Source organism: Phyllostomus discolor, chromosome 1 (genome assembly GCF_004126475.2).
Source record: "Phyllostomus discolor isolate MPI-MPIP mPhyDis1 chromosome 1, mPhyDis1.pri.v3, whole genome shotgun sequence".
NCBI lineage: Eukaryota > Metazoa > Chordata > Mammalia > Chiroptera > Phyllostomidae > Phyllostomus > Phyllostomus discolor.
This window is the reverse complement of record NC_040903.2, coordinates 109,594,611-109,666,699: the sequence shown is the minus strand read 5'-3', so window position 1 is coordinate 109,666,699 and position 72,089 is coordinate 109,594,611. Positions and strand designations below refer to the sequence as shown.

The following is a 72,089-nucleotide window of genomic DNA, read 5'->3' as shown; positions in this document are numbered from 1 at the left end:
GCTCACCTCAAATGGTTACCATTTCACTTCCCAGTCAGGGCACATGCCTGGGTTGCGGGCCAGGTCTCCAGTTGAGGGCTCATAAGAGGCAACCACACATTGATGTTTCTATCCATCTCTTTCTCCCTCCCTTCCACTCTAAAAATAAATAAATAAAATATATTTTTAAAAAGTTTATCATACTGGACAAAACAAAAACAAAACTTAGAAATGTACTGCCCTAAATATAAACATACAGAAAAGTTTAAAGTAAAAGAGTGGAAAAGATATACCATGTATCATTAACAAAAGAAAGCTGTTGAAGGAACAAGTTAGACTTTAAGGCAAAAGAGCATAATAAGACATAAAGAGGGACATTTCATGTTGATAAAAGGGCCAGGCACAAAAATTCTAAATTGTATGCACTTTTTCCACATAGCCTCAAAATATGAAGAGCTAAAATTGAGATCTGAAAGAAGAAATAGACACATCCACAATCATGGTTGGAAATTTCAACACATCTCTTGATAATTTGTTGAATATTTTCACAAAATATTGGCAAGGAGATAAAAATTTAAACACTGTACCCAATTTAATATTTAAATCAATATTAAAATGCATATTAATTTAAAGTTCATATGAAACATTTATCAAAGTTGACCATAGGTTGGGCAATAAAATTTCAACAATTTTCAGTGGATTCAAATGATGAAGAATAGTGGAGCAAAGCAAGAAATCAGTATTAAAAAAATACATAACTATAAAAGTCATATATGCTCAGAAATTAAGCAACCACACTTTTAAATAATGTATAGTGTAACTGGGTTGGGGTTCTTGGGTCCTGAAAGATAGAAATTGAGAGGAAACCCCAGAGAAATTTCTGGACAAATTGTATTTAACTTATGCTTGAGCACAAGGGAGGCAGCGCAGAGGAAAGGAAGACCCTCTGACTTGGCTTGGGTCTGGCTCTGTTTGGTTGTTTTTATAAGCTGGGGACAAAGCAGGCTTGTGCAAAATGGCAAACTTACAAAATGTTTTATTTCAGGGCCGTGTGACTTACTTTTCCACTTTGTCACTATGTTTGACCCTGTGCTATGAGGGCAACATGGCAGACTGTTTATTAATGCCACCCTAGGAAGGTCAGATAGTGTCAGACCTTGATCAGCCATGCACAAGCAGTCAGTAGTTTAAGGAGGTAGTTAAAAGGAAGAGAAAATCAGCTATCTCTGCATTTTTAAGTAGAGAGTGGAAGAATGGTGACATTCTTTGCCTGAGTTCCTCCTGACCCCCTGGTCTTAACTTAGTTTCCTGGCCATCTGTATTTTCTATTCTTGGGTCCAAATCCCTATACTGCCTCAATAGGTCCAAGAAGAATTCAAACAGAAGTTTTAAAAAATCTTAATTAGGGCCAACAGTATCCCAGCACATTTGAAGTTTGGAGGCTAAAATTGTAGAGGACATTGAAAAATCAGACAGTAAGGAGATTGCCTTGGGACCAGCGTGGGACCAAGGTGGCTGCAGCCCCAGGCCTGGCCCCTGCTGGGCCTGCCTAGGATTCTTGGAAGAGAGCCAGATCAACAGCTCCCTCCCCTGACAAACAGGGAGGTTTGAACAGCACCAGGATGGACCTGAATGCTTCTGGGGGGAATAAAGACGAAGTGGCACATGCACAGGGTCATTGTGTACCCCGCTGAGACTGTGGATGCTGGCTGGGTCATTATCAGAGAAATCGGGGAGCTGGATGATGACTGGAGAGGGATAAGAGTTGGGCCTTGGGACCCCAACCCAGATAGTCTCTGGTCTGGTTGAAAAGTTGGGCTGTGTGAGAGGCTGGGTGCTTGTTTGGAGTGACTGGGTTGAAAAGGAGGAATTTGTTTTTTTTTAAAGGCTTTTGGTGGCTGTTTAGAGAATTCTCCCACAGTGCCCCTCCCTGCCCTGCTTCCCCTGGTGGCACCCCTACAGCCTCCACAGCCTCAGACACTGGCCTGCCCCTGCCGCCAAGACCATAGTTGCACCCTCCCCTCCATACAGCCGCAGCAGCTGTGGCCATGCACCCAAGTCCACAGCCCGGGATGGGGTGCCTAACACCCTAAGCTAAAAATGAAGCTCAATCACCAACTTACACCATACACAAAAATAAATTCAAGGTGGACAAAAGACTTATAAGTGCGACACCATAAAAGTCCTAGAGGAAAACATTGGCAGGAAAATCTCAGACATTCCATGCAGTAATATTTTCACCAATATGTCCCCTAGAGCAAGGGACATAAAGGAAAGAAAAAACAAATGGAATCTTGTCAAATTAAAAAGCTACTGCATGGCTAAAGAAAACAGCATTAAAATGAAGAGAGAACCAACTATATGGGAAAACATATTTGACAATGATACCTCGGACAAGGGTTTGATCTCCAAAATATATAAAGAACTCACACGACTCCACTCCAGGAAGAAAAACAACCCAATCAAAGAATGGACAGACAGTGAACGGACTTGAACAGACACTTCTACAAGGAGGACATACAAAGGGCACTAAGACATATGAAAAGACACTCAGCATCACTAGCCATCAGAGAGATGCAAATTAACATCACAGTGAGATACTTCATGACAGTCAGAATGGCCATCATAAACAAATCAACAAACAACAAGTGTTGGAGAGGATGTGGAGAAAAGGGAACCCTAGTGCACTGTTGGTGGGAATGCAGACTGGTGCAACCACTGTGGAAAACAGTATGGAACTTCCTCAGAAAACTAAAAATGGAGCTGCCTTTTGACCCGGCAATTCCACTGCTGGGATTATATCCTAAGAACCCTGAAACATCCATCCAAAGGAACCTATGTACCCCAATGTTCATGGCAGCACAATTTACAATAGCCACGTGTTGGAAGTAACCTAAGTGCCCATCAGTAAATGAATGGATCAAAAAACTATGTTACATTTACACAATAGAATACTATGCAGGAGAAAGAAAGAAGGAGCTCCTACTCTTTGCAACAGCATGGATGGAACTGGAGAGCATTATGCTAAGTGAAATGAGCCAGGCAGTGAGGGACAAATACCATATAATCTCACCTTTAAGTGGAACCTAATCAACAAAACAAACAAGGAAGCAAGATATAACCAGAGACATTGAAATCAAGAACAATCTGATGGTAATCAGAGGGGAGGGGGGAGGGGATAATGTGGAGGAGGGGGGAAGAGTTTTCAGGAACTACGATAAAGGGCACATGGACAAAACTAAGGGTGGGTGGAAACAAGGGAGGGAGGTGGGGGTGGCTGGGGTGGGAGTGAATGGTGGAGGGTAAATGCAGACAACTGTGATGGAACAATAAGATAATTATAAATAAATAAATAGATAGATAGATAGATAGATAAATAAATAAATCCCCCAAGTATTCAATGACTTGGCATTTTGTCAGAAGAAAGGGACAAAATAGGAATGAGAAATCTCCATTTTATCAATGATATTTACTTAATTTCACTTCCAAATTATTTTTATTTTTAAAATTTATCTGACTGTAAAGCTTAATTTTTTAAGCTGTAAACATTTAACAGTTGGCTATCTTTTAACATATTTTGGACATATTAAATATTTGATACATTAAAATGCAAAAGAAATTGAAAATTCCACCCTATTCTACTCTCATCTTTGTAAGTAACCAGTGTTAAGAATTTGAGTATCTCCAGAATTTTTTATATACTTACACATGTATACAGATGATTTCATTATTTTTTGTTTTGTTTTATAAAAATAACACATTAGAGATATTGTGCAATTTGCTTTTTTTGCTCAAATATATTCCTTGGAGTTCACTCTATATTAGTGCATGAAGAACTACCTTGTTCATTCTAACCAAGGCATAGAATTATATACTATGGCTAGACCATACATTTAACCAGTCCCCTACTGATGGCTTTAAGGTTATTGTTGTTGTTGTTCTTACTATTACAAAGTGCTCTAATTTAAAAAAGGATTTCTTTATCCTAAATAATTCCACTCAGGTGTATAGAAAATTCCATGTTTTTTAAAGAGATTTTATTTTATTTATTTTTAGAGGGTAAGGGAAGGAGAAAGAAGAGAGAAACATCAGTGTGTGGTTGCCTCTCGAGCGCCCGTCACTGGGACCTGGTCCGAAACCCAGGCATGTCCCCTAGACTGGGAATCGAACCAGCGCCTTTTTGGTACACAGGCTGGCACTCAATCCACTGAGCCATGCCAGCCAGGGCAAAAATCCCATGTTTTAACATATATTATATTTGGTTGAGTTTTTTCCTTTTTCCTTCCTTAGATAACTTTCTGCTACTGTAGAAAAGTATACACTTCCAATATTTTTTGTTGTTGTTCAGTCCCCTGAAGCTTTTTGAGGAAGATTGTATAAATATATACGTTCATGCAAGTACACCTCCTTACTGCCAACAGTGCTAGGTAGAAGCCAAAGTAATTGACCCCAAGGAACTGAAATAGTATTTGTGATGGATGGATGCTTTGCAGAGAGCATTTTGCCAGCCTGCAAGACCTGGATAAGTAGAATTGATGCTCCCATTTTCTCTCCCAGAACCCAGAACTTCGATGCCCTGGGCCCTGAGTGATTGAGATTACCCTGGTGCAGTTGCAAATCTTATCTGGAGCCTTTGTGTGTATATGGAATGATTATAGGCACCACCATCTTTATTTTACATTGGAAAGTCAAGGTTTTTATTTGAAGTCCATGTAATTCCACAGAGAAAGGTTATAATGTATGATGATTTTCTATTTAAAGTAGAAAAGACTTCTATATATAATACTAAGAAAAAAAACTATAAAAGGAAGACTAATAGATTTTGCTACATAAAAGGGTAAATATTTGCAAGTTAGAAAATACCACAAATAAAAATAAAAGTCAAATGAAAATAATGGAAGATATTTGTAAAATATATAAGGAAGAATTAGAGCTAATATTTTAAAGAGTTCCTTCATTTTTGAAATTATATTTTATTGATTATGCTATTACAGTTGTCCCAAGTTTTCCCCCTTTGCTCCCCCTCCATCCAGCATTCCCCACTCTCTTAGACAATCCCCACACCATTTTTCATGTCCATGGGTCATACATGTGAGTTCTTTGGCTGCTCCATTTCCTAATTGTACTTTACATACCCAAGGCTACTCTGTAACTACCTATTTGTACTGCTTAATCCCTTCATCTCTTTACCCATTCTCCCACAAGCCCCTCCCATCTGGCAACCATCAGAATGCCAGGTGAGGCTGACAAGATTAGAAGGAAATGTTAAATACCTGACTGTGGCCATAGGATGTCAAACATCTGGTTGGAAACTGAAAAATTGTATTAAGTAATTTAGATGTTTCCAAATATCTAGATGTTTGAATCATATGACAGCTGGTGATTGTTATTCACTGATCTTTGTGGTTTGAATTGATTTAGAATTTAGAAAACTATGAAGAAAATACTAAACTAAAGTGAACAGAGACCTTAAGCATGGTGTTCATTAAATCCAAATATTAGTAGGTATGGAAGCTACCACTATATTATTGCATTATGAGACTACAGATCTTTAGGTAAGGTATTTTAAAAACCTGACCCCAGGAGAATGATACAAATTATAGATTTGTTGTTAGGCTTCAATAGTAGCAAACACCTGCAATACCCACCTACACTTAATTTTGGTAGCATGACACCATTTGTTGTCAATTTTTTCTTTACGCTACCTGCAATTAAAATGATTACTGCTCTTGATACAAGTAAGGTTACTAGCTATTAGTTACACATCTTCAGTCTTCATCTTTACAACATTTCAGCAGTGTGAGCTTCTAAAATCTCATGGCTTAGGACTTGCACTCAAGATAGCAGCCTAAGTAAATGCAGTACTCACCTCCTCCCACAACCATATCAAAAATGATAAATAAACTACAGAAAAACCATCATTTAGAATAACCTGGAATCTAGCTGAGCAGAAGTCCTACAACTAGGGAATTAAAGAAGTGACATTGAGATTGGTAGGAGGGGCAGAGACACAAAACAGGATGGTCTCACACCCATTTGTGGCAGATGAAAATCAGGAGGGATATGGCAGCTGCGGAGGCCCCCCTCCCTGAAGAGTGAGGGGCCCCAGTTCCACACCAGGCACCCCAGCCCATGTTTCTAGTGCCTGGAAGAGAAGTCCCCATAACTTTAGGCTGCAAAAGCCAGCGGGGATTGTGGCTGAGGGAGATGGAGAACTTCTGGAGTCACAGGCAATTTCTGTTTAAGGGCCACGCAAACTTACTCAGACTCACTTGCTCTGAGCTCCAGTGCTGGGGCAGCAGTTTGAAAGGCACCAGAGTCATATGGGGAGAAGCTGAATTGTTGGCATCAAGGCAAGAGCTGTGGGGCAACTTTATACTAGACAGAAATGCTGGAGGAGGCCATTGTTTCTTTTCTGACACAGCACTGGCAGGCAGGAACCATATATGACTCTGGCTCAGGCTGTTTGCCCTGCCCTGGTCAGTTCCTAAGGCCCTGCCCATCCTACTTAGAGGCCACCCCAATTTTTTCCAGGAGCCTTACCATATAATTGACCCGTCTTGGCTCATGCTTCAAATTTTCCTAAAATCTCTCAGACAAGCAGTATCTGCCCTCAGCATGCACTGTACATCTTGCTAAGTTGCCGCAGGCTTAGCCCCAGTAGCAACTGACCTTGGTTAGTAGTTTAGCCTCACTGGAGCATCTCCAAGCTCAGCACAAATAACAACCATCTGCAGATTGCTTTGTAGCTCATGCTAGGTGGCTTCAAGCAGAACAAAGGTGGTGATAGACCTTGGCCTGTACCTCCTGGGTGGCCCTAGAGCTAGTGGACCCAGTGGATAGCTTCAGGCCACATTGAAGTACCACTGAACAAACTCCACAAGTGACACACTCAAAGGGCAAACTCAGTGGACAACAGAACTCTGCTAAAGCAAGTCCTTCTCTCTGGTGTAGACCCCTGCTAGCTGGTTTTCCATGGTGTTTGAAGGTTGGTGGTCACAGCTAGTCTTTACAGATGATTGGCCTGGTGGATAAATCCCTTCCATTGACATGTCAATAGCAATCAAGGCTCAACTACAAGAGAAGGGTGTACACAGCCCACATGGGTAGCGCATGTGGAGTGTCCAACTTGGGTGATTGCAGAGGCTGTGTCCCTGGACCCTACAGAACACCTACTACATTAGGCCACTTTACCAAGCCTGGGAGACACAGCAGCTCTATCTAATGCATAGAAACAAACACAAGGACGCAGCCAAAATAAGAAGACAAAGAAACATGACCCAAATAAAAGAACAGAACAAAACTCCAGGAAAAGGACTAAACAAAAGGGAGACATGCAATCTACTAGATGCAGAGTTCGAAATTCTGGTTATAAGGATACTCAGTGAACTAGTGAGAATTTCAACAGCATAAAAAAAGGCCAATTAGAAATGAAGGATACACTAACTGAAATGAAGAATAATTTACAGGTAATCAACAATAGACTAGATAAAGCTGAGAATTAAATCAGCAATTTGGAACATAAGGAAGCAAAAAACCATGCAATCAGAAAAAGAAGAAAAAAAGAATTTTTAAAAATGAGGATAGTGTAACGATCCTCTGGTACAACTTTAAGCATACCAACATTTGCACCATGGGGGTGCCAGAAGGAGAAGAGAGAACAAGAAATTGAAAACCTATTTGAAAAAATAATGACATAAAACTTCTCTAACTTGGTGAAGGAAATAGACATACAAGTCCAGGAAGTGCACAGAATTTCAAACAAGATGAACCCAAAGAGGCCCACATGAAGACACAGCAGAACTGAAATGCAAAAGTTTAAAGACAAAGTGGGAATCTTAAAAGCAGCAAGAGAAAGCAGTTACTTACAAGGAAACTTCCATAAGACTGTCAGCTAATTTCTCCACAGAAACTTTGCAGACCAGAAGGGATTGGCAAGAAATATTCAAAGTAATGAAAATCAAAGACCAACAACCAAGATTATTTTACTCAGCAAAGATATAATTTAAAATCCAAGGACAGATAAAGAGCTTCCCAGACAAGGAGTTCATCACCACCAAACTAATATTATATGTAATGGTAAAAGATCTTCTCTAAAAAGTAGAAAAAAGATAAAAATATGAACAATAAAATGCAATAAATACATATTAACAACTGAATCTAAAATAAAAACAAAATAAAACAAGCAGAACAGAAACAAACTCATAGATACAGAGAACATTTTGATGGTTGCCATATGGAAGGGTAATTGGGAAGATGAGTGAAAAATGTGAAGAGATTAAGTACAAATTGGTTGTTACAGAGTAGTCATGGGGATGTAAATTAAATTTAACATGAAATATAGTCAATACTATTCTAATAACTATGTATAATATCAGATGGGCATGAGTTCTATCAGGATGAGCACTCAGTAAGTTACGTAATGGCTAATCACTACAGTATACACCTGAAACTAATATAAAAATGTATGTCAACTCTAAAAATAAAAATGATTTAAAATGGAAAAATAAATGAATTAAATAAAATGGAATAAATAAATAAAATTTCATGGCTTGCCTCAATTATTTTTCCAATTTTCTCTCTCCCTCATGAAGAAGATACCACCAACTGTGAGTCTGATCCATACAAAACAATTATCCAGCTTTCTGGGAACAATTGCTCTAAATATGATTTTCAGTCATTTATGCAGTTTTTCATAATTTGCAATTAGCGTTGTTAAGGGCAGTGGGAAAATAAAATATTAACACAATTTTACTTTAAATCAATACTTCTCATACTTTCATGCTCGTATGGAGCACTGAGGGATCTTGTTACAATGCAGATACCAATTCAGTGGGTGTTCTGGTTATCTGTTGCCTCACAGCAAACCATCCCAAACTAAGTGGCCTAAGACAACAATTAAATGATTAATCATCTAATTTTGCTCACAAACCTGCAGTTTTGGCAGGGCGTGGTGGGATGCTTAGGTGAGAAACTTGGATACAGTGGGTGACTTAATGGCTGGGAGCAGAAGTCATCTAAAGGCTCAATCACAGTCTGGTGTTGATGCTGTGGACTGAAACCCCAGGTGGGACTCTTGACCACAACCCCACATGTATGTCTTCCTTGGGGATGTTTGGCTTCCTTATATTATGGCATCAAGGTTTTACCAGGTGTCCCAAAAAAGCAAGCTGGAAGCTCATAGCATTTCTATGACCTAGGTTCTGAGGTTACATAGCATCACCCTGCCATACTCTATCAGTCAAGACAGTCATAAAGAACTTCCTAGGATCACAGGGAAGAGACATGGCTCCCATCCCTTCACGGGAGGAGGCTACTTCATAGTATGTGAGATGGAACATATTGTAGTGGCTGTATTTGGAAAATATCACCTGCACAGTAGGGCTGAGTCTCTCTTTATTTGTAATTTCCAGGTGATACCCAAGCTGCTGATGCTGAGGTCTACACCACTTAATTAATCCAAATTTCATTATATAGTTACTTTAGATTGCTTGGAAGCAGACAGAAAATGCATACATGTGCACATGAATATTATGGATATTCTTGAAAGATGTCATGTATTTTTTCCTTATTTTGGCAATTTTATCTTTTTTTTTCTTACAACATCTCTTTAGCCTAGGTTCATTTATTCTTCTTTCTCCATAGTAACCCAAAGAAAGAAGACTTACTTCATAAAGCTTTAGTTAGATAGATCTGTTCCTCACATATTGAATTTTATACCACATATCTCATAAGGAGTACTTGAATTTTATTATAGTATATTTTATTCAGTATTTAGCAAAATATATTTATCATTGAAAGTCACAATCTGTGAAATACACCAAGACACATCATAGTTAAGTTACCCATGACTAAAGATAAGGAGAATCTTAAAAGCAGCCAGAGGAAAGGAGACAGTTACCTACAAAGGAGTTCCCATAAGACTATCAGCTGATTTTGTCAAAAGAAACCTTGCAGGCACAAGAAGGGGCTGGAAAGAAGTATTTGAGGTCATGAAAGGCAAGGGCCTACATCCAAGATTACTCTATCCAGCAAAGCTTTCATTTACAATGGAAGGACAGATAAATGCTTCCCAGACAAACTAAAGTTAGAGTTCATTATCACCAAGCCCTTATATATGAAACATTAAAGGGACTTATCTAAGGAAGATCAGAAACTATAAATAGTAAAATGACAGCAAAAAACTATCAACAACTGAAGCAAAAACAAAAACAAAAACCAAAAACCAAAACCAAGCAAATAGGACAGGAACAGAATCACAGAAATGGAGATCACATGGAGGGTTATCAGTAGGGAAGGGAAGAAGGAAGGAAGAAGGTACAGGGAATAAGAAGTGTAATTGGTAGGCACAAAATAGGAGGAGATTATAGTAAAGGAAATGGATAAGTCAAAGAATTTATATGTACAGCCTGTGGACATGAACTAAGGGGATGTGAAATGCTGGAGGGGCAGAGGGGTGTAGAGTAGGGGGGAATAAAGGGGAGAAACAATGGGACAACTGTAATAATCAAGCATAATCAATAAAATATACTTTGAAAAACCGAGGATATTAATAGTTCTTGAAGATGTTTTTTACCTCCTTCATGGTCCCCCTTTCTTCCAGTTTTTTTCCCTTTGTTTTGATCCTTTCACCTTGAAGCCTTTCTCTAATGCCTGTTTGTACATATGGGGACACAAAGAGGCTGACTGGTAGCATATGGTTCCTGTGAGGAGGATTTGTTGATGGTGGCATTTCTGAAGCTGTACTGCCTCCTTGGGGAATCCCCAGTGTCGCTAGTATAGTCTTCACAGAAGAATCTTATAACCTCCTGGCTGGACACCATATGCCAGGCTGCCACCACTCAGGTAGGCAAGTGAGGGGACAGGGCAGATTCTGATTATAAACTTTCATGTTACCCTCTGTATCAGTCAAGTTTCAGGGAGTAATCATAATGGATAAGAGATCTTTAAAAATACTCTAGGGCTAAGGGAGAGTACCAAAGGGAGGCACAAATTCTAAGAGGATCTCCTAGCCCATGTCTGGGACTCAGATCTTGTCAACAAAGGGATGGCTGCAGCTGTTGCATAAATTTGCTAAATTTCCTGAATTACAGCTGAGCCAGTCCCCAGGCAAGCAGGAGGTGTCTCTGAGGTGACTTCAGTCTGAGCCTGGCCACAGAAAACCATGACTGGGACTGGGAAGACACCACACTGAGATACAGGTGGGCCAAGGCTGGCAAACCCCTCCAGAAGACATGGGCAGGAAACACCTCTCCAAAGGCTAAAGAGCAGGCACACCCAGGGAATCAGGACTTTGGGAGCCTACCTGCCAGCCAGGAAGATAGTCACATGGCCAGGGCTGTGAGCTCACTATGGGATTATGTACATTGGGGTTGTGTGTCACCAGATGTCCCCTGAGCCAGCCACACACCATTGATAACTGGATGGTAATATCAAGAAGCAAAATGAAGCATACCAGAGGTAAGAAAGGAGAAAAGAAATGCTTAAAATCTGGATCATTATAATAGTGTAGAAGAAATTTTACTAGTTCGCTAGGGCTGCCATAATGAAGTACTACAGCCTGAATGACATAACAAATTTATGGGCTCACAGTTCTGGAGGCTAGAAGTCCAAAATCAGGGTGTTGTCAGAGTTGGTTCCTTTTGAGGGCTGTGAGGATTGGGCCTCTTTATGGCTTGTAGATGACCTTCTCCCTCTGCCTCTTCACATCCTTCCTGTGTCTCTGTGCTCAGATCTTTTTTATGAGTATCAGTTACATTGGCTTAGGCCCACCCTGATGACCTTCAACTTGATTATCTCCGAACGACCCTATCTCCATGTAAGGTCCATAGGGATAGGACTTTAACATATGAAGTTTGGAGGCACACAACTCAATCTATTACAGCAATGAAAGGTGGATTTGGAGTGAGGCAATGAACTGGTAACTGGCAGACTCATGGTTTTCAATATTGTCCAACCCTCACTGTTCTGGTGTTTCCCAGCCTATGGACCCTCTATCTTACCTGTTCTAGGGAAAAGACTCACAGGTTTATGCTGAGATGTTTGAGAAGCAACTACTGGGCTGTACAGTCTTAAAGAGGTTATCTGGGGTTTAAACTGAGCATCCTAAGTAGACTGTCAAGTAATCCTCTTTTCAGCCCTTCACTCCAACTTTGAGAGGTATCTGATGTCACATTCATGGATATTAGGGGATTCTATGGAGGCATTTTGGGTTGCTTCTTGGCACTCCCTGCTGCTGACTTAGGAATCAGACTTCTGGGGTCTGCTAAGTTTTGCTTATTTTTCCAAGATGTTATTATTGACTTTTATGCTTTATAAATTATTAAGTAAACCCTTTATTAAATTGTAAAGGTAATTCAGAGAATACCCTTTAATGCTTTTTATCCAGTTTCTCCTAAGGTTAACATCTTATACCACCACTGACCCTTTGTCAAAACTAAGAAATTCACTGGTGTATTACTATTTAACAGACTTTACTCCTTTCCCACTGATGTCTTAGTGTTGCAGGATTCCACATTGCGTTTGTTTTATCTCCTCTGGTTTGTGACTGTATTTGCTTGTTTTTCACAACCTGACACTTTGGGAGAGTACTGGTCAGGCACTTGTACAATATCCCTCTATTTGGTTTGCCTGTGTTCCTCATGGTTAGTCTAGGATTATGGGTTTTGGGGAATACAGGGATGCAATGTCTTCTTCACATATTTGAGGAACAAGATATCCATATGTTATCACTGGTGATGTTAACCTTGATCACTTGGTTAGGTACAAAGTTCAGTGCTGGCTCTCTTCTGTAAGGCAAGGCTGACAATTGGTAAGGCTGTTTATAGATTTGCTGATGGCAATGCAGGTAAAATTCTACCCCCTCACTATTATCATAATGGCTAACAGAACAGTGTTTCAGGGAAACATAGGCGGCCAACAATGGTATTATTGAGCATTTATCACGTCAATGATGGAAGACAAAGATCATCAGTTGCCCTAATTTTTAAAAAAGTGTTTATTTTTAGAGAGGGGAAGGAAGAAACAGCAATGTGAGAAACATTGATGAGTTGCCTATTTATGCACCCTACAACCCAGGCATGTACCCTTACCATGAACTGGCCACCTCTCGCTTTGCAGGACTATGCCCAACTGAGCTACACTGGTCAGGGCCAGCTACCCTAATTTAAAGTCATGACTCCTTGCCCACTAAGCCAAACCAGTTTTCTGGCCCAGAACAGTGAAGAGGCTGGATGCCCAGGAGGAAGTTCTTTGTAACACAGAAAGTTCAGACTATAATACCCCCCCCCGCCCACCACTTCTGCCCCCAAAGTAATCAGGGCCTTTTACTGAGGTAACCATACATTTAAGGGGAATACCCAGATACTTGAGGGCCATTGGATAGGGGGTCTAAGTCGACATTGATACCCAGAGATCTGAAGCATCATCACAGTGTCAGGATGTGGGGGCAGGGTATAGTAATAAACTGAGTGCTGACCAAGTTATACATGTATATACTCACATGGGAAATGTATACTCTGTGGACTCACCTGGCGGTCATTTGTCTCCTTATGTATAACTAGACTGACATACTTAGTAATTGCCATGACTTCTCACATGCATCTTTAGCCTGTGGGACACAGGCTGTCAAGAGGCCATGGAGAAGCCTCTGCAGCTGCTGTGTGGCCCCCTTCTCACTCTGCCAGCTAAGAGTAAATGTGCTTATCAAGCACACTTACCACAAGAGGGCCAAATGCAGGTCAAAGTCACAGACAGCAGTCAGCACATATGTACAGTAGTGCAAACATCTAGTCATCCCACAGAACGTCACACTGACACCATTTAATGTACAGCTGGATGGGCCGCAAGTGGATGGTACACCAGAGGCTCTGGTAATGTAGTGTCAGGTATAAACCTAGAGACTCTAGTTAAACTCCAGAAAAGAAAAAAAATTACTTGGGGAATCATAGAGCACACCTAAAACCAAATTAACAAAAACCAAACACACAAGGGACAAAACGCACAGCTAACTGGTCATCATTGGAAGATAGTGAAGCCACTCATTTTGAAACTCACAAATGGAAAAAATCAAGCATTTCTTATTTTTCACCTATAAGCTATACTACTAAGTAGCCAAATAGTGGATGAGAACAAGTTTCTCTACTGCAGCTAACAATGAAAGAATGATACAAGCTGGAATACTGCCATTCTTTAACTTTTAATAAACTGATGAATTAGGCTTTCTAGAACAATGGTGGCTAAATCCAATGAGACAACTAGACATTATATGCCACCCACTGGAAGAACACCACCACCTGTAAGGTACCACCCTCCAATGAAATCAAACAAAAATATGAATCTGATTAAATCTGTGAATCCAGAAAACAAAAAGTCACTGGAAACACTGTAAGGGCAAAGTATGTTGAATGATATCAAAGGAATGCAATCAGGAAAATCTGGGAAACTGTAGGACAACTAACCTTATTCTCTCTCTTCATAGATTAATTGCAGGGAAAAAAGTGAAAAATAGACACAGGGAACTCTATTGTAATATACAGATTTTAATTGGATCATGATTCAAACAAACTGTTTACAAAAATTGAAATTTTGTTTAGGAAATTATGAATAAAAGCAGATGGTATCTGAAATCGCTTCGAAATAATATGGAGGCGTGTGCACAAGAATGGGTTATATGGGAACAAGATTAGTCATGACCTGATAATTGTTGAAATTGAGTGACACATACTTGAAATTGTTGCATAATTGTTGAAATCGAGCAGACAAGTACATTATTTATTGTCTGCATTCATGTCTGAATAAAAATTTCCATAATTTTAAAAGATAAAAAACAAGAAAAAACCCCAATCATCACTAGATTTAGAAAGTTATTCTTTAAGCTTTCTCCAGCTAGACCTGAATGACCATTGAGAAAGTACTGAAAAACAAACTTCAACACTTATGTTAATATATCAGGCTTAGATAAAAAAAGAACAGGTAAATTACACTAAAGTGAAATAATGTAGTTAGACCGATAATTCATTTCTAGCTCTCAATCCTTCAGCCTACATATTTCATACCAAATGTCCAAAGAATATGCAATACTTTAGGAAACAAAATATACATGAATATGACCTATTAGTCACTATTTGGTCAAAACAAAAGGCCACTGAATATAAAAATCAACCCAATACTTTATCAAGTAAGTTTGTTAAAAGTCATTACATTTCAAAAAAAATTTGCCTCTTTATTTTAACATAAAACACATTTACAGCATGCAGGTTAAAGTAAAAATTAAAATTACACGTTGTCTTCCCAAACCAACGATCTCTGAATGTATGTCCAAGCACTGAAAATAAATCAACATATTCCACAGGTAGACTCATATTCTACTATCACCTCATGTCAAACTGAGTTATGCACACTAGTTTTCTTAAGTTAGGCAAATAACTTAATTAATCACCATGAATAAATACTACTTTTATTTTACTGAGTTTATCTTCTGAACTGTTTATCAATACCATTCAGAGAAACATTAATATATTCAGTCAAAAAAAAAGGATACTGCAAATTGAAATGTGTCAATGTTCTAGATGATCAGAAATTTTCATTTGTAAGAGTTAATGCTATGTTTAATAACCAAGCAAAAGAGCAGTTCACTGAAAACAAATTTATGAAATTCTCTGTACATTTTATGAAAGTATGAAATTATAAACAAAAAAATTGAGATATTTTTAAAAACCTAACATTGTGTACACCCCGAACCACATGTTAGTTACAATTCATTGTTACACAGCACCAATACCCATGATACATCTAACAAGAAACTACCATATTGAGACATGAAGGAAAAAAAAATTCTGCTTCATTTATGGGTATTGCCAAAGAAGCAAATTTTCATTTGAAAACAAAATATAAATGTCTGTATGAATACAGCCAAACATTTCTCATTTTAGAAAAGTACCATCATAAATAATAAGCTGTAGTACTTTTTTTTAAAATTTGATTTAACTTCATTACTTCAATCTTGCTGTACCAAGGTTTCATCTAAATTTTTGGAGTATTTATTTTGATCAATCCTAAAGGCAACACAATCATTTTAAAGGTTGTAGTCTACAACAGCAAAGATTTCTGACTGTTAAAAAAATAAGTAAGTTTATCTTTTAAATCAAAAATTATATAAAAGTGGAAATTACAATAGTTAAGGAAATAGAAAAATAAGCCAATGATAATCTGTGTCTTCTGATGATGGCTCCAAATTTATTACAAATATCTGTGTATAAAACTTCTTCAAAAAGCTAATTCTGCCAGTCAGATCCTAACACAGAACTTTTGAAGTTTTTCTACTAACTGAATACCCTTATATCTCCATTCTTTGCAAACTTCTGACATGGTTGCAATCACCACCACATTGATGAAGCATATGGAAATCACTTCCCCTATTATTTTTATAGCTTTGTAAAACAAACTGTTGACTTAGTTTAATCACCTAAAGAAAAAAGAGGCAAAAACAGGTACACTTAGTACTAACTATAAAATTAAAGGTTATAACCAACAAAATAATTTATTTAAGGATTATTAGTAACTTCCAAACAATTAACTATTTCTAGGCAAAACAATAAATTATAGTGTACGACTTAGTGTAGCAGGTTAAAAATGCCTGAAGGATTTTATATCAAATTTTACCTACATATATATAATAAATTCACCATATATTTGTCCAGTTCTTCCACTTTTTTGTTTCCATAGGCTATAAATTTAGATCAACCAATATAGTACTAATATAAAATTATGTTTAATCCTGTATTTTAATTCATTTAACTATATTAAATAGACAAGTTAATATTGTGTTCAATTCTTATAATAATTAGCAGGCTCACCAGAATGAAGCAGGGTATTTTCATTCCACCAAGCTATGTTGATTATAGAAGCGAGAAAAAGGGAAGTCCAATTCCTTTCCAACTCTTAATCTGAGATTTGTTTTTGATACTGTAAAATACATCTATTCAAGAAAATTGAGCAATAGGCATTTCATAAGATAACAATTAAGTAGCTGTGCTCAATCTTAAGTGCCTACTTAAGCAGTTTTAAGGTTTCAGTGCTCAAATAGTAGTTTTCAGAAGCAAATAATAAAGATATAAATAATTTTGACTCTGAAATCATTTCAAGGGATTTTAAAGTACAGTACTGACCTGATATACTTTGTGAGCATGTAGTGTGTAAGTGGTAAAATTTAAGACATATAACCTAAATGTTTCATTTCCTCTAAAATAAGGAAGATACTTTAATAAGGAAAAAAAGAAGCAGTAGCAGCTAGGTAATTTAAGATTAAAAAATAAACACAAACACACAAGTACAAAAAACACAATCCTATATTGTACAGTTAGCTTGGCACAATGAAGACTAAATTAAGACACAAAAGACAAACTGTGTAATAAATAGGACCACAGTTGTAAACTCATTTTCCTCTCCTATGATGCCAAAATTGCACTCTAGTTGTGTTGGGAAGCAGCAGAATTTACAAGAAAGTGGGCAGGAAACAGCTGAACAGGCCAGATATACTTTATAGATTTTAAAAAAGTTGCAGGTTCTACAATTCCCAGGAGTAAAGGTTAGTCACTGAATGACTCTGCTTGATACTATATCCTCTTCATATTTCAATTACTGTCAGCATCTGAAAATGGGAGAATGCATAGAGAAAATATTTTTTATTTGCATAAAACCTGTGTTTGAGATAATCATGAAAGGAATAAAGTAAATAAAACCCACCGATATTTTAAAAACATTTTGGCTAATAGCTTTGACCACTTCTGCTAAAATTAATTAAATGTCATTATTAAATGATTTTATTTTTTTCTCCTTTAATTTACCTCCTAAGTAGAGCTATTTATGAGTAGTACAATGTTTAAAAAGAGGTCAGTCCTTCATTTGTTTTTATTCTTCCCAAGATAGCCTATGAGTAAGCTGATGTATGAATTATATATATTTTTTAAAAGATTTTATTTATTTTTAGAGAGGGAAAGGGAGGGAGAGATGGAAACATCAGTGCATGGTTGCCTCCTGAGCACCCCCAACTAGGGACCTGACCTGCAACCCAGGCATGTGCCCTAACTGGGAATTGAACCTGAGACACTTTGGTTCCAAGGCTGGCACTTAATCTGCTAAGCCACACTAGCCAAGGCTGATGTACAAATTATATTTTTTAAAAAAAGAAGATGGAAAGCAGTAGACAGTGTCAGTAACATTCTTAAAGCTAAGGACCATTAACCAGCAATATTATATACATGGTAGCTATAAAAAAAGGGGGAGGGAAATGAGTGGGAGGGATAGGGATACGTAAGAGATATATATGGTAGGAACTGACAGGAAAATAAACAATTTTAGTAGTTGCTACCTGGAAGATTCCTTGTATTAAACTACTTACCTATATGTTTAGAAAAACTCAACTTTCAAAGTGCTGTATGTTGCCATGTACAATGTGCACTTTTTGGGCCCAGATTTTTGAGGAAAAAATCAGGATGCACATTATACATGGGTAGCACCTGAAATGCTTTTTATCTGTTCTTGTGTTTTCTAATTATTTGTTACATAAAATTTCTTGTACCATAGTATGTTCAAAAATAAATGCTAAAATTCCTTTATAATACAAAAAACCCCCAAGTATCTAAATATAAATAAATAAAAAGCTGAATTAAAAAATTAAAATGAAGGATTTTTCCCCTGTAAGTTTGGGCCAAAAACATGGGCATGCATTATACACTGGAATACATTTCACACGGCAAAATACAGTATTATGTAAGGTAGAAGACCAGCCATGTACAGCTGAATACTAAAGTTATCAATATTAATATATTGCCACTGTTCCCAAGAATAAACCCAGTGTTTTGTAATGTTTTTCTCGATAATTAAAAGACGAATTTCACAATTTCTCTACAAAGCTTTAAATTTTTCAGTAATTTATCACTTAAGTAGATCATATGCTCCTCAATGATGGTTTAAGACCGCATGATGGATGTAAGAGTTAAAAAAATAGTAACTACTATCTCTGGACCAGCAATGAGACAAACCTGTAAATTTTATACTTTTATAATTACTTCAGGTGTTGAAAACCTAGGTTAGCAAGGTTAACTATCTCCCTCAAGGGCTAAACTGCTGTATTCTACTTTTTTTTTTTTTTTTAGTATTCTACTTTTAAGCTAAAACCCAACTATTTCACCATTTTTTGCTTAAAGTCACAGAACCCATTGATGATGTTTAGTAAGAACTTACTATACTTCAAAGGGGGAAAACAGAGACCATCCCTAACTTGCAGGAAAACTGGCTAATGTTGTATCTAGTAATATAACAAATTATTAAGCACATATTACCTACCATGTAGTCTTGTTAAAAATGTTTGTGCTGAGCCCTGGCCAGTGTGGCTCAGTGCACTGAATGCCAGCCTATGAACTGAGGAGTAGCCATTCCTGGTCAGGGTACATGCCTGGGTTGCAGGCCAGGTCCCCAGTGGGGAGGCATGTAAGAGGCAACCACACACTGATGTTTCTTTCCCTCTCTTTCAAAATAAATAAATAAAATCTTTTTCTAAAAAATGCACTGAATCTAATAAATCTTTTCAATATACAGGGAATAGAGGAACAAAGCAATTATACATAGAAATAATCGAACACATTCAGAAGGTGGCATATGCCAAAAATAAACAGCCTAGTCTCTTCAGTAAATCAATGTTAATAAAAAGCAGGTAATTCTAGATTGAAAGAGACTTAAGGGATAAAACCAAATATAAACAGCAGCTCTAAATTTTATGTTGGTTTAGGCCAGCAATTTTTAACAAGTGTGCCATAAGAATTTTTAAAATGTGCACTACTGGACTATTTAGTCAGGGGCACTGACCTCTTTCCCCTTAGATTGTCAAAAAAAATGACAACAACCAACACAACAATAATTGTCGGGTGTGAAGGAATCAAAATTACACCTATTTTTTTTTTGTGAGATTGGCAAAAAGCTGTTTTTTTGTGTGCTGCAGAATTTTAGTGATTAGTTTATGTGTGCCAGGAGATTTAAAAAGTTGAAAATTGCTGCTTTACACAACCCAGTGCTAAAGAACTTTAAAAACACAGAAATCTGAATATAGATTAGTATTAGATAATATTAAAAATGTTTTCAGTTGTTATTGTCTAATAATATTTTGTTGATGTTATTCTGACTATAAGAAAAATGTTATGTTTTAGAGATACATTCAACAAGTTGTGAATCCACAATTTATTTTTACGCTAAAGAATTTTAAAAGGAGTCAAAATGAGAAAAAAAATTATTTAAAAAGGTAACTTGCTGAAATTCATGAAAGTTAGGATTCAAACTCAGAACTTCAAAGTCTGTGCTCTTTTTACTTTATCACTATCTTTGAAATCCTATGCTATATAGCCAATAAATATTAAATTATAATGTGAATCCTCCAGAATATTATATAATTCTCCACCCAAATTGGGAGGCAATACTATGCAAAATGTCAAAGTAAAAACAAAGATTAAAATCAAGTGATTTTAGTATTTGCCAGAAATAAGTTAAGCATCATAATAATCTAGCATTTTTAGTTTCCAAAACACCTACACATTTGGGACTTCCTAAAGAATTAAAATCTGAGTTGCTGCTATATGATGAAATATTAGGCAGCTATTTAATTAATGAATCAGATTGTAGGAAAAAAATGTTCAGAATATACTATTAAGATAAAGAGGCAGGCTACAAAGTAGCATAATAGAGAATAGGGGTAGTATGTAACTAGCTATTTATCAATAGTTTAAATCTTTTAATTTAAAACATATAAATAAAGCTCCTCTTCTTTTTTTAAAAGATTTTATTCATTTATTTTTAGAGAGGGGATAGGATGGAGAGAGAAACATCAATGTGCGGTTGCCCCTTGAGTCCCCTCACTGGGGACCTGGCCACAACCCAGGCATGTCCCTTGACTGGGAATTGAACTGGCAACCTTTTGGTTCACAGGCCAGCACTCAATCCACTGAGACACACCAGCCAGGACTAAATAAAGCTCTTCTATACACACAAAATATTGGGTGGTTTTTCTAGATGATATTTATTTCTACTTTGTAATAGCTTTTAATTCTCTATAAGGAACAGATATTACTTATATTAATTAAAGACAAATAACTATAAGAACTCATACATCTGTTAGAAAAAATTCACTCCCAACAGGTAATTTGAAAAGGACACAGAACTCATAAAAAAGAAAATAAAGTGGGTCAATAAACACATGAAAAAAAAATCCAACTTCATCAATAAAGCAATGAAATGCTAATGTTGGCCTATTACATCAGAAGCTTAAAAACTATTAATACTCAGTGTTGGCAAAGATTCAACAAAATGGAGAGTATTCTTGGCTAACAGGCAGTTTGGTGCAGTCTTTCAAAAGCCTTAAAAATGTTCACATTTTCTTATAATTCCACTTTGGAAATCTTCAAAACTAATCTAAAAGGTTGTAAAAAGATTTTTCATACTTCAAATTTCATATAAGAAATTTCAATTTTGGAAAACTTCAAGTATGGAAAAAATTAACATACTTATTTACATGGCCAGTAAAAGGGAATATAGTTATAAACTACAGTATATCTACTAGACAAAATAGAAGTATCTTTTTTTAAATGACCCAATATTAGCTGTAGCTGGTATGGCTCAGCAGACTGAGCACTGGCCTGTGAACCTAAAGGTCCCAGGTCTGATTCCTGGTCAGGGTACATGCCTGGATTTTGGGCCAGGTAGGTGGTCAATGTTTCTCTCACACATCAATGATCCTGTCCTTCTCTTTCACCCTCTCTTTCCCTCTCTCTAAAAATAAATAAATAAAAATCTAAAAATAAAAAAAACGACTCTGTTAGGTTAAGAACACAAATTTGAATATACAGTATTGCATATATCTATGTGAATTAAGAAAAGACTAGAAGAGATGTGTCAAGTTACTTTTAAAGTTACATACATTAAAAATATCAAGACACAAATGTAAGAATCCAAAAAAGTGTTTTAACGACCAATGGTTGAACATTTCCATTTATAGCTGTAATTCTAAAGCCAGATATAAACTACAAACCTGTAGTTAATGTGTTAATGTTTACACTTGTTTGCCTCCTCCACCTCGTACTGCCACTGGCTGGCTGTTCTGAATAAATGCACCTCCTCCACGAATTGCACTTGGATGAGTTGGAGAAGCTGCTGGATGTTGCCCAGGACGAATAGGTTTAGCTAATACAAAAACCAAAAACTGGCTTTAGAATAAATCTTAACACATGACTGTTAACAACTTTTTAGGTCTTTTCCCTTTATTTACAACAAATTATTAAGTGTCTTTTTTCTGTGCCTTTTTGTTGTTCATTAGATTCCTTTCTCTTTTCTATTCTGTTACATACTTTTTTCTCTAGCCTCTTAGCCACTTTATTCCTTAGCCTCTTAGACACTTTACTCGTACTTCAATCATTATTCTGGAGCATGAAATATTGCTGATAACTTACTGTTAGCAAATTCTTTTTGTTTTAGTAACACTGCTCGGTACAGCTTATCTCCTACCCCTGATCACTTTTGCTTGTCTAGTTCTCATCTTCTTGTCTTGCTAATGCGGTTATTCCTCAAACTGTGCTGCTCTCCCAACAATGCCACTCTTTGGCAAGTTAGAAAATAAAAATAGACAAATACCACCATTACAACACATAATTAATTAATCAGATTATGTTTTCAAGTAAATAAAAACATTCTAACCAAATGAGGTTTCAAGGTTTTCATGTGGTCTACTAACCAATTTGTGCAGAATGCCCTCTTCTGGCCATATTCTTTGACCTGACTGCTTCCTTTATACGATCTACTTCTTGCTGATAGCGTTTGCGATCACGAGATGCATTTTCTTTGGCTTCTTTCAGTGCTGACTCCAGAGCTTTCACTCTCTCAGCTGTGGCTCTCAGTCGCTTTTCCAACTTGGGAAGTTCGCAGCGAAGATCTGCATTATCACGCACCAACTAAAAATACATAAAGAAAATTAGGATTCTAGCTTTAACAAGATGACTTGAGAAAATATGCATAGTTCGTAATTTCTCTTTAGAAAAGAAGTAAAACTACATTTTATATTAAGGTTTGCCAATTAGCTAATTTAATTTAGGCAACCTCAAGCAAGACATACATATATATCCATATGCATATATTTCTCACTAAGATACAATTTCATTTAGATTTTGGGGGGAGGAGAGGGCTGTTCTTTCCCACTTCTAGGTAATGACAGTAAGTTAGAACACAGTACTAAGTCCCTCAGTAAGATACGAATCTGATGGAAATTAATATCCTTTCAGACCCACAAATACATATGTTTATTATGTCTTAATAACAGTGTTGAAAGCAAAAAGAGCTAAAATTTCTTTAACCTTACCCTAGTGCAAACATCTAGTGTAAACATCAGGTTTACAGTTACAAAGACATACAATTTAGTGCCTAAAAAATATTTTTGTAATTAAATCATTTATCAAGCCATTAATTAAAAGACATGGTAAGCACTACTTTTTAAAAAATATGAACTGCCTCACGATATTATGTTTCATGCTATGCTAAGGGCATTAAATGTAAAAGAACAAAAAAAATTGTATTTCCACTGCAAAGACTTATCTACCAGAAAATTTTAAATCACCATGAATCAATTAAGAAAGCCGACAGACCTAGAATCCCAGAAAGGTTTCCACTGGCCTCTTTTGACAAAAATGTTGTTAAAAATTGCTAGTGGTTTCTTTATATAAATACTTGAAAAATAATGAAATAGCTCAGGGTATATCAATTTAAAAAATTGCCACTCCCCATTCTTTTAACATCCTTACAATGCTAAGGGTATCACAAAATATATCCTTTATTACCTGTTTGTGCACTTTAGTGAGTTGCTCAAGATTATTTTCAAGGAAGGAGATTTTTTGCTTCTGAGCAGCACTGCCTCCAGTGTCATCAGAATCGATTTCTGCACTCTAAAGAAAAAAAAAGTCAATGAATACTGTGAACAAATTTAAAGATCAAAAATACCTTAAACTACACAAAAACTGGTACGACAGTATAAAATTATTTCACTTATACATGCAAATAACTGCACACTGTAGGCAGCATTTATACAAATACACATACCTCAGTACAGTTTCATTACCTTTTTAACTCTGGTGGCCAGGTCCTGAACAAAGAGCTTCCGCAGGTTGTGTAAAGTCTGAAGTTCTTTTGCCTTGAATTAAGAACAGCAATATTTTTGGAATCCAGACTTCAAATTTAGTATGATCAAAGGGGAAAAAACCCATTAGACATTCTGCATCTTATTTTCAAGTTTCTTACCACTGTCTCTTCCAAACCCTTCAAGTCCTGTCTTGCTTGTTCTCGTCTATCTTGCATAACCCTAAAGAGAGGAAGAAGAGACATATATATTTTCAACTATGAGTCCATAGAATTCTAGTTTTACTTAGCATAGAAATTAAAGCAAATATTTACCTGAAAGAATCAATTTCTAAATCCAAATAAATGAAAGATACTTATTTTAAAAGTACACTCAACTATGTCTTTCAAAGAAATTTTTATAATGCCTTACAATTCCCTCTATATCCATTATTAGAAGCGATAAAATGTTGCAGTATCTAAATAAGGAGTGGTTCTTATTTATATTTTAGAATATGTCACATATAGCATACTGCTTTTATCCAAAGTCTGATTAACTGGTTCTTACAGAGATTATAAATTATCAAAAGTTAAAAGTCTACATATTTTACTTAAAATTATTCTATATAAATGATGGCAGATATCACACCAATGAAGAGGGTGTAAGAAAAGCACTCTTCACCCTAAACAATGTATCCACTGGATATATCTTCTAGTAATGCCTATAATTCTCTAATTTAGTTTTTAATTTTAAACTTGAATTAAAACATTTACTCACGTAAGTTCATGTAGTTTTCTGCTCTTTTCCTGATCGGTAGCTTTCAACTTTTCATGTTCTACTCTCAGACGTTCCTGCTCTAACATCATTTTCTGGTTTTGACTGATAAAAGAAACAAACAAACGAACAAATCCCACAACATCATCACCACCATTTTCTGATTGTTGTCATTAAGACTTTTTAAACTCTTAAATTCTACAACCTCACCATTCAAACCAGGGCCTCCTGTGATCCAGCCAACTGCAGGGGCCGTAAGAGGACTTGGCTACATTCAACTGTACAACATTTTTCCTATTTCGGTTTGAAATCCTGATTTTAGTCTTTTATATCTTTCATCTCCTCAAGTCCTTGTCCCTAAATATATTATGTTCAATAATAAGATCCACACCTCAAACTTTGTCTTAATTTTTTTCTTAATGTGCCTCTGATGCCTACTCAAATCATGATTTAGGTGCAGGCCTCCAATTTCTATCAATTCAATGCTATTCGTGCATATGGTTATAAGAGTGGGAACATGTCTTCTTGATAAATGACAAAGATAACTTTTTTATACTAACATTTTTATTTCTGAAATAACTGCCTATTAAGCCCCCATTATGGGTGTTTTACAAACTGTTTTTCTTTTGTTTTTTAAGATTTTATTTTTAGAGAGAGAGGAAGGGAGAAAGAGAGGGAGAGAAGCATCAATGTGTGGTTGCCTTTCGAACACACCCCAACTGGGGACCTGGCCTGCCATGCATGCATGTGCCCTGACTGGGACTCTCTGGTTCACAGGCCCGTGCTCAAATCCACTGAGCACACCGGCCAGAGCTGTCTTTCTCATTCTTTTATTAACTTCTCAAATGAACCCTACAAGTTAGGTATTTTTATTCATAGTTTACATGTGGCCAAGGGTCTCAGAGACCTTGCACACAGTTAATTGGTGGGTAAATAGTCCAATTAGGATTTTATCTCAGGCCTGCTTATATCCACAGCTTTATTTTCCTCTACAAGATGCCCTGACTCTCAATGAAACCAAAACAGTTTTTTAGGAGTGATATTTTATGTAACTGATGGGTAATGCTCTCCTGTGTTGCCATCACTGTGTTTTGCCCAGTCACTACCGAGTTGTTCACGGAAAGCCTGCCCTGTGCATGCTATATGGCCCACATTACATCCTAGTTCCAGGAGTGAATGTTGTTTTTCAGAGTGATTCAGGTAGAACTTGTTCTCATTTTCAGTCTAGGAAAATTGAGCTGTTGTATAAATGTATGAGTTATATATGATTAGTGATCTTAAATTTGGTATTGTAGTTATCTTCAGAGAGAAATCTATTTCCATCAGTGCTGGTTTACAAAGATAACTTCTATTTAAAAAAATTTAAAGCCCCAATTTCCCATAAAGTTTGTCTCAGTTAAGAATTTTTTTAAAAAGGAAGAAAATGATTTGTAGGAGACTGTGGTTTCTATTTGCAATAATGGCTAAAGTTGTTTTTTTCCCCCTTTCCTGAATAGTTACATCAAAAGACTGCAAAATATTTTCACCAGGGACTCAGAAGTTATACTTATAAATAAAAAATTTATTTTTAAATTTAAAAATAATTTCAATGAAAAAATATATAAAGGTATATCTAGTAAGACTATATCAATCTACCAATAACCAATTATTTCCTTGTCTATTCTATTTTGTCTAAATAGTCAATCTTTCTGAGTTAGTTTTTAATATTTAGAGGAAAGAACAGTATACTTACTCTTGAAGATCAGTAATAAGTTTTTCTTTTGCCTCAACTTCATCTCTCAAGCTACTAATTTGTTTTTGATGAGTTTCTCTGTGGCTTTGGATCTGTTGTTCAACAGCTTGCTAAAATGTTGGGGGGAAAAGGATATTGAGTCAGACTAATAAAGATTAATAATGATGAATTAAAGCCATTACAATCCAATTACATCAAACTTGCCTTAACTTCATTTGCAGTCTGAACCTTATTTAAGTGTTCCTTTTCCATCTCATGCACTTTCTCTGTTTGGATAGGGAGAGAAAACAAGAGGGGACATAAGACATAAAGTTCTTCATAAACCCAGGTTTTGTTTGGGATGCGTTTCCTAGCAGTTCTTGATTTTAAACAATCCAAATGCCACACAATAAATCTTGCAGTTTAAGTTAACGACATGTTGACTAAGTACACTTATAGCCTTTCGAGCCTTCTGCTGAAATTATGGTTTCCTTTATTTTCTTCACCTAATCCCAGAACAAATGGGTTAAGGCATGGTAGGGAAGTAAGACAGCTTTCTAAGTTCCTGTGTCAAAATTGTATGTATGCATAAACTTCATATATTATGTATAACTTCGTAAGTTTGTGGGAAATTCACAAATTGGCGACTTCCATACTCAAACATAACTTTAAAGATGTTTGAAAGCTTTACTAAAATATATTGGTTTACTATTCCAAATTATCCAGATTCCTTCTATTCTCTATCAGTGCAAATATAAGTTTAATACAATTACACTAGAGTAAGAACAAATTAATGTAGACATAACTCATAAACAGTTAGAAGTTAATACCTTGTGCTCGAAGCTGGACTAGTTCTTCACTGAGGGAATCGACAGATTCTTCCAGCTGCCTTTTCTTTTGTTCCACATTTTGAAGGTATTCAGTCAATGACTTAATTTTGGCTTCATGCTTTTGGGGAAAATGTACTGATATGAAGTGGAAAAAACCTCGCACACACATTTTATTGTTACAAATATTTAAAAATGAGCATGTTTTAGCAATGTATATAAACATATAATATTCTTCAGGATACTAAATGTTCAGGGGCCAAATTTACATGAAAAAGAATATAATCGCCCTGGCTGGCGTAGCTCAGTGGATTGAGCTCGCTGTGAACCAAAGTGTTGCAGGTTCGACCCCCCAGTTGGTACATGCCTGGGTTGTAGGCCATGACCCCCAGCAACTGCACATAGATGTCTGTCTCTCTCTCTCCCCCCCTCCCTTCCCTCTCTAAAAATAAATAATTTTTTTAAAAATCCAAAAAAGAAAAAGAATATAATCAATGAAATGGTCGTTGCTTATTAACACTTGTAAACGAAGGCAATGAAGGCAAAAAGAGAGAGAGAGAGAGAGAGAGAGAGAGAGAGATGTTCTTATTTTTTTTCTCCATATGACATTACCCCCTTCCCTCTGTCTACAATTCCCATGTTGGTGAATGGCCTCCTCGATTCAGTTGCCAAAACCAGAAAAATGGCCATGCAGTTTTACCCACCCTAGGATTCTTCTAGGTTCTTCAACAGTCGCATCAGTCACATCTTTCTAGTAAATCTGTATACTTAACCAAGTTAATCATTCATTGTACTGTAACCCAGTTAAATCATTCATTTTACTATAATGCAGCTAGACTACGAAAACTGATCAACTTAACCTTTTTTATTTTGTTACTCAGAATATCCTATGAAAGTTCATTTTTCTTGAAACTCATACAATAAATAAATCTTATGTGGCCACTCAAAAAATTAATAAAGTTTGTTTTGTTAATACATACTTGAGAGATACGAAGTTGGCATGCTGCTAACTCCTTTTCGTTTTCTTCCATTTTTTTGTTGCTCTCAGTTTGTGTGCTTTCTAACTGTTTGCAGCGTTTTACCATTGTTTTTACTTCTGATTTCATTTTACTGATGTAGAGCCTTGCAACAGTGAATTCTTCATCTATCATGCCAGTTCCCTCAGGCTGCTATGAGAAGACAGTGAAATAAAATAGAGAGACAAAAATGTCCAGTGTATGTTTACTCAATTAGATTCTAAAGTCTTAGAAGAAAATTAAATATATTCTGATATTACTTAATATTCATAGAAAGTCTAGAGTTTCCCTTTTATTAAGTATTATCTTAATAAGGGGTAAGTAAAATACTTTCATTTTTGGTCTTTGTTCTTTTCCTAACTTAATGCTAATACATGCCTACAAGGAAAAAAGAATGCACCTGTAAAAAAACAAATAAACCCTGATGAATCTATCTCTTTCAATATTTGAATTTCCTCTTCATAGGCCTTTTTCAGTATATTTACTATTAATTATGTGTAACTCCAGTTTAAAGCTTAACAAATAAGCCCTTACTGGTATAGCTCAGCGGACTGAGTGCTGGCCTGTGAACCTAAGGGTCACTGGTTCGATTCCTAGTCAGGGCACACACCTGGCTGCAGGCCAGGTCCCCAGTGCAGGGGCACGTGTGAGAAGCAACCACACACTGATGTTTCTCTTCCTTTCTTTCACTCTCACCCTCTCAAAATAAATATATAAAATCTTAAAACAAACAAACAAACAACAACTTAAATAAGTCCTGGCTGGGCAGCTCAACTGGCTGGAGCACCATCTTGTATACCAAAAGGCTGTGGGTTCAATTCCTGGTCAGAGTGCATACAGGAAGCAACTGACTGATATTTCTCTCTCTAAAAATCAGTGAACATATCTTCAAGTGAAGATTAAAAAAAATAAAACTTAACAAATAAGAATGTTTAGGCGACACAAAAAGGATGACTTTTAAGCTCGCCAAAGAGGAACTGTGGTCACTGTACATTCCACAACTCCCATGCGTTTCCTTATAAAACTCCTGTATAATATTCAATGTCAAAATTAAGTGGAGCTTGAGACAGAAAACAAAACTGTCTTTTCTTTACAGATGACAAGATTATTAAAGAAACTCCAGGAACTAGTAAGTCATTATTGTAATATTGCAGAATATAAGGTTAACATACAAAAGCCAATCATTTTCCTATGTACCAGTTTATTTGAAATTGCCATTTATGTTAGCACCGGGAAAAAAAAGAGAGACAAACACTTGGGTATAAATGTAACATTGTGTAAGATCTATGAGGAAACGATAAAGCTGATGAAATCAAAAACTAAATAGATGGAGGTGTTCTGTATTCATGGATAGGAAGACAATACTGTTAAAATATCAGTTCTTCCCACCTTGATCTATGTATTTAATGTAACCTTAGTCAAAATCCCTGCAAGTTATTTTGTGGATTGTCAACAAACTGATTCAAAAGTTTATACAGAAAAGCAAAAGATCCTGAACAGTCAAGACAAAACTAAAGAGCAAAGTCGAAGACTAACGCTACCCAATTACAAGATTCACCATAAAGCTATAGTAATCAAAATGATTTGATATTGGCCAAAGAACAAATAGGTCATTGGAATACAATAGAACCCAGGAACAGACACACGCAAATACAGTCAACTGATCTCCGACAAAGGAGTGAAGGCAATTCAATGGAGAAAGAATCATCTTTTCAACAAATCTGCTGGAACGAGTGGACGGCCCCATGTAAAACAATAAACTCTAACAGATTTTATACTTTCCAGAAAAATTAGCTCCAAATAGATCATATAGACCTAAATGTAAATGCAAAACTAAAACACTTCTAGAAGATAACACAGGAGAAAATCTAGGTGACCATGAGTTTGGAGATGAGGTTTTAAACACAACATCAGAAACATAATCCGCAAAAGAATAAATTGGTAAATTGGACGTTGTTAGAATTTCTGCTTTGCAAAAGACACTGTTTAAGAGAATGAAAAGATAAAACACAGACTGGGGAAAGTATATGTAAAACACCTATCTGATGAAGAGCTTATCCAAAACATCACTCTTAAAATTCAGTAATAAAACAACCTAATTGCAAATTAAAGCCATGAGGTAACACTACGCATGTATCAGAATGGCTCAAAACCCAAAAAATAATGATAGTAATACTGAGGAGAATGTAAAGTTACAGGAACTCTCACTCACTTCGTAACAATGCAAACTGGTACAGCCACTTTGGGAGTTTCTTACACAGCTAACATAGTCTTAAGATACAATCTAATAATCATACTCCTGAGTATTTTTACCCAATTGAACTGAAAACTTATGTTCCCAGAAAAAGGTGCACATGAATGTTTATAGCAGCTCTATTTAAATTTTAAGTGCCCAAAACTGAAAGTAACCAAGATGTTCCTCAATAGGTGAATGGATATACAAAGTGGTATGTCCATACCATAAACGATTAAAACATGAGCTATCAAGTCACAAAAAGGCACGGAAGTACCTTAAATGCACACTGCTAAGTAAAAAAAGCCAGTTTGAAAAGGCTACATACTGTGTGATTCCAACTGTATGAAATTTTTGAAAAGGCAACACTGTAGAGATCTTTTTAGATCAGCGGTTGCTGAGGGTTCAGGGGAGAGGGATGAATAAAAGCACAGGAGATGGTAGAGGATGGATGTTGAAGTGGTAAGACTATTCTGATCTTGTAATGGTGAATCTGATTTATGCATTTGTCAAAATCCACAGAATTGTACCCATAAAGAGTGAACCATAATGTAAAAACACAAAACAAGTGTTAAGTGGAGTTCAGCAGGGTTTAACTGATGATGTTAACAGGAAAAGAATTATGTGGAAATGACAATAATACTGAGAATCCATAGATTTATTTCTAAAGAACCTATTTTTAAGGCTGGCCTGCTTTCAAAATGCAAGTGTAGGAGTCAGGGAACCTATATTCTAATCACTCTGTCACTAAACATAAGCCATTTCCATTTTTTACTTTCTGTCTTTACCACTTCTAAATAGCAGTTGTAAATCTACAAAGCAAGTTTTGAGTAACATCTTTCTAGTATTCAGTGATATGAAATGAATACACTTTTCCACCTCCCAAGATTCCCATATAGGTTTAACATCTTCCATTACTTTACCATGAAAAGGACAGAACAGAATGTTCAGACTGATGTGAAGAGAGATCAAGTCAAGCCACCCAGTATTACACTTTTCCTTTCTTTCAATGAAGTGAGCTGACATTAAGAAATGACACATGAGCCCTGGCTGGTGTGGCTCAGTGGATTGAATGCCAGCCCAAGAACCAGAGGGTATAGGTTCAATTCCCAGTCAGGGAGCATGCCTAGGTTGCAGGCCAAGTCCCCAGTAGGGGGTGCACAAGAGGCAACCACACACTGGTTTCTCACCCTCTTTTTCTTGCTCCCTTCTCCTTTGTCTAGACATGGATAAATAAAATCTTTAAAAAAAAAAAAAAAGACACATGAGGAGAAGTTACAATTCTTATCTTCATCAACAGACTTTGAATAATGAATAACAGAAAGAATGTATGTTCCATACTGAAAACCTTTATCTCATTTCCAATTCTTGTTTAACTTGGCTTATATGCTCTCATCATAAACCCAAGTATAAATGTTTTGTTTGTAACCATAATTAAGCTTTAATCAAAAAGGAAAAGTTCAAATGAACACCTACTGTGACATACAAATCTTTCAAGTTATATACCTGTTTTTTGCAGTTAAGAGTCTTTATCTTTTTGGTCTAAGTTGTATGATCTACTAGGTCACCATTTTTTTAACAACATGTCTAGTGATAACACAACCATTAGTATTATTATCCTTAAAAGAATAAGAAAGAAAAAGGCATAAATAAGTGATAACTGATAATTTTGATAACTGATAATAGAGGTTCATGGTATTATTCAGAAAATTTTCATAATAAAATTTAAAGAAAAAAATTAATTAGCAGTGCTTGTCTTTTTCTTTTTAAACAGTTAATGCAATTATAGGCCAATTCATTCACGACTTTACTCCCTCAGCTAATCTTCACTATTGTTCCAATTATATTCCGTCATGTATGGTAATCATTAACATAACTTCTAAGTGCAAAATATTAGAAGAACTAAACATGGAGTACAAAAAATGCTACTTATGAATATTCATCTACTTGAATGCCCCATTCTCTTCCTGTTTTCTCATTTATTTAAAATAGAGATAATACTATCCATCAACCACACATGACTATTACAAAGATAAGAAAAGAATTTTGTAAAAATAACCAGTCATAAAGTATGAGCTGCATACAGAAAATAACTCTTAATATTGGTTATTACATTTACCTTTACATCATTATTTCCTACAGCAATTCCTATTTCTGCAAGGTCTTTCAGTAAAGATGCCATCATCTCAGCTGCTCGTTTTTTCTGGTGGTTAGTCATTTCCTTAAGTTTCTGAAGCTCTGCATCTATACTTGCTAAAGTTGCCTAGTAGATTAAAAAATAAACAGAACAGTTAAATCTACTGAATGAAAATATTAATGCAAATATTGACAGGTATTTCAAGTTTTCCCTTAATACTCATAAAATTATTACTTTTTGCTTTCATTTTCTTGAACTATCCTGTTCCAGAATAGCTCCCAGTTCAAACTTGAAAAATATTTCTGACCTAACAGACAATGTAAAGTTGCCATATTGTGCTCCATGAAGAGTGGTAATCAGTATTACCACTCTAGGAAGAGCAATAATTAGTATTACTTCACTAATTACTGAGGTTGGGTAATGTTTTCAGCCTTGAAATGGGAAACTTCCAAGTTAATTAGATTCAATTTTCATTTACTGCCATAAGTCTGAGCAGATGAATGTTAGAACGGAACTGACAATTTTCTAGATGGTCAGTATATTTTCTTTACTGTCTATATATCTACTTAGGTAATTTGTCATTAAGAAAACGTGTACTAAAGTATTAAGAATGAAAAAATATCTTACTGATTTTTGATTTAGCTCATCACTAAGTAATTCATATTCCTTAGTTTTATCTTCAACTTCCTGAGACTTCTGATCATAATTGACAGCAAGTTCCTCTAAGGCTTGTAAAACTTCTTTTACTTCTTCTTTAGAGGCATCATTTTCTGCTTGAAGGCGATTCAGTTCAGCTTGCATATTATCCTGATCCCTTCTGGTAGATGCCAGAAGCTATGTGGAAGAGGAAAGTCACCAAACATATACAGGTTATTAAAAAAAAAAAGTCTATTTGCTAAGCAAAAAGGGGAAGAAATGAGGATGCTATTCAGTGCACTAACATTAATTCATTCAACATATTTACTGAATGTCTACTACATGCAGACACTGCAGCTAGACATTTCGGGAGACAGGAAGAAAATCAAATAAAGACTTTGTCACAGAGGAATCTGAGAAGACAAGAGCACAAGTAGAATACAAGATGAAATGTTACAGCCATAAAGGAGGGACAGAGCATAACAAAGTGCTTGGTAGTATAAAAGGAGGGTGGTGGGAATATTTCTGCAGGGAAAGCAGAGGGTATGGAGAAGGTGCCTAGGATAAGCAGATTTTAGTCAAGTACAAATTAATGTAATAGACAAAGGCATTCTAGGCTCATGAACACTGTGCACAGAGAAAAAAAACAAATGCATGTTTAGAAAATTTTCTTTAAAGTTTAGACTGGGGAGGCAACAAGGGGTGACTTCTGAGCTACGCCTCAGGAAAACTTAGTATCAGCAAATAAAACCTGAACTGGAAAGATGCAAGGAAACTAGTAATTAGGATACTGTGTGGGAATATTAATAATGGGGCAGAATGCTAATGGCACTTAGAAGCAGGGTCCAGGGATGCTAAATATACTATGATGCACAAGACAAAACAATATAATAAAGAATTACACAAATACTACTAGTGCCCGTTAAGAATGCTATAGTTGAAATAAAGATGATCTGATAATGGTCAGCATCTTTTCTTATTGAAACTGTACAGTCTTTGCTACCCTTCCACAAAACAAACCTTAAATGAAGGACCATTTTAAAATTATCTCCCTGCTTTGCAGGTGAGATAAAATGAAGGTCTGAGCTAGATGAAAAACTGTGGAGAAGAAACTTTGAAGTTTGGTGGCAGAAATGAACAACAGGTTAGATGAGAGTAGGAATGTGAAGAAGGAATACAAATTGATTTTATTCATTGACATTCTTTCTCCTAACTTACACATTATTAAAGACAAAGTCAGGGACTCAGAAACCAGTCTTTTCTTTCCTTTAACAATACCTTTAGACCTGAACCTATATCTCTGTGTTGAAGTGAATGAGTGAAAATAAAACACTATTTTTTTTATATTCCTTCCCTCATTTCCTTATATAAACACTGTACTTTTCATTAAGGGAGGGGGAGACTAAGGTTATTCCAGCCATTGTAATATGTCTTTCCCAAGGATCAGTAAGAAATGTTTTGGGTAGACAAAATAGCACTGGAATTCAAACAAGACAGGGCTTTTAAAAAATCCAGTAACTATATGTTAAATAGTAGTTATTTTTAAAAATTTATTCTCTCCCTTCTAGTTAGATAGAACTCAACCTTAAATCTTTTTTTTAAATACTCAGATCTCTTTAGTTCCTAGTTACTTCAAATTTTTTAACAAGATTTTTAATTTATTTTTAGACAGAGCGGAAGGGAGAAAGAGAGGGAAAGAAACACTAATGTGTGGTTGCCTCTCATGAGCCCCCTACTGGGGACCTGGCCCACAACGCAGGCATGGGCCCTGACTGGGAATTGAACCTTAAATCTTATAGGAAGTCAATCTGTGCTTCAACCCATACGATGTATCAATCTCATAATGTATCCATAATGAAGCATGAACATATCAAAAATTTTTTGAATGTACTCTAGTATATTCTGAGCTCTGTAGATTCCTTCAACTTTTATTTTTCTGGAAATAATATGAAAAATACACAACTACCTCTTCCTGATACAACATTCTTGTCATCAATTTCAATGACAAACTATAAAGCATTGCTGGGGATAACTGAATGGTATTCAACTTACCTCTTCTTGATCTAACATTTGTGTCTTCAATTTCTCTACCAACTGGCTCTGTTGATTAATTTCTTCATCCTAAAATTTTAATATAACAAGTAGCTCACAACCTGGTTGTAACTGTTTCCTAACACAGTATGTAAGATAACTATCCTCCCCAAAATACTTCAAAACTATTTCTCCAAATTCAACATAATTTATTTCAATCTCTTATAAATGTTGAAACAAATGTAATCTCTTTCAACGATCACTAATTGTAACACTTATCATACAGTAAGAAAAAAGGCTTACAACCATTATTGTCATGCAGTAAGAAAAAAAGCTACTCATTTAGTATTTTAAATACAAAAAATAAAATTAACATTCAAAGCTATTATTGAAAATAGCCATGCAACCACATCAAACTTGTCACCCCTGCTTAAAATACGTAAAAATACCACCTAAAAACAAAACTAGAACAATTTTCTTCTAATCTCTTTACTGCTTTTATTTTTCCCTTCCTTTCTATGTGGGTTCATAATTTGTTATTTTTCACACTACTGACTGATATAATCAATGCAGGAAGATATTTTCACTCTATTCTGTTCCACTGTCTAATCATCTTTTATTAGTCTTCAGATCCCTGATTCTAAGAGGCCATTTCAAGAACTCTCTCCATTGACCCAATGCCAAATTATTTAAGAAAGTTATTTTTCAGTTTAAAAATGAGGGGGGAAAAAAAGACATGCCTCATACAGTTTCCTCAAAGATACAGAAACTGTGATTTTCTATTTCTTGTAAACACAATTTTTCAAAAGGCTAACAAAAATCAAGAAAGATTATATAGGTCATGAAGACCAATAACATTTGAAAATAAAAATATATATTAATAATATTCTAGAACAAAACAACATGAACAATATCCACCTTGTCATCAAGTTGTTTGTACAATTTAGCAATTTCTTCTTCACACTTTCTTCTTTCAGCATCAGTCAATTTTCCAGTAACTCCAATTGTGGCTGCTGGTTTATCATTAATAATAGCGGTATCTTTATCCACGGCAAAAGCTTCCAAGTTGGCTTTCTCTTTGTCAAACTGTTCATCAACAGGCACCGTCTCCCCTAAAATGTGACAGCAGAATGGTCAATAAAAATTCACCTGTCTAAAACTAATCTCAATTTTATTCAATTTCAGCAGCTCCTACCAACTTTTCTTATCTGCTTAGTCCCTGAGATCTGAAAAGTTGTAATTATTTTTTTGACTCTCCTCCATCTTCTATGACTGACTCCATAAATCCAGTCATCAAATCTTTATTTCTACCCTAATCTAAGCACCTTGTCATCTTGTGACTTTTATAGCTTCCAAGTTGGCTTTCGTGCCTCATTTATTATTTTAGGTAAAACCAGAATTTAATGTAAAAGACTTTATTCATTTTTATTTGATGACTCCTAACACCTAATGTGAAAATGGGTTATTTTATTTACATTCATATATGAATCTCAAATTTATAAAATAGCTCTAAATCTGTATTTAACAGCTAAAAATGACAAATTCTTAAGTTATTACCATTACGCCATCGGTTGAGTTCATTCTCAAGCCACTGAATAGTGTTCCGCAGGGTCTTATTTTTTTCTTTTTCTCTTTCATACTTCTTTTTCCACTGTTCTGCAGTTAATTCTACATTGACACAAACTGTGTTCTTAATTGTTTTGGCCCTAAGAGAAGTGATTGGGGGAAAAAAGAATGTGACTGAAATTATTTTCAATTGATATATAATCTTTCTAGGAGAAAATTGTAATTTAACTTAACTATTCTTGTCTAGTTAACTCTGACTAAATACTGAGAGTTTTAATTATTATAGTGCTTTTTCACATTCCAACTAGGTTTGGGTTAGCCCCAACATCTGTGAATAGCATAAAACAAACAAACAAACAAACAACCTGTCAACCTGATGAAGATGAAACATGAGGGCCTTTATTTTCTAATTCCTTTGCAAGGCTGAATTAATAAATTACTCTAAGTCAAAAATAAAGCTATCATTATTTTCCCAGGCTAACAATCTCATATAGATTATTTGAACCCTGTCAATTATGACAACAGGTTAAACATAGGATTATGTTTATTATACTTGTCCTGTACTACCTGATTCAAATGTCTATTACCTTACTGCTGAGTTAAAGCTTCTCACATAAATTTGACTAAGTTAACATTTGACTTTAATGTTTACTAAAACTTAATTCAAATCCAAGCAATCTAAAAATATTGACCTTACTTGTATTGTCTAAATTTAAAAGTTGTGTGTAGCACACTAACAATATGAACTGATTTGAATACTGTCTACCTGATATTTTCCTAGATTTAATAAGCAAAAGGCCAATCTATGTTCAAACTTTGTATTTTATTAACAACAAACCTTTGGCCAAAAAGGAGTGTAGATTTTGTTTCTGATTCATTGTATGATGATGGAGAACAGCAAATTACAATAGTGGTTCTACAGTTCCCACCTAATGAATCTTGAAGGATTCTTGTCATTTTACTATCTCGATATGGAACATAGGTCTATAAAAAGAAAGAAAACGGAAACACAGAAAACCAATGGGCTTCTTCTACATAATAAAACCTATTACATAAATATGCTATTTAAAAAAACTACAAAGTGATTCAGTTATTTAGTTTAATATTAAGATGGGAACTAGGATATACATACTAATACTAAAAATACATTTCTAAGAGACAACAGATTCACATATATTGATTCAAACACAGTGAACCTCTCACTCACACATCCATGCACATACGCACACATTTAAGTAATTCCCCATAGGATAAGACAGGGAAATAGAAGGCATGTATACTTACACTACCCTCAGCCAAAGCAGAAATAACATTTCCAAGAGCGGAAAGTGACTTGTTGATGTTCTTGGCTTCATCCAGCACAGCACCTTCAGCTCCTGTCTTACTAACCTATATACAAGATTTCACAAAAATTTTAAGTTTAAGATGATTATATTTGAATTATCCAAAAAATCCAGAAGTCACCAATAACCAATAAAAAAGAAAGAAAATTAAAAGCTTCATGACATTATTTGCCAAGTTTTTACCCTCAGGTACCACTATTTCTCAAGTATTACTACTTCAAGGACTTGAGTCAGTAACCACCTGCACAAGAATGTCATTAAGGAAACGCCAAATTTTATTTTTAGTTTGTGCTCTTCAATGTAACCAATTCATTTACACACACACACATAGCCATAGTTTACTAATTTTTTAAAAGATCTATTTTTTGAGGAAGGGGAAGGGAGGGAAAAAAATGGAGAGAAACATCGATACATGAGAGCTACACCAACTGGTTGCCTCTCGCATACCCCCACCAACTGGGGACCTGGCCTGCAACCCAGGTACATGCCCTGACTGTGAATTGAATTAGCAACCCTTTAGTCCTCAGGCTGCCACTCAGTCCACTGAGCCACACCAGCCAGGGATACAGTTTACTAATTTTTGAGTCCCTTTTGCTAAATTAGAAAAGAAGAACCTCTCAAAATTTGCTAGAGCATGCCCTGGCTGGTGTGGCTCAGAGGACTGAGTGCCAGCCTATGAACCAAAGGGTTGCTGGTTCAATTTCTAGTCTAGAGCACACGCCTGGGTTGTGGGCCAGGTCCCCAGTAGGGCGCGCATGAGAGGCAACCAAATATTGATATTTCTCTCCCTCTTTCTCCCTCCCCTCCCCTCTTTAAAAACAAATACATAAAATCTTAAAAACAATAAATAAAATTTGCTAGAGCATAAAGTTTATGGAACCATTAGAAAACAGAAACTAAAAATACATAAGCAAACTTGCTTCTTTAAAAAAATATGAAATATAGATATTAATGAATATGTTGCAGTGTTCGTGGAAAACTGGCATCTCACAATCTGCAAAATAGAGACAGGTTTTAAAGGTTGTACATAAGACCTTTGAGTAGAAGGAAGTAGGTATGTTATTCTAAATCAGAAGAAACAAACTAGTAGAACAACAAAAATGGTCACAGAGGTCAATATTACAACATTTGAATTTATTTGGACAGAAACTAGAGTCAGACTATATAAGACTGTAATAATGAAATAATCATTGAAAGGAAATAAATAAATATAACCAGAGCATAAAGGACTAATGGATAGTTACCAGTTTTCATAGGGAGCCCTTTGCCAATATGCATAAAAAGATGCAAAAAATTAGAAGGATATCTACAGAATCTGTAATGACATAAGCTGAAAACATTCTCAATAAAACGTCTCTCTTAAGTCAAAGGTAACATCTATTGGTTGAACTGGATTATGGTCCAAATAACAGAGATCTGAACTGATTACTGAGTTTATATAATCATAAAGCATTGATACCAATGCTTGCAACTCTCAAAAAATGCTTTAGATATATGTAAAAATTTTACCTTTTCACTACCAGCTAAATCAACCAGATAAAGTTTTCCACTCAGCTTTTGCTCCGTTTGCGTGTTCTCTTGTTTTACATTAATAAGAAATATACTGTGACTCCTAGAGCTATGTTCATTCATATCTGCAATGAAATTACACAAACAACTATAAACAAACATGGCTTTTCTTTACTAATAATTTCTAAGTCATTATTTAACATAAAAACCTCACAATCACCTTGATAAAGATGATTTAAGGCAATTTTGTACCTTAACTAGTGTTAATAAATATTCAACTTACTGGTAACTGCTACATGTCTGTTGGATTTTCCTTCATCTATGGTATCCATAACTTCATCTGGACTACATACAAAACGCTCTGTGCATCCCTATAAAATAATTTTGTTTAGTATGTCAATATCCTTACAATTTTTATTTCAGGGCTTTTGAAATAATCATTCTATATTATTTAATTAGTACCTTTACATAGGGGACTCGGTTTTTATCTTCATGAACTGAAAGGTTGGTCTTTGAAACTGAAAAGAAAAAAAAATGTTAGCAACACTTCCCTAAACTCTAACACTGGCTGTGAAATTCAATTGTTTCCTTCCCAAAGCAGCCTGATGGCAATAGGTCAACTTTAAAAATATGAAAACATCACTATTAAAATAAGACCTGTAGAAATAGTAGATTTACATAGAAACCAATGTAGCAATATAGAATTTTAGATCCAGTCCAACCTCTACCACCCACATTTTGGAAATAAAAACATTAAGCCAGTGTGGTTCAATGGTTTGTCCCAAAACAGTTTATCTAATTGAGAGCTGATAGAAGACCAGAATTCAGGACTCAGGTTCTCTAACAACAGTTCAATGTTCTAATCAGTACTTATAAAACATTGATTAATATCTGCTTTAAATAAGTTATTCCATGTGTCAAAATGCATTCAACAATAACTTTAAAAGAAAAAATTTTAATGTCTGTTTCCTAGGTCAAAAGGCAAGAATCTAACTTACCATCTAATAGGTCCCTTATCTTATCCAAGTAAATTTCAAAATATGAAACCTAAAAGGCAAAGAAATAAAGGAAAAAAGATCAACCAAATACAAATATAAAGTTATTCATTTACTTACTCATTAAATAGTTACTGGGGTCTGAGTGCCAGATATCATCTAGACTAGGGAAACAGAGTTATTAACAACTCGGCCCTAGTTCACATTCTCACCAACAGACCTAAATTCACCAATTGCTTATATAACTAAAAGCCAATTTCCATCACGTATTTTTATCTAAAATGAATTCAACGAAGTAAGAGCAGTAAGGAACCTTAAGTTCCATAAGTAAAATAAACAGCTTTATTTTACAAAGAAGGCAGAACAGGCAAAAGAGAGTTGGCTAACTTGTTTCAGGTCATCTAATGGCAGATGAAGAATCCAAGTTTACTAACTCTAATGATCTTTAACTATATCAGTCCATAAAATAATTCTTAAAATATTTAAAAATGTGTTTAAAAAGAAATTAGCATTGATTATACTTGTAACAGAATTATTCTAAGTATAAAGTCAAATATAATGTTTCCCCAAGGATTTTACCTTAATATGGAATTCCAAATTTTCATCCATAGAATAAATATAATTAAAAATATCTTGTACTATTCTTGGAATAATTCCCATGCCTTCTGGATCATGAAGTTTTCCCTAAACAGAAAACAAAACCAGACTTCTTAAATCAATTGTAAAGTATGAATTAAAATCCAAAACTTTCAATGTATAATTTACAGTCAATAGAGAATAGGAATTGGAATTGTTGCCACTTTTGGTGAAAATGGCTTTACAAGTATCTGAAAAACCCAATTCAACTATTACATATTTTGGGAAGTTACATGTAAGTATTGTATATAAATATATATATAAAAAAAAACTTTGGTAAGTTAAATATAAGTACTACACAACCACATGAGTTACCAACTTATCTTGGTCTATTATTTAGTCATTAGATTTAGATTATCCATGTTTGTAAATGAACATATTCTAGAAGAAGGTTTTAGCTTTTTCCCATACAAATCTGCATTATTCCTTCCTACTTCAAGTCAAATTCATGCAAATGATAGGAATATCCTTGTTCTCAGACTTTATGAAAATAAGGTAACAGATTTAAATAAGCTGTCACTTACTTCACATAGAAAGCTCAGCTATATGATAAAAGCGGTAAAAGTTTTCTAGAAGCAAATGCAAACAGGTCTACATCTATTATTCATTCTTACCAGAGAAGAATGGCAGTTTAGGGAGTAGGGAGGGACCAAAGACAGGAGTGAGAAATTAATTGATCTTAATAGAACTGAAAACACACATTCAAATTTTTCCCATTGTAAGGCAATAGAAAATTCCTGTTTAATTCTAAAATGTTCATACTTTGTGGTTATGCTAATTGATAAAACTAGATATGATTTAAAATATATAATTTCACTATTCAAACTCAAGAACTGATTAGATTCTGACAATGAAGTTCCTTGTGTATTATTCACATGAAAGAAAACAGAGTAAATAAAGATGTTTAGACATGGTAAAATAATTTCACAAATGACTGAATGTACTGTCTGTACTGCAAACTACATTCAAGTTCAGACTACAAAATTTTACCTCCATTGTGTGTGTCTTCCCAGAGGATGTCTGTCCATATGCAAATATTGTTCCATTGTATCCCTCAAGTACATCTGTAAGAAAGTAAGATATTTTATACTTGAGGGGATTCTTTCCCTTAATCAAGATTCTTAAGAAATTAAGAATGTTAGAAAACACTCTAAAAAAATTCATACACACAGAACCTTTTCCTTATCCATATATAACCATAATAAATTTTTTATGGCAAGAATGGTGAGACAGATTCAGATTGTCTTTACACTAATATGAAAGAGTCTACCAGAGTCAAAATTTAGTACACGAAAGATTTATGAAGACATTAAAGAAAGTAAGTTATATATTTAATAGTAATTTTCTTAGTGATTATCTGATGATCCATCTAAGCAATTACTATCCAGCCCAGATTACTTTCTGTGCTCAACAAGAAACAAATGTTAGACCAATACCATATGATCTCTCACCTTTAACAGGAACCTAAACAACAAAACATAGAAACAAGCAAAATATAGTCAAAGACACTGAAATGGAGGACAGGCTGACAGTGACCAGAGGGGAGAGAAGAGGGAATTTCAGAGGAGAATAGGACGGGTTTACAGGAACAAATATAAAGGACACATGGACAAAACTAGGGGGGTGGAAATGGGAGGCGGGGGGGAGGGATGGGTGGGTGGGCTGCAATGGGAATAAAAGGCAGAAAACTGTACTTGAACAATGACTAAGATAAAATTAAAAAAAAATGAAACAAATGTTAAATTCTGTTGCTTGTAATTATCAGTTATGCCAGTGTACATCTCAAATGTCATTACATCTATGTTCTAAAGCTTTACATGACCTAAAAGAAAAGAAATGTCCCACCAATTTACATACAGATATGAATTAGCTTTAAAAATAGGGCTACTGACTGGTAGTTAACTGGGGGGAAAAACTATCCCAATATTGGGCACAACTAACTAGGTAATAGATTTCTTACAGAAATATTTATTAGTGAGAAAAAGAAGACACTAGTACTTATTTCCCTGATAAAAACTTAATAGGCCTCAAACATTTAGAACTTTCTGTCAAAATCATTTCAGTTTTAAGAAGGAAAGCAAAATAAGCCCAACAACCACATTTAAAATAGATGGAATTGCAGTATGTCAGAAACTCTGAAGAAGAGATCATCTGGGGGTGGAGGGGGAGAAGCACTAGACCCTTCAATTCATTTCCTTCATATACAGTCTTTCTCGGTATGGCAATGTCACACCCTCTGCCTAAGATCTTTTAATCGATCACATAAAATGTAACCATAAGTTCCAATTTTTTTTAGATCTATACAAGGTCCATTCATGATATGATCCAATTATACATCAACTACAATAGGTAGTTAATATTTGTAGGTGAATGAATAAGTGACTTTCCCAAGAGTGCATCAGTAGCCTGTATCTATATATGATATTATAGTACATTTGTGTTACGTGAAACTATATAATACAAGGACTCCTAGGAAAGGGGGTATTGTAGCACATTGATATTTGGGACATCAAGCACAACTTAAGAATTTTATATGATTACAGAGATTAGGAAATACTCAACATTCAAACACTTACTGAGCACCTGCTATGACTTAGGCTCTTCTTTGGGTGCAGGGGATATGGCAGTGACTGATTAGGTGATTTCTAAATATGCCACGCATCACCCAAAGTAATAAATTTTATATCAAATAGGAAAACAATCACTTTTTTAATTTAGTACCTATTTCTGACTTTGCTTTCTATAGTGATTTAACTCCTAATTATTTTACTGTTTGCTTTAATTATGTACTCAGCCTTCCATCTTATTTGTTAATGTATTTCAAAGTAAAATGCAGACTTCAATACATTTCCACCTAAATACTTTGCCTTGCATATATCATTAACTAGAATTCAGTATTTTAGAGTTTTATATCTGAGGTAAAATTTACAATGAGACATATATTATCTTAAGTATGGATCTTTAAAACAATAAAATAATACTTGTCTATTTGATGATCTTAGAGGGTACATATCTGTATTCAGATAAAATTAGGCACTTTTTGACCTGGCTCTTATTTGTTTTTCAGCTCCATCTCTCACCATTCTTCACCTCACATTACTGTTTTTGTTGGTAAAAGTGGTCAAATTTGACAATTTCATACAGCTTAATTTCACAGTCACACCAAAATGGATGTTGTTCCCCACACATGTACTCTTTTCATATGGACATGCATTAGCTCGTCCTCTCTCTGCCTGGAAGGCAAACCTTCTCCCTACTCTTTATGCATCCCTTTAGACTTAGTTCAGGCTTTTTACTCCTTCCTCCAACGCAACTCTATACCCATCCCAAATAAGTGTGGTTAAGAGTCCCATCCTATGTGTTCTTATAGCACCTAACGATCGTTAATACTCATTGCCATATATTGCAACTGTCACTTTACTTGTCTGCCTTCCTCACCAGGCTGTAAACTCCTTGAGGCCTGCCTGTGCTTAACCCTTAGCACAACACCTGGTACTTAGTAGGAACTCAAATGCTTACTGAATGATTATCATCATCATCATCATCACTAACACACAGCACCTTTCTAAAGCCTCCCTCACCTTTTAAAATATACTTTTGCTGTTCTTGTGAGAAACAGAAGTAGACAACTACTGGCAAATATTACTTCTGTCATACTTTGTCAACAAGAAAAACACTTAATGAGACAATAGCACATCACTTTCTAAAAGTAGTCTTATCTCTCTGAACTTCAGCTTCCTCATTAGCAAAATGGTGGCTTAGGGGAAAACTCTAAGAATTAGAAGTCACCATATAAAATTATTAATGTTAACATTTAAAGTGTATAATAGGTCAAACTCTAAACATTTTTCATATAGTAATGTACTTAATCCTTATAGCACCCTGTACTACTTTTAGTTAGTCTCACTTTATGGGGGCATAGAGAGACTAAATAACTTGTCTACAACTAGTAAGATGGAACTAGGGTACAAATCCAGGCAGTCTCTTAATCGCTCAAGATATGCTCTTAATTACCACACCATGTTATCAAGTAACTCAAGAACTTATACAAATATTTGGCAGGCGCCATATGAAAAATTGAATGTGGATTCATGGGTAGACAATCCAGGTCAGGACACTGTGGTAGGAAACTGGGGAATCCATGAATGCCTAGAATACAGCCAAGTACTGAATACAGGGGAAACAAACTTGTAGACAACACTCAGATTCTGAATTCAAGAGAATACAAGTTCGTAAGCCTTGTTCAAAAGAAAAAAAATCTAATGAATCCACAAGTTATATATGCATACAGAAATTGATGGAACAATGCAGTCTCAGTGGAGTGTCAAAGGCCCAGAGATTACTAGCAGCTTTCAGGTCATTCCTGGTAACTTGCTCACCAAATCTACGACTCAGATGACATACTAGATGGTCCATCCTTTTGCTGATCCTTACCTATCAAGAGTTACTAACCATGCATGGCCTTCCACCTAATTTGTTCGCCAATGAATGTCCCAAGTTCAACCCTGTATTTAATTGGTTTACTGTCCTCACACCTCACCAGACACCCACCATCTACCCCTACTCCATCTCTCTCCTCATATCTATGTATTTAATTGGTAACTGTGCCGTATTCATATCCTTGTCCAGGACAAGACACATTAGCTACTACATCCAGGCTCCTCCAAAATAATAGAGAACATTTGGGTGAAGATGAAAGGAAAAAAGTCATAGCTGGGTGATATTTTTCTAATATAAATTACAAGGCAGGCATACAAGCAGGAAAGAAGTGACAGAAAGTTTCTATTGTAACAAATGCTTGAAGTTTAATTTATAGAGTGAAAACACACTAGGCTATGAGTTGTCCAAAGTACAATTATAGTTGATTAAATAACGAAAAATAATTTTCCTTTTCAGAAGAGAGAGGAAATAAATAGCAATTGCTATCTATTGTGTATTTACCTTGGCCCTTGGTGCAGTACTTTTCAAGAATCATCTTTTAAAATACTCACAGTACCCTTATTTTGCAGAGGAGGAAATGGAATCTTAGAAAAGTTAGGTAACTTGCCAAAAGTCCCATAGCTTCAATTCAGGTTTGTCTGATTCCAAAGCCTGTTCTTTTAACCATACTGCAAAGAAGTGAATGGCTATTTAGAACTTGATTCTAAACAGTAAAGCAGGAAGTTGTTGGTAAAATAAAAGAGACCAAACTTTTAAGAAAATAAGGAAAAATTTCAGGGAAAGAATGATGTCTTTATGGACAATGGCCAACAAGTTGGGTATGCCGTGGTCACTGTAGACAAGGTAAAAAGAAGCCCAAGACCTGGTGGCGGGAACCTCAGCACAGAAGGGTGAACTGATAGCCCTCAAGACAGCCTTAGTGCTGTTCCAGGGAAAAAAAGGTAACATCTATACAGACTCCAAATATGCCTTCATGGTAGCCCAGGCCCACAAAGCAATAAGGAAGGAGAAAGCACTCTTAATCTCAGAGAACAAGGATGTTAAACACGCAGAAATTTTACAATTGCTAGAGGCAGTGAACCTATCAGCCAGTGCTAGATTTCAAAGAGTTCTCAGAAGGTAGGCATGAAATTATTCTTAAAAGACTATATAACTGAGGATATGCAAAAGAGGTAAAAATCACTAGAATAATATGAGCAAGGTGAAAACCCACTATGAGGGGATCTTACAAAAACAAAACGAAAACTGAGGCCCTAAAAAGAGCTTTCAAAATATACAGGAAAAAGAATAAATGAAACCTGCATTACCAAGAAGACATGATAAAATGTTAACAGATGACATGAGATGGAGGCATTACTATTTTATTATCATCTTCTACAACATTGTCTCAAAGTAGAACAGAATAAACAGTGTCACAAGACTTTCAGGTTGAGGTGGGTAGGACAGCCAAAGAATAGTTTTAAATGAGTCCACGTTTCCAGTTAGTTATCAGAGAACATTCATTGATAAAAATTTCACGGCTATCATATGTTAAGTATTAAAAGCCATAGATAACAAAGGTATCACAACCAGTAAATGTTATACTTCTTTTCAAGAAATGGAACAATGACAGACTCTAGGGACTGCAGACAAGATACCAAAATTTCACTAAGGAAAATCTATGGATGAACTAACCTCATTTCCTGTTTGGATAGGGTCACTCAACTGGTACTTTTAAGAAACGAGTCACGTACCATGATTTCATAAAATACAAATTTTTCATCATATTCTTGTGGATATGTTAATAAGCTAAGAACTAGATGACTATACAGGTGAGAGAATCTGAAGCTGGTTGAATATAAAATGTGAATTAATTGCAAACAACCTTATTCAATTTTTAGAAGATTAGGCTAAGGACCACAGCCCATTAAGCATCTTATACATGACTTAGAGTAATATTTTTGGAACTTCAATGCCCTTAAATAAGGACCTTAAAAAAAACCTTCAGTGTCCTTGACAATATAACAGGCTTATCAAATATGCTGCTAGTTAACTTAGATCCTTATAAGATAAAAAACACAATGCTCAAAAATATCATCAGGAGCTCAAATGAACAAGATCCCTAGTAAGATAATTATAAAAACAAAACTCAAAATATCATCAAGAGCTCAAACAAATAAAATGAAATTTGCGCTTTAAAGGTTGCAATTGCACTCAGATTTTAAAACTTCAATACTCAAGTGCAGGTTGGGGTTTCATGTTGGCTGCAACAGATGTGAACATTTTTTCACAAAAGATCTGAACATTTAAATTGTCCATGAGTTCATGAATCATAAACTTTGTAGTATTAGGAAAGCTAATGTAACCTTAGGTTGTACTGATGACTAATGTTATATGACAACCAAACAATGTAATATAATTGTGTTCCATCAGGACAGATCCACTTCGAAAACTATTTGATGCCTGTAACAGAAGATGACACTACTGGTTCCTCTTTGTTGCAATTGTTTACAGAATCACTAGTTAATTCTCCCTCATTGTATAAAGATTTCAGCATCTAGCACACTGTCTCCCACCAATAACATTCCTATTTTAATTCTTGATGGTTTCAATGTCCATGTAGTAAACGATTCCACTAAAATACCCTGGCCTCTAAGATCCTTGACCCAATTTTTCTCCATGATCTTATTCTTTACTCTTTCAGGTGTTGGGAACCCTGAGTAAAAAGACCTTGGGACCACGAGCCACTAGGAGACAAAGCTTATCTTCCCGGCAGGGGCCCCGCCTCTGCTGGCTTTACTTCACCCTGCTTGGCCCCAGGCTGATGACTGGTTAGCCAATGACAGGTAAGATTCCGCAAGGGAGGGATAGCCTAAAACAGGCATGGTTGTGAAAGGGACCTCAGGGAAAGACTTCAGGATTATAGAAAAGGGGGGTGATGGACCCTCACCCCTTGGCTTTGACATAGCCTGAGTCCTCATTCTGTCTGTAAGAAGTCTCCTAATCTCTTGGCTGTCTTTAACTGCCCCCCCAATTTAAACCTGAAACAATGATGCAGGTGGGTGTGGCCCTGTGCTGGAAAGGGCAGGTTCCCCAGGGCAATCGGGCCTAAGAAAGAATGCATAAAATCCTGTGAAACCTGCTTTGCTAGATGCCCTCAATTTTAAAAATAAGAGTCCAAGCACAGAATGTGTTTGTTTCCCCAAAGTTTTATGGCCCTTTAACAATCTGACCCTGACTCAGAATAAACCCTCATAGTTCTTTGAATGTTATCTATTGCTTGATCCTTCCCGCCTGACAATGACTGAGCTTTATGTATATGTCCTGTATTCCTATGCAAATTAAACACAATAAAAGCTCATTGAGGAACAGGCTCAAGGCCATTCTCCTTTGAGAGAACAGCTACCTTTCCTCCCCAAGCAGATCAGGTCTTGGTAGCTTATTCTCATCCATGCCCCCCCCCCCACCTTCGGGTATCAACTCTAGGGTCATACTCTCTAGACCTTTTCATTACTGACTGCACCGTCTCTCTCTTCTCAATTTCAAGTATCCATCTCCCATTACTCCTTGATTTCAACAAATCTTTGACTCAACTGACTTTAACATATTAATCATACCACCTTCTTTCACTGTCCCTCATATCTGCCCCCATCATGTCCTCCTCCTTGCGTGTGTCACCCCCCTTAGATTTCATAGTTCACCAGTGTCACCACTCTCTTGACAACACCCTCAATTTTCCTACCCTACTCTTCCTCTTTTGTCCTCACCTGGCAAAAGCCCAACTGGGTAAATTCAACTCTTCTGGCAGCTAATCTGAATTGGGCCCTTAACAAGCTGCCTGGCAACATTGCCACATTTCCCTAATGCATTCACTTCTGTATTGATAGACAGCTGACTTCATACCTTTTCCTAGAACCTCCTCACCCTACCTTTTCTCTAGAACCTCTTCCTCCATCTTCACTCTCTGCGATGACTTTGCTATATATACATCATAAACAAAATTAGTATGATAAAAATATCTATTATTTTCCATCACATCTATAAACATACTACTATCAATAAATTCTACCTTCTCTTCTGTTACTGGATGAACTATTTGTGCTCTTACTTAATCCTATCCCTGAATCCGAACCTCTCTTCATCACTGGTGAATGCTACAAGATAGATTTTACCCCAATCTAAGCATTTTTTAACAATAAGAGCTGCAAAAAAAATAAATAAAAACTAAAAAATAAAATAAAATAAGATAAAGACCACTTGAGTATAATATCTCTTTGAGAAAAAGGATTTCTGTAACTTGGAGTCCAGAAAATCACTTAACACCTTCTGAGCTCTAAGATTCTATGATTTTAGAAAATATAAAGTTGAAAAATATCCTACTATAAGTTAACAGTACTAACTGGATTACACCTATTTTTCTTACCCTAATATTAAATTCCCCAGGGGTTTCTCTGCTGACTACAAGGTTAAGTCTTTGGGGAAGGAATAACAATGGAATAGAAGAATAATAAACTGCCATTATCTACTACTGTTTAGAAACCTGCCTACCCATCTTATTTTCATTCTCACGCAGATGTATTTCTAAAATTGCTACCTCAGAAACTCTCCCGGGAATATCTAATAGAAATGAGTCTTCCAGTAACAGTATAGTATAATACTATAGTTCTTATAACAACACCATTCACTATGTACTGTATATAAATCAGAGCATAGAATTCAAGGAAATACTAGTTGTAGTCAACTTTTCTGTTAGCTAATTGCTGAAGAAAGTTGTTTAAATAAGAAAAGAGAACATTAAAATGAAAAAAAAGTACGTTGGATAAATGGGAAAGATCACAAAGAAAATTTTACTTATTGCTGGGATGAATTAGCAAGTTAAATATATTTACCTTTAACAATCTTCTTTGCACAGTCATTATAAACTTGCTCTTGAGAGGTGCTAGATTGGAAAACCCGATCAAAAGCATAAGGCTTGGTCTGAAAAACAGAAACAAAGCTTTCAACAATGCAAATTAAGGGTGGATGGATTTCTAAGCTCCTTCAAAGACATCACTGTATATATTACCTTCACAATAGGATAGCTAAAATACAACATAATCATGACTCCAGAAAAAGTCCCGAACATATGGAATGCTAGGGATCCCTACTCCTTAGGTCTTAGCAAAAGAGGGAAGGGAAGGGGAAGGGGGAAGGGAGTAAGAAAGAATACACAAAAACAAAACCCTATTTTTGAATGCACAATCCTGCTCCTCAAAGCTTAGGATAACAGTAAGAATGAAGCAGACATTCCTAAAGGCTACACAAAGTCATTCCTAATCACCCTTGCCTTTGCCACCTTCCACTAGATAGGCTGGAAAGCCAACCCCCTGTTAGTCTAGTCTCCTTGCAACTACTGGCCACATGACCCAGTTCTGGATACTATAAGGTAAGTGATGGTCTGCTGGGAGGTCTTAGAGAAGGGTTTTGTTTTCCTGATATAAAGGACCATTTCAGCTGAGGCTGCCCTTTCTCCTTTCTGGAATAAATGGAGTTGTAAAATCTATCCTGGAAACATGACAAAAATGATGATGAAAAGTCAATAACTAAGGAAGACAAAGGATAACAGAGTTAATAAACAGTAGCAGTTAAGAGTCTATATCCAGAATTTTTATAAGAAAAATAACCTCTTATTTATTCAAACCACTATTTGTTGTTTGTTTTCCCTATGCAGCTGAAAGCATTCCTGATGGATATACTAAGAGGATCAACTCTGGTGTAAACTAAAAGTAGACATGTCAATGTCTAATTATTCTTTGGCTAAGGCATATATAAAAGTGTCCTTTTATTAAAATGCCACTGTCACATTAACATGTAAACCTACAGGTGTGGCAAAAAAGAGAGCAAATCTATTGTTTTACTGATTATAAGATGTATTCATGATTAACAATTCTGGAAACAAATGTAAGTACATTCAAAATAGCAATCACTATGTTTTTTCTCAAGATGGCAACACAGTAGGTAGAGGCTATACTTATCTCCTCCCAGGACCAAACTAGAATTATAGCCAAATTATAAAACAATCATCCAGAATAGCTAACTGAAGAATAGCTGAGGAGGAGTCTTGTAGCCAAGGATTTATAGAAGCTATATAGAGACTGGAACAGTGGAACCATGAAATGGGCTGGCACCGCTCCCACGGGCAACGGCTTAGGTTCTGGAGGAATGTCTTAGATGCAGGCAGTGTACCCTGAGAATTGTGGGGTCTAAACCCCAGGCTGGGCTCCCTAGTCCACAGCACTAGATCTGGGAAGATAACATTTTACTATGTTAAGAAGCAGTGTTTCTTCTGTCTGCCAGGGAGAGACGGGAGTCTGCTGGAGACACAGGCACATAAAAAGCCAACACACAAGATTTCATTCACAGCCAAGCAGACTAGAATCACCTGAGGGGAGTCTGAGGTTTATGGCTCTGGGGAGGGAGCTGGCAGGACAGCTGCCAGGATCCCTGTGCTGAGTCATTCTTTCATACCGCAAATGCCATCTTTCTTGGGTGGAGCAATCCCCTCCGTGTGACATCAGCCTAAGCAGACTCGGGGTGTCAGTGAATGAGTTGTCTGGTTCATGCCCCCCACTACCCTGTGAACCTGACTGGTGCTTCACCCACAAGGGATATCCAGCAGAACCACCCTCCCATTCTCCCAGCTTCCAGCAGCCAACCTCCAGGCCCCACCCTGCTGAGGGCAAAATCCAAGACAGACAGGGTCTGCATGGCTCTGATGAGGGGACCACACCTAACACCTTCCAGAGGCCTGACTGGCACCACCTCCTCATGGGAGATTATCTAGCACCATTCTCCCAACTACACCAGAGGCTCTTTCAGCAAATGAGTGTACCAGGCAACTAACAGGTAGAGGCAGATCTTGGGGTGCCTTGAAACTTTTGCTGACCTGCCCCCAGGCCAGGTGCTGAATAAAGCTGGCCTTCATTCGCAGCTTGGTCTTTCCTGCAAGCATCAAAGCTCAAGCAGAGGCAGCCACAAATGGTGGATTGCTTGTAGCTCCAAACAGGTTGCTGGAGGCCAGTCATAAAAGCATCTGACATTGGTCACCCCAGAAAGAATAGGAGTCACAGCATATCTAAAACACAGAAACAACACAGAGAAGCAGCTGAATGGGGATACAAAGAAACAGGCCCCAAACAAAAGAGAACTCTCTAGAACAAGAGTTAAAAGTTAAATGAAACAAAGTTAACAGTTTATCAGATATATGTTTCAAAGTTATGGTTTTAAGGATGCTCAACAGCATGAAAAAGGATACAGAAACCATAAAAAAAAGTCAGAAATGAAGAACACAGTATCTGACATCAAGACAAGGTAGAAACAAAATGTTCAATCAGAGCAGCAAAAAGGGAAAAAGAATGAGTGTAGTTTAAGGCCAGGGTCCCCAACCCCTGAGAATGGGTACTGGTCTATAGCCTGTTAGGAACTAGGCCAGGAAAGTAGCTCACCTGAGCTCCACCTCTTGCGCCCCATCCCACTCCCCTCCCGCTTCTACAAAACTGGTGGTCCCTAGTGCCTGCCAGTTTAAGGGACATCTAGGACAACACAGAGCAAGCATATCAATATCCACAAAAACAAGGGTACCAGGAGAGGACAGAGAGCAAGGGATTGAAAAACTATCTGAAGATACAATGACCAAAAGCTTCCCTAACACAGTGGGGAAAAAAAATCAAGACACTCAAATCCAGGAAGCACAGGAACCCCAAACAAAATGAAACCAGGAGGTCCACACCAATACACATCCTAATTAAAAGAGCAAAGGTTAAAGATGAAGACAATCTTAAAAGCAGCAAGAAAATAAGTACATACATTCCAACAGTCACTTTAAATGCAAATGGCTTAGATGCTCCAATCAAAAGACATGGGGTACAGCCCTGACCAGTGTGGCTCAGTCAGTTGGGTGTTGTCCCACAAAGCAGAGGGTCGCTGGTTCAGTTCCAGGTAAGGGTATGTGCCTGGGTTGTGATTTTGGCCCTGGTCAAGGCACACAGGCGAAGCAAACAATTGATGTTTGTCTCTCACCTTGATGTATAATTTTTGCATGGCAAAGTAAACCAGCAACAAACCCGCCTACCAAATGGGAGAACATATTCAGATACACCTGATAATGGCTTAATATCCAAAATTTGTAAGGAAGGTATAAAATACATGCACACGCACACACACACACAATCCAAATAAGAAACTAGTAAAGGACCTGCATAGACACTTCTCCAATAGACACATGAAGAGATGCTCAAAGTCACTAGTCATCACAGAAATACAAATTAAAACCACAATGAGATATCACCTTACCCCTGCCAGAATGGCCATCATCAATAAATCAACAAACAACAAATGTTGGCAAGGATGTAGAGAAAAGAGAACCCTTGTGTACTGTTGGGTGGGAATCCAGACTGGTGCAGCCACTGTGAAAAGCAGTATGGAGGTACCTCAGAAAATTAAAGCTGGAACTGCCTTATGACCCAGCAATTCCATTTCTAGGAATATATCCAAAGAAACTCAAAACACTAATTTGAAAGTACATAAGCACCACCACTAATAGCCAAGCTGAGTGGATGAAAAGCTGTGGTACATTTATTTACACAATAAAATACTACTCAGCCATAAAAACGAAGGAAACCTTACCTTTTGCAACAGCATGAATGGATCTTGGAGAGTATTATGTTAAATGAAATAAGCCAGTCAGAAAAAGACAAGTACCATATGATTTTCCCCCATATGTAGAATCTAATGAACAAAATAAAGAAACTGGAGACAGACTTGTGGATACAGAGGACATGGTGACAGCTATCAGAGTTAGGGGCCTGGTAAGAAGCATGAAGGAATTAAGTAAAGAAAATAAAAAAGACTGGTGTATACAGACAACAGTATGGTGATTACCAGAGAGCAGGGGGAATGAGGGTAGGTAGAAGAGGGTAAAAGGGGGATAATTGGTGATGGAAGGAGATTTCACTTGAGATGGTAAAACAACCAATACAATATACAGATGATGTACTGTAGAATTGTATGCCTGAAACCTATATAATATTATTATCACCCCAGTAAATTATAAAAAGTAATAATCACCACTCAGAGAGAAACCATGCTATTTTTTCTATGCAAAAAGAAAATAACTCTTCTTCTTCACTTATCCAGCAAAAATTTATTTAGTACCTATAAAGTATTAGATATAATAGGTCACAATTTTAGAAATGAGATTTAATTGGTACAGGCTTTTGTATTCAAAGAGTAACAGAGGATAATAATAGAGTCTTCAATACTAAGGTAAAAAGCTTTATACTAGGATCTAATTAATATAACTGATCAATGTTAACTGAGTTGAAATGGAGACAGTCTCCAGCCTTAACTCACAACCTGATAGAGTCAAGAATAGATTTCAACTAGCTAAATATACATTTAGTAACAGATATGTTAAAAAAAACAGCATGAAAGCAAAATTTAAACAATGATTATTTCTAATTTTGCTTATAAGAAACAAGTTAATCAACATAAACCAAAGTATGAAGACAACTGCATCCCTCCAAAATAAGTCAAATAATGAAATATTATTAAAATAAACATTTAACAGAAAGAACAGAGATAAGAGAACAGAGAACTTAACTTTTAAGTTCTTATCTCCATTTTTACATCAATAAATCTGTGCTTTTATTCCATTTAGAAAGAGATATGCTAAAGATACCTAATAATAATCCCTGCCTCAAAAGTACATTATGCAGCCATTACTCTAGCAGCACCACATAGTAAATATGCATACTACTACAACCTAATTAAAGTACAACTATAAACATGGAAACATAAAAATAATCAAGCTGGGACAGAGTGATTTATTTAGTTGTATCATTGTTAAATAAAAAGTTAAGTGCTTAGAGTTAAGTTGATAAAATAGCCTCATTTTAATTCCAAAACTAAATTATAATTTTATTAAGGCAAATTTTTAATTAGAGATCTAGCCATAAGATCTCTAATGTATAATCTCTTACTAACTGACCTTGACTTTCTGGGATGAAAAACAAAACTCATGAAACATAAAAACTATTTCTAATGGTCTATAATTAAGGCACACCTCTAAACTAATAATCTTTTAAATAAACTAAACAAAGGAAACCTCAGTATTTTTTTTCTTTCTCTCTCTCTCTCTCTTTTTTGGACATCTACATGGGAAAGCCTGGTTCTTGGCCTTGAAATGTGTATTATGCACTCTATGTGATCCTTCAAAGACACTGTAAGTCACAAGATTCACTGACATACAATTTGGCTTTGACAGGACAAAACCAAATAGGAATGTTTATTTGAACTGCAACCATACCTTAGATTTCTTAAGTGATTCATGTCTGTCTGCACAGACCAGGCTGAACACCAAACTGGGTTACAAAGGAGACCTCTCTGGCAGTGAAATCTCTCTCTCTAGAATTCTGAATAGTAATCACAAGGAATTACAGGATATTAGATTTTCCTTAGTTTGCCATTGATTATGGACCAAACATTCCATAATTGTAAGGGTATGTAACGATGGCTAATAATTTTCACTGTTAAGGTAAACAGGATCAAACTACAAATCATCATTCACTTAGGGAAATCTGTTGCGCTGGCAGAAGGCAAGGAACTGGGCAAGATAATTAGGTTCCTTCTCCACCTTCAATGAATTACATACAATGGACCTTTTTTGGTTCTGGCAGCCTCTACAGTATACTATATAAGGAACAAAGATTAGTAAAGATAATTAATGCAAATGTGAATGTTCCACTTTTATGATGCATAACTACAGAAATAAGCTTTCCTATGGATTTTTTTTTTCTGTTTTCAGCAGGCTCATGTAGAGTATATAAGAAGTTTACCTTGTCCTTCCTTTTTTGGTGGATATCAAATTCTCTTATTTAAAGCAAATAGATTCTGCTTGTGTCGTTTACAGGTTTTCATAAAATAAGCTTATTTCATTCAATACGTGATATTTATAGCACTTCACCAAGCTCTTAACACACACAAAAACCACCATGAAAAATGGCCAAACAGAAAATACAGTAAGATTACAAGATCTGTTTGTCATGTGGTCACATATTAAAAATAGCTGATTGCATGAGTAAAAGGAAAAAATCTGAACAAAATATTGGAAACCAAATTTAGATGAAAATCAGAATCCTTAAAAATTATTTTCTACATTAGCACTGATTATAAACCAATATACTTATTCTCTAAATTTTTATTTAACTAAAAGACTATAAACAAACATTTAAAATCATGTTTAAATTCTTCATTACAGCAATTTCTTTTGAAATTCTTTATTTTGAAACAGGTTCCAGATTCAATAAAACAAACAAAACAAACCTAGAGGTTTTATCTAGAGACTTCCCAATTTACACCCCCCAGCAGCCCTTAGAAATTCCCAAACAAGCTTTAAAAAAATAAAAACATTCATTAAAAAAACTCAGAGACCTCAGACTAATTAATGACATTACTATATGCAAAAGACTAGTTCCTGAAAATAATAAACTAAACCTATTACCCTTACATTTCTAAAGGCTTTGTCACTCAGTTGTAATGTATTTCTGCTCACACATTTCTAAAAAACCAGACTAAAATGCTTTCCAGTTTACCTAAAGACCAACAGAACTAGTCATCACTGATTCACACAGCTCAATCATCTATCCATTATTTCTATTATCATTTAAGCTTATTTACATTACTAAGTAAACATATAGGAAACTTATAACTATCCAAAAGAAAAAACCCAGTATAAATGTGTGCTTCCTGTGGTAATTACTTGGTTTGCTTTTTAACTCTTTCCTCATACTTTGTCATTTTTGAGCTGCATCAGAAGGTTGCCATCTAACATAATCTTAATACATTTTGTGAATCCTAAATTCTAACATCCCCCCCAAATAAATCTTGGTAATATTTACAGATTTGTGTAATGACACAAAAAAGTCTGGAGAAGACATTTTTAATACAAGTTGAAAGGGAAAACAGTTTTGATGTGTCGAACATTGTTGAGGCTGAGTAATCACAAAAACTCTATGAGAAACAGGAGCCTCATGTTTGCCTTGCAAGCCTCCTGATTCCATGTAAAATTTATCATTCTTAAAAAAAAAAGGATGGCTACTTCTGTACTTCACTTCTTGACCTCACTATGATGTCATTAGTTATAAGAGTTTTTCTTGTGGACTTGTTAACAAAACTTGACTATCTCTTCACATAGAAGTAGGTAACAGTTGTAATATGACTTGTTTGCCAAAAGCCTAATAGGCAATGGATCAACATTCATTCTCTAAACCTAAACCTTGGAAACTTTTACATAAGAATCCTAATGTACTTTAATCCTGTCTTACATGTCACTGCTTTTAATTATTACTGTCCCATTCCTATGACCCCTATGTCTTATTTCCAAATTAAACTGCCCAAACAATATGATAAATGCGGAATGCCACTGAAAAAAATTAACATTAGTGTGTTCCATAACAATGTAGAAAAAAGTTCTGTCACATGGTGTTACCAAAAAAGATTTCATCGAACCTGCGATGCTTTGGTTCACAGCCCGCGCTCAATCCACTGAGCTACGCCAGCCAGGGCTTGTATGCAGTAGCTTACTATACATTTTAATCTCCTTGAACTGGGAGTGTTATCTGAAACTTTTTTTTTTAATTTTATTTTAATCATTGTTCCAGTACAGTTTTCTCCCTTTTACTCCCAATGTTATCTGAAACTTAATACCAGAGATCAAACCTCAAAAAAAATCCAGAACACAACAACAAAAAAAACCCATTACATTCTGGTCTCCCTGACAATGATTCAGCCAACTCTGATTATGTTATGTTTTATACTACAAAGGACCAGTATCTCACCATCCTCAGAATCATAAAAATCAACTATATTAAAGCTAAATACCCTCAACATTAATTACAGAAGTAGGAATCTAATACTAACATGAAATCTAGTTGACAGGTCAATTTTTTTTCAAAATCTTCCTTTTGTAATACTCTGATATTCACACACACAAAATTAACACTCTTACCTAGACTGGTACCTGCTAAAACCCAGTAAGAGTTGAGATTATGGGTGTTTCTGGGAACTTGTTTGACCCAATCTGATGGGTACATATCCGCTATAATTTTAAACAAAATTGATCACTCCAATTTTAAAGGACAACCTATTACTTCTTTTTATATAGTTCTTAGTCTTTTTCAATTAACAAAAGGTGGGCGGATAGACATTTGAACTACAGGTATATCTGTAGTTTTTTGGTAGTTTTTCCTCCTCCCGCGGGGAAAATATGGTTCCTCATGTAGTTATGGTTCTATAAAACTAAGTCTTGACCATTTAAGATACAGCTGCCCTGGCTGAAGTAGCTCAGTGAATTGAGCGCGGGCCCGTGAATCAAAGGGTTGCTGGTTCATTTCCAGTCAGGACACATGCCTATGTTGCGGGCCAGGCCCCCAGTAGGGGTCGCGCAAGAGGCAACCACACATTAATGTTTCTATCTTTTCTCCTTCCGTTTCCCGGCTCTCCAAAAATAAACAAATAAAATCTTTTTAAAAAATACAGTAAGACTGGTCTCACAACTCAACGTTCTTAGCTGAATTTTAATCTTAGATTTTTAACGAATGGTAAATTGGAAGTAGTCCAAAACCCCAACAGCCGTCAGCAACACTAACTGCATACATACAAACACAGGAAAACACACTAAACTCGCTCCCCGGACAGTTCCTCCAGCGTCCCAGGTTGAAGAGTATCCCAGACTGAGACTCGGTGCCTCCCATCTCCCGGCACTGGAGACCCACCCAGGTGGTGGCGATCCAGGAGCACCCGTGGAGTTTCGCAGTCTCCCTATCCTCGGTTATCTGACTCCTCAATCTCCACCCGAGAAGGTCGGGAACACCACTGCTCCCTCTACATTCTGCGCCCCGACACTTCTCTGGACTCCAGGCCAGCCAGGCCTGAAGCAGCGGGACAGGGGGTAGGTGCGGGGGTAACTCACCGCGATCACGACCGTGTCTTCTCCCTGAAACTTGGCGATGTATTTATCGCCGCGGTTCACTTCAGACTCATTAAGAGGTCTGAAGCGACACATCACTTTAATGTTGCACTCCGCCGGGTCCGCCATCTTCCTCGCTGCCGGGGCTGGAGGCTCGGAGCCACTCCCCGCTGCTCAGTCTTGGAAGAAGCAGGCCCGAAGTGAGAATCTAGGGTCGCAAGGGCAAGATAATCAGCAGTCCGCAGAGTCGAGTTTTCTCTGGCGGGGGCGGCCGGCAAACTGAGACTCAAAGTGCCGGCAGCTGTCGCGTTGAGGCTCACTTCCGCTCCATCATGGCAGCCATGGCGGCTGCGGCTCAGAGTGGAGCAGCCGAGGTTCCTCGGTTTCCCTCTCGCTGGCCTGCGCAGACTGCGGGGTCTGGGGAGATTCTGGAGATGGGGAAAGTGGCCCACCCCTTCCTCCTCGGAGAAAGCAGACGATGCCCACTGTCTCCCCACCAGACTACCTGCTTGCTTTCTTGCCGACTTGCCGGCGACCTCCCGGCCACTCCTAAGGCCACAAACCCGCGACCAGGCGGTGGGATGGGCGGTGCGTCGGAGCACTGCGCAGGCGTCCATACCCGCGCTCCCCCGGCGACCAATCCGTGCTCACGCCAGGCCAAGCCACTGCCCCTTAGTCCCGTTTTTAGTTCGGTGGTCGCAGATTCAAGTTTTACTGAATGTGACTGCTCACTCGCCAAAGTTTGGCGTCTCGGCCGCTGCTCTCACTTCTGGCCGCAGAATTCCGCACAGCTAAAGCAAAAAAAAAAAAAAAAAAAAAAAACCCCAAAAACAGTTTTCTTTAGAGAACAATGGAATTTTTAAAAACTATGTTGTCGTTTGTTTAAATATAATACAGTATTCCGATAAGGTATGTTTGCTTTCTATTTAGTCTGGAGGTAAAATTGATTCCTAGTCTCCTTTTTAGAGCTCTTTGCCAGAAAAGGGAAGATTTGAATCAAGGAAGGAATATGTTCTGTGGTTAAGCAGTTGCTGTTTCCTGAGAGAGGGTCGGGGAGACAGGGAAAAAGAAAAAAGGAAATTTCTTCTAAGGAATGAAGGTTGCTGAAGAAATGTGGAAAAATAGAGTGAGGTGGGAGAAGGCCCTTAGTGGGAGGTCCCTCTTCTCCAGGAATAAACGAATGGAGCTCATCAGTCTCAAAACCGGAGGAATGTCATTCTCGTGGGTTTCAAAGGTCTTGGACAAATTTGTGGCTTAAATATCTAAGGAAAACCACTCCATTGTTGTTGTTGTTTTTTGCCTCCTATTTGTGGAAGAATACCATAATAGGTCTACTCATGAAAGTGTATTTGAAGTGCTGTAGTAGGAGAACTGCAAAGATAATTTAGGAACTCTTCCTCTGGTTCCCAGTTTTGGTTTGCAATGTGGACTGGACTATGAAAAATTTCCATGCCCTCTGCCCTTGCCCAATCCTCATACCTCCAAAAACAAATCCATTGTTCAACAGGTTGATTGATCTACTGCAAGGAGGGGAAGATCCCACCAGGGGATCTGTGGGGCATCTCCCCAAACAAGTGTCAACTGATGGTCCATGGTCCTTGGTGCCAATTCAATGCCGACAGGAGACCCCAGTTTGGGGTGAGGTGAAGGAAACTTTAGTTAGTGGTTACAGCTCAATAGTAATATAATATGGCTGTAAAAACAGCAGTGCTGTGGAATAGTTCGATACACGGTGGGGGAAAAGTAGGTTTACAGTTGTTCATGTGGGAAATAATATAGTAATTAATATGTAATAACAAAGAATAAACTTTCATATAAAACTATAAACCTACTTTGGCCCCAGTGCTATAGTGCAGGCCAAATGGCCCAGGGTCAGGCCTCGTCCAGCTAGGATGTTTTCCTCTGAGATGGTCTACTCCACCCTACTCTACTCTACCCTATTCTACCTTCTTGCTCCAGTCTTTGGTGTCCATCCCTGGACCCTATTCCCACACTTCCACAGCCACAAGGGACCTAGCTTATATAGACAGAAGTCTCCAACCCTGGTCCCTGATTGGTCAGAATAGAGCTGCTCTGATTGGTCAGAGCTATGCAACTTCAATTAGATGGGAAAAGGCTCAATCCTACTGGTTGAAATAGTACTCCAGGAACTCCTTTCTTAGGGCTGGCTTTGATGGCACAAACAGTGCAGGCAGGCAGTTCAGTGCAGAGGCAGGCATCCTAGTGAAGAGGCTTCTCTGTAGAGTGTATTTTGTGTGAAGGGGTCCCTGTACAGAAATGGCTGCTAGGCCTTGCTTGCTTGCTTGATTGTTTGTTTGTTTGTTTATTTATGTCAAGTTAGCCACAAGGAACCCTTCTTAGCCCTCAGGGTTCAAAAAGGAAAAGATGGAGTTGTTACAGGGCTTTGGGGGAAGTGTGGAATTCAGGTAAAATTTAAATGAAGCTGCGTTTTGATAGTGTTAAAGACAAAACCAAACCAAACCACAGGTGTTAACTGCAGAACCAGCTCAAAATGGCCCTCTTCTATTCCTAACAAGATACTGAATTGTTTTTCAGAGACAACAGAACAAAACTGCAAGTCATGCAGCCAAGCATAAGCAGGGGAGAGAATTTTGACCTCCAATAACACTGGGAACCAAAGTTTGGACTCCACCTTCCATCCCCCCCTCCCCACCCCCGTCCAAACATACACACAGAGCTAAAGGACTCATTTCAGAAACGAAGGGCCCTTTGTCCAGGAAGTTCCAATGCTGAAGTCCCTTACCATATCTTACCGTATATGGCTAAGTTCCAAAGTTATTCAATTGAAATTTGCCTTGCCAGCATTTCTGCAAAACAGCCTGTTGCCTTCAACCCCTTAAATCTTGTTCTGAACTCTTGATGAGGAGATAGAATTGATCTCTTCCTTTTGTGTCCTGGTTAATCTCACAATAAAGCTTTTTTTCCTTTTCTTTTCTTAAAAGCCTGTGCTACAGTATCAGCTTCTATGCGTGTAGGTCAGTGACCCCTTGCTCAATAACAGAGACCAAAAATGGCATCATTGGTGCTAAAAACCCTGGATACCAAACCTAGGTTTAATACCTAATTTAATTGTAGTTTCAACCTCTTCCAGAAACATAATCTTAATCAAACAGTATGAAATTTTCTGGTCAAGGACAAGTAAGATAATGTCACATAGGCCTTCTCCAACCCTCATAGGAAGAAGCAGACAATCTACACCATGAAAACCCTCCCATCTTCCCCCAAAGAAAAGATGTATTGGTTTAAGAATAATCCTTTCTTTTCTTTTGATAGTAGTTCCCTTGCCCCACTGTTCTTCCTAAAAAATCCTTCCATTTTGTACAGCTCCTCAGATTCCCCTTCTAGTTGCTTAATGGGAAGCTCCATGATACACAAATCTTTCAATAAAACAAACTAGAGCTTCAAATTTACTCAGTTCAATTTTGATTTTTAGCAATAGACTCCAAACAAAGCAGACCTGTGACATCAGGTCTGGGCTACAAATGGCTCCTTGTTCCTGTTTCCTTGAGAAATACAAAGTTAAGGTAGATTTGGAATGCTGTCTTCAGTAACCCCTGTCCCAAAACTCTGTGCTTGGCTTAAAAAATCAATCAAGTCTGCTTCTTATGACTTAGATCCTCCAGGCAACTATGGAATGTTTTATTTCTACTGATGTAATTTCGAACAGTTCCTGATAAGCTTTGTTTTAAAAAACAAAGTTTCCAGTGAGTAAGGAAGCAGTAATCACTCTAAGAAGAGGTTGTGGCAGGTATGCAACCAATTTTTAACCTTGGCAGCAGGATCTCATGAATGCTCTGCTCTCAGCCCTCTGCTCTTTTCTCTCTGAACTCACTTCTTTAACAAGTCCTGGAACCCCTTATATACAACTTAGAACTTTTCACCTGTGTGATATTTCCACCTCTCCAGCTGCTTATAGGCTACCTTGTTTACAATGCTCTACCTGTATAGAGAAAAGAAGGAGTTCTACAGCAAGTAACATTGTAACAGGGTGCAGCCAAGAGGGCGACTCCAAATAGAGATTTGTAATGGGGCCCAGGACTCAAGGTGTCCAGGAAATATTAGAAAAATATATGTAGGATGTCCTCACCCCCACGAGTCTGAACTGGGGGTAAAGGACACATGGAGCAGGGCCATTCAGAGATGTTTTGTATAGCAATAGCTTTGCAGCTAACCTCTGGCATGGTCCTTTAACATATCTATAACCTTTAACTGGTTTCATGGATATGTTAAATAGTTGTGGCAATGCTTTGAACTAGGGGGGTGGAAGTGACTTCCACCTAAGATGTAACTGTGAGGCAACTCCTGCTGCTTACAGGACCTGCATGAGAGCTTGGAGATGATTGGCTCCACACCATGGGACCACACCTGCCCAGACTCACTGTGGCAGCCCAGAAAAGCTGGAAGAATACAGGAATGCTGGCAGGTGTAACTGATTGTGGGAGGAGTTGGAAATGGGGCTGCACAGGAAGATTAGCTTAGGGATTTAAACCCAGGCGCCGCATCCATGGGAAGGAGAATCATGCAGCTTTGGCAGAGTTGGGATCTCGAGGCTTTGGGGTGTTCCCTTTTGCCATGTGGCTTAGGCAGCAGGAGAGACTTTGCCTGGAAGAAAAGGGGTGAAAGGACTCTTGCTGGTGGGCCATGAGAAGGTAGCACATCGCTTTGGATTAACTGGAGATCGTGGCGGCACAGCTGATGGTGCCAGGAGCCTGAATCACACATGAACTTTTACTTCTTTTCCTGAGATACGGTACCCTGGACTGGGCAAAGGGGAGAGGGAAGAACTGTGTGTGTTTGTGGGTGTTCTAAAGAAGTTCAGTATTTTAATGAAGACATTAAGTCACTACTCTAAGTCTATATAGCTTTTAAATAAATAATTCCTTTCCTTCTCACCAATCTCTGGCATTGAGAGACGTCTTTCCTCTGGTGGCGGGCAAAGCAAACCTAGTAGGTGGGGGGAACCCCCAGAGCAAAAGGGGAGGTCCTTTCAGTAATAGTGTATCGTACACCCATACCCGTCTGCTCTGTAATAATATCACAAGGTGATCTGATCATAAATTCCTAACTGATCATGATAGGTAGTTATGCCCCAGGCCTATAACTTCTTTAATGAAAGATTTTAAACACGTTCTGTCCATTGTTCTTGTTCATAAATACCAGAAGTAATGCCCTGGAAATTAACCCTCAAAACAGTACATAATCTTGTTAACTGTCAAGTAATCTAATCCCCACCTTGCTTTTCCAGTCTTATTTACATCTCCTCCTCAATTTCAAATTCATGAAAGAAACTGCAAAACTGTTATTCTCTGTAGCATTTGAGATCTTGCTCCCCAGTATATGTGGTCAGTTTGGCTCAAAAAAACTCATAAAAATCCTCTATTGCTTTGGATGTTTTTTATATTGACAACCTCAAATTTAGAATTCAGAGATGAAATTAATTACTCTCTACCTCCTGCAAATATTTAATTCACCTACTCGACTTTCTAGTTTTGATGCAGAATTGTTACCAGAGTGGGATTGAGCTGCCTGCCACCAAACACAAGCATTAACACAAAGATTGGTCGGAAAGGAAAAAGGTCTTTATTAAAATGTTGCCCAATTTGGGGGAACAGGGAACCCCTTGGATCCAGGCTCTTCTTTTCTACCACTCCCAGAACCAGGGACAGTGTCCAGAAACCCCACTTCATTTTTATCTGTTCTCCGGGGGCCCAAAGCAGTTACGGGAATGACTTTCTGGCTTTGTGTGTCCTTCCTGGAGTGTGTACTTGTGGGGCCAGTGCTGCCATTGCCTCACTGAAGCTGCTTCTCTCTCCTGGGACTCAGGGCTGCTGCCAGACCACTTCAGTTGGTCATGCAGTGGGGCTCCATTCACAGGGCCCTGTGCCAGATACTGCTAACCCTCCTCCATCCCCTGCCCCACCCTGGCCCAGTGCTGGCAGGAGTTCCAGACCACACATCTATGTTCTGATCTCAGAGGGAGAGAAAGGGTGAAGTCCAGGACCCATGTGGCGTGGGGCCACAGCAGCCCACAGCAGCCCATAGGCTGCCACTAGGCATGCCCAGTGTGGGGCCCAGTGCACAGGATTCAGCCCCTGTGAGGCACTTTCCGACCAGGTGAGCAAGCAGGACAGAAGAGGAAAAAGGATCAAGACTCTGCCTTCCCTCCATTTAAATCTTCAGTCCCAAAATTCCATGCACTCTGGAAGCATCCTGCTTTCCTAGCCAGTCCTGGCTAGACTGGCAGGTCTGCCTGTTCCCTTGCTGCCATGTTCCAGAAGTGGATAGGAGGGTTTCTAGCTGCGACCATCGACCAGCGTCTGTACCTGGGGTGAGGAGTCATTTGATGGTTTGTTTATCATTTATCCAGGGGAATGGAAATCTATCTTGCACCAGCTGCAGTTCCAGTCCCACCAACTCCAGCACTTCCTAACCCCTCCCTTTTCTGGGGAAGGCAGTCTCTCCCATGCCACTTTAGGATTCTCTCCCCACTCACAGCAATCTTGCCAGATCACCCTGTAACAGAAAAACCCTTCTTTCATACTCCCAGGCTAAAAGAGTTTCAATCACCTGTAACCACTATTTCTTTCATCCCCTGTACATGCAAAAGGAAAACATGGTAGTCTGTATCTGAAGTTCCTCAACTTTCACCCACCATTCCCACTTGCTCCCCAACTCAAAAGACCTGAGGAATGATTGATCTCGAGCAGTGATTTTCAAATTCTACTCCATGGAATAGAGGTTCAGAAGAGGTGACTGAGGAGATTTCATGGATGTGAGGAGAGAATGGAGGTGGTGAATGAAAGGAACAAAGAGTGAAGCCTAGGAACACCTGCTGCTCAAGGCACTTGGGTTGCCTATCAATTCTTGCTTCTTCTATCCTCCTGTACAACAGATTCTGGAAGCTCACACTTTATGAAAACAAAATCTAAAAATAGAAGTGTCTGCAAGAGCCTTCTGCTTTCAGATTTGACATGCCTACCTCCTCTAGGCAAAGGAACACAAAAAGCCTGATTCTGTACAGACCAGGATAGAGAAAAATGCTGTGTGAAAAACCAAACAGTTCAAAAGGTGGCCTGTCTCATTAGTGAGGAATTGTGGTACCAGGCAATAGGATTTAGGAAATATTTTTATAGAGAAACAAAAGATTGATCGAAAAAATCCAGCTAGTTAATCCTAGTTTTTCTTCCAAATATAGAAAAGACCATGATTATTTAACATAAGCAGTGAAACAGTAGGTTTCCTTAAGAGTACAGTTTGACTCATTAACATAAGTTTTTCTTGTTAAAATGTGAGTGGTACTTGCATCTATATGGTTTAGAACATTAATTCTCCACTGTGGAGGTTAGCCACCAAAGATTGTCCTCTAAAAGGCCATGCATACCTGATTCACATAGTTGTGTGACCTCACTCCTTGAAGGCGATTCTTTGACTTATAAACAGTATAATGTGGCAGAAGTGTGACACTGCCTGCTATCCAAGACTAGATGAGAAGAAATCTTGTAGCTTCAACTTAGGTCTCTTGGAACACTCTTCCAGGGAGCTTGAAACTGCTACATAAGACCAACTACCCTGAGAACACCATGCCAGAGAGGCCACGTATATGTAGATACTACAGTCAATACTCCTAGCTGATCCCAGCCTTCCAGCCATTCCCCACACAGGCACCAGAATTGTGATGGAAGCCACCATGAACTGTCCAGACCAGCACACCCACTAGTTGAATACCAGTGAGTAATCTGAATTGATACCATTGGAGCAGAAGAATCACCCAGCTGAGGCTTCTCAATTCCTGATGCATAAAATCATAAGATATAATAAAATGATTATTGGTTTAAGGTGCTTGATTTTGAAAGTGTATAACATAGCAATGGATAACTGGAATAATAGCCCACAACTTAGAACTTGAAATTTATCTCCTGGAAATGATCCTATAACATGTTACCTATGTATAATAGATGTAGTTAGATTGGACTGTATTTTCAATGTAGTTGCAGGGGGTTCTAAAAACATAAATGTTGTTTATAACATTATTACTATAAGAAATTAGTTTTATGTTTAATATGAAATGACATTTTTTAAAATGAGCATTTAGAATAGGACATTACAGCATTTCTTTTTTTCAAATATGTACAAGAAACATCTGTTTCTTTCCATTTCCATTATCCCTTACTACTCTGAGGGTTTACTACTTCATGCCTTCCTAACTGCTACAGCTCTCAGCCTCCCTCCCACTTGATCATTCAGTAAGTATGGTTGAGCTCCTTATGAGTCAGGTACTAAGACAGGTGCTGGGGACACAATTGTGAAAAAGACTAAAAAATTTCCTTCCATACCCACTATTTTGCATGCAATTTTCAGATTAAATTTCCTAAAACATTGCTTTTATTATAACATTTCATTGCTCAACAAGCTACAACTCCCGTTTTTCTTACTCAAACAAGTTCACATTCCTCCACTTAGATGCCAAGACCTATTATCATCTGACGCCCGCTTATGTGAGCAGGATTTTCTTACTGTTTCACAGGTAACTTTCTTGACTCCTAGCAACTGGCCTGTCTGCTCCCTTCTTCCCCTTATAATATGCCAAATCCAAGGTCATGTGATCATACCCTGAATATTTCTACTTATGCCTATCCAAATTCTGTTTTTCTTTCAAGTCCCACCTTCTTCAAAAGGTTTTTCAGAATAGAATTACTTCACAAGTCAGATGGAAAACACCTGGAAAAATAATATCATAGTTAATTCTTTGGAACATATTTTTAATGTTACAAAAAAACACATTCACAGTTTAAAAGTAAAATTACAATAAAAAATAGTTCTTGCTCCACTCACTCCAATCCTCATTTCTGTTCTTCTGGGCAATCACTTTAATTTCTTCTGGTATTTACATTTTTGCCCCAAATAACATTATTTTACTGCTGCTTCTTGATGTTATTAATTATTGTCCTACTAAATGAAATTATAACTCTTTTACTCTGCTTGCCATCTAATGAACACACACATTTTCTTCCTTATTTCCCAACATATTTCTATCATATTTTTTGTTAAATTAGGGTACAGTGTTTACATTCAAAGTAATTATTCACAGCTTAGCCAAATAGCACACTATAATTACATTGCCTATCTTGTACAACTTTCTGTGTTTTCTGTAGTTAACAATTGCCTCACTTTCTCCAACTTGTTTACTACTAACACATTCCAAATGTCTGCTAGAAGTATAAAGATACTCTTGATATTTTGAAGGCATTTGTCCACTATCTTCTAAATCCTGTTGTTGTTGAGAAGTCTGATTCTTTTTGAGTCCTGATCATTTGTATGTGATCTGCAATTTTCTTCTAAGTAGCTTTTAGTATCTTTTTATCTATACTTCTCTTTTCTTTCCTATTTTCCATCTCTTTGGTTTTTTGTTCTACTTCTGGGGAGATTCTCTCAACTTCATTTTCAGCTCTCTGTTAGTTTTTATATGCTGATTCCACACTGATATAGATGTATTTAACTTTTTGAAATTTTGTTCTCTAAATGGATGTGTTTAATGAAATTTATTCTTGCTTCTTAGAGTAATACCTCTCATCATTTTAAAGAGCTGTTTTGCTTTGTTTCTTAGTTTTCTAAATTTTCTCTGTGGTTATTTTGGTCTCTGTCACTCATGTTAGAGGGTTTCTTCAAATGTATGGTAGCCCTTGGCATTCTAACATATTTGAGCAAGAAACCAAAACACTTAATGGAAGCTTTGTGCATGTGAATTGGATTTGTAGACTGATGGATTTCATCACTGTATGATTGGATCAGGACCTAGGAATTTTATTAACAACAGTCTAAATATCATTGTATGTAGACGTCTCCTTTTCCCAGAAAGGAATTCTTTAACTTTCTGCAAGATGATGTAAGTCTGGTGGCCAGTTTTCTTTGACATAAGTAAGGCCAGGTGATCTTAACATTCAGTTTGTGGACTCATCTTCCTGTTTTCAGTAAGGCAGCTCAACCTTTGTCAGCTGTGTCCCATGTCCCTGAATCCACAGCCTCTCTGGTCATCTCCAGAGTAAGCTTTCTTCCTATCTTTTTCTACTGGAGAGAGGGCAATTTCTGGCAATTCAGTTGGGAGGAATTTCATTTTAACAGCTCCCTATATAAACTTTCAAGTAAGTGGGCTTTTTTTCTACCTCCATTCTGTCCTCCTGGTATCTATAATTCCTGAGGCTTTCTGGTGTTTTGTGTGAAAAATTGACTTCTTCCTTGGCTTTCTGCCTGGCAAGCTTAGGTTTTAGTGTTCTCCAGGCTGTTTAGACAATTGCACATTTCCAACCTTTTGCTGAAATTCTATTTGCTGATGATATTCTTTTAAGTTTTCTTCATTTTGTGGTTTTAGGACTTTTGTATTTCTTATTTTAGTGGAGTGTCAGGAATATAAAAAATAAATGTGAGTATTCAAACTGTTGTCCACCTTTAAATGGTGTCTAGTTGTTTAAGTATATAATAAACCCCAAAATATAAAAGTATATTGTAAGCCCCCAAATACTTCCTTGAGGGAAGTAATTGTGACTCATTTTTTCCAACAATTAGTGCGCAGGATCTCATAAGTGCTAATAAATCCTGTACTGATCAAAATTGAAATTCAGTGAGTATCTATTAATTATTGTGTTCTGCTCAAGAGGTGATGAGATACAAAGGTGAATAACTTTCTATTGAGATAGTCCTAGTCTAGTGGGGGAGTTATAACAAGCATAAATCACAATATAGCTTCTATAAAAGCAGTGCCAAACATGGATGTTTTGGAGAAAATTCCTGACATTTTGAAATTGATATCAGGGATGACAGTTAAGATCTTACACAAAATCTGCCTCTCTTACTGGCTGGATATACCATGGTTTTACCAAGTACATCGTGATCATATATTTAATTCTTATTCAGCAGTTATCCAATAGTAATAGTTATATTATAAATAGAATGCACATAATTCAGAAAGTGGAAACTGAAAAGTCTCTCCTATGTATTCATGTATTTACTCTGATTTGGCAAGCTTGTTAATTCTGTTTTTTTAAGAGACTTGTACCTATTTTACTATTTTTAGTTTTTTCAAACTCCTTTTTAAATTAACATATATATATAGCCAAGTCTACATATTTAGAATTAAACAGATTGGTCCACAGGAAAACCAGCAGGAATTTTACTTCATGCAGCCAGTCAATTCACTCAAATCAAATTAATAAAGAAATCATTTACAATGCCATAAAGATGGTGATTTTTAATCCTACCAGAGAACTTTCCCTATGTCTTAGGTTGAGTTCAATGGGGAAAAGTCCCTGAGACAGAAAGTGCTTGTAGGAGGTTAACTGGAAAGTACTCTCAACAATACCACGTGCAAGAAAATGAGGGAAGCAGTATTGAACAAAGAAGTTGAACCATGATACGGTTGCAACAGAAGCCTCATCTGATTTATGGGGAAAGTTCTGGAGCATAGCTCTTTAGAGTTGTTCTAATTGAGAGAAAGAGCTAGTCATAAGATGTTGGCTGCCCCCAGGGAAGGGGCATAATTTTAGGTAAAGCAGATCCTTTCTGTGGAGGGTAATTTCTGGGAAGAAATATCACAGCATCCCCTATACTTTTGCTGCAGGCCACTTAGGGAGTCTTTATAGTGTTTATTTCTGCAAAGACTTGATTGTTACTATACTAAAAAATGTCAGTCTATGCCCTTCCATCAACTTCTCTTTTCTTTGTGATGCAGACACCGGCCCTCACTGTCCTCATCATTATGGATGAATTGAGACATTCACACGGACTACTGGGTCCTGTGGAGGAAAAGGGACAGCATGGCTTTTCTCTCAAGGGGAGCAAAAGCCTTGGCCCTTGCTGTGACTGGCCTTTATTGGGTCTCTTGGCACATTACATGATGGTTCTCATTTACTATGCACAGGTTCACTTTAGGTGGTTACCTTTTATAGAAAACAAAGGAGTCAGTGCTGCTAATCACATCATAGAAGAGGAATATTTGCAAATGAAAAGGCAAAAGTGATTGAACTAGTTACACTCATCCTTGGAAAGTTTAGTATGGATTTTAGGAAGTTACTTTGTAGTAAATGTCCTCAATTCAGGGTGAGGGAGTTTTTTA

General features: G+C 36.9%; 1 protein-coding gene and 2 long non-coding RNA genes across 3 annotated transcripts; 1 reads left to right on the top strand and 2 right to left on the bottom strand.

Annotated features, from left to right (window-relative positions):
- The first annotated feature begins 14,502 nt into the window (after window positions 1–14,502).
- On the top strand, window positions 14,503–14,800 carry LOC118500969. Its single transcript, XR_004903544.1, has 2 exons — window positions 14,503–14,712; window positions 14,744–14,800. It is a non-coding gene; the product is annotated as an uncharacterized LOC118500969 (long non-coding RNA).
- Window positions 14,801–15,431: 631 nt separating this feature from the next.
- Window positions 15,432–60,555, bottom strand: KIF5B (kinesin family member 5B). The gene is made up of 26 exons (XM_036027544.1): window positions 59,966–60,555; window positions 50,847–50,934; window positions 42,529–42,602; window positions 41,482–41,586; window positions 40,906–40,954; window positions 40,370–40,425; window positions 40,191–40,278; window positions 39,908–40,032; window positions 38,340–38,444; window positions 37,894–38,039; window positions 37,047–37,195; window positions 36,408–36,601; window positions 35,511–35,579; window positions 33,450–33,656; window positions 32,805–32,948; window positions 28,417–28,605; window positions 27,440–27,557; window positions 26,835–26,896; window positions 26,631–26,740; window positions 24,902–25,003; window positions 24,307–24,367; window positions 24,128–24,199; window positions 23,850–23,954; window positions 22,754–22,970; window positions 22,055–22,206; window positions 15,432–17,629 (listed from the first exon to the last, which is right to left on the bottom strand). Exons 1-25 carry the CDS (start codon window positions 60,089–60,091, stop codon window positions 22,076–22,078), a joined length of 2,892 nt encoding a protein of 963 aa, XP_035883437.1. The 5' UTR covers window positions 60,092–60,555; the 3' UTR covers window positions 15,432–17,629; window positions 22,055–22,075.
- On the bottom strand, window positions 56,134–58,496 carry LOC118500970. The gene is made up of 2 exons (XR_004903545.1): window positions 57,838–58,496; window positions 56,134–57,772 (listed from the first exon to the last, which is right to left on the bottom strand). It is a non-coding gene; the product is annotated as an uncharacterized LOC118500970 (long non-coding RNA).
- Window positions 60,556–72,089: the final 11,534 nt, after the last annotated feature.

Bases quoted from the DNA above. Each gene is read 5' to 3' on its own strand.
- KIF5B (XM_036027544.1), bottom strand. From the start codon at position 60,091: ATGGCGGACCCGGCGGAGTGCAACATTAAAGTGATGTGTCGCTTCAGA. The intron at 32,949-33,449 runs GTAAGATATTTT...TTAATCTACTAG, and splicing joins ATGAGCTAAATCAAAAATCA to GCAACTTTAGCAAGTATAGA. The intron at 26,897-27,439 runs GTATTAACTTCT...CTATCCAAACAG, and splicing joins AGTCCAGCTTCGAGCACAAG to AGAAAGTGCATGAGATGGAA.